Genomic DNA, 72,089 nt, shown 5'->3' on the forward strand with positions numbered 1-72,089 from the left:
CTACTGGAGTTTCCTTTCTGTCTCCTTTCAAACTGTCTAAATATGAAAATGACCGAGTTATATTTGTCGTTAAACTAATTAAAACAATAGCGACAAACTTGTCCATCCGGGCAAGAGCGAGTTTCATTGTCACTAGGCTCACTAAAACATAACGACAGGTTTGCTCGAAGGGAAAATTATAGAACAAGCATATGTTATCCTCCTCAAGCATGACAAAAATAAAGAGGTACTGGTTAGCAATAATTGGGAAAAAAAGGGAAGAAAACTTGAAGAACTTCATTAGTAGCGGGTCGATCTTAAACATGACACTTTCACTCCATCACCATGATTGAGTTGGGTTGGGTTATTACGTTCACATGTCATATCACCATTGGTCCTCTGTACCATCCATTTTTGGGGTTAACGTTACTGATCCATCACAATGTCGTTGATATGTTTAAGATAAGTCGCTGAAAGAATTCACCAACCCAGCTAATGCCTCATCCGCTGCAATACCTTCACGCCCCATTTTTCACGACCGCCACCTTGAACCTTGTATAATCAGATTGTTTTCACCTTCAGAAAATCATTTGCTTCATTTTGTGTCGTAGATGTGGGATTCATTAAGGCCCTCCTACGACAGGTCACTTCTTGTCGACATCAGCTCATTATCCAAGAAGTTGACTTAGGAACAACCCTTTCAGTACTTTGAAGCTTGCATGCCTTAATGGCAAGTTTCTCACTTCCGGTGACAGGTTTACATCAATGGCCTTTGAACAAAAGATTTTGTGTGGTGTTCGACATCGACTCATATATTCGCACCATGTGAATTGTACTACAGCACCTTGAGGGTCATCATCATTATTGGTGATACCTCTCGCACCTATTAATAACTTACATCATTGGCTGGTAATCAGGCGATGTCTTTCCATGTTTGACTTCAGAACATCTTTTCACATGGATCGATTTGTACATCGAGCGAAGATTGAACGAGTTTAAAGACCTAGGATCCAGTTTCATCCATCGGGGCTGTGATATATATAGGAAAATAAATACATCAAATGTACTCCATAGCTGCATAGATGATCATCCAAACTAAAAGATGATGGCTCTACCAGAATAATCAATTTGCCACACAGGTGGTTGTCTGTCCTATGTACATGAAAATAAATTTATAAAGCTGAGCATGGGAATGCCCGCCTCAGCTTGATCATGGAAATACTATGAAGATAATGTATTTTATTGTATCTTATTACAGGTCACCTTCCAGTTCGAAAAACCTCAAATCCTCATGATAAAGCATTTCACCCGACATCAGAAGACTTACGACCTCATGCTTTAGGGGGCAACTGTTATAGACATATTTGGGCACTACAACCCCAATCACATATGTCGATAAACCAAGGGATCTTAAACCCCTAAAAGTGTTGTTCCACACCCTAAAATATCAAGCTCAACTAATTACATCTTTTCCCAGAAGTTCTACCTAAAAAACTACTCAAAACTTGTCAAAACTGTACCATACAGACTGCTCAGTGCTAAGGGTGCGATGCATCTTACCTGTTACACACAAGGGGTGCGATGCATACTAAAAATCCCTTCTGTAGGGTGTAATGAGCGAGAGCAGACACATGGCAGAGGCAGTTGGCTAGGTGGAAACTCAAAGAATCTTCTAGAAACTGCTCATATGTCACTTGCCTCTCTAAATTCACCCAGGGATGAGTGAGAGATCATGAAATATCCAAGTGGAACCAAGAACTATCAGTGAAATGAAACTAATCAAAAACCCAGAAGCTGACTCACCCATCTAAAAACATCTATATATGGATCCCTCAACCCAGAGATCCAGAGGCTGGAATTTTGTAATTTGTAAGGAATTGTTGTTGGTTTCTCTTTGAGACATTGTATTGTTGGGTGATGTTGCTTTTCATGAGGTGAAGAGGGCTTTCATTCTGGTAGGATGATGTTGAATCATACAACTGGGTTGTAATCCTCTCTTCTACTTCTACTATCAATAAAGCTATTTGAGTTTTCCTCCATATACTTGTGTACTTGTGAATCTTGTATTTGTGAATGCAATGTATGGTTAATGTACATCTGATTCTACATTGTTTATGGCATTATAGATCTCTATGCTTTGATGGCATTTTGCTGCTTTGTCTCTACACGTGTTCTTTGAAGTGAGACAAGTGAGAAAGGAGTGGCGAAGTTCTATCAAAGGAGAGGAGAAACAAGCAAGGAGCCAAGCGAAAGACTGGGGTTGGTGTTCTCTGCTTCTCTCTTATCTATCATCCATAAAGGAAAACACAAGTTGCTTTGAATTGTTTGTTTCTAAGATAGCTACCAGTCTTAGTGGGACTAGCAGATCAAATAGCAACACTAGTTTTTCAAGAAACAAAATGGCAACTCCACTGGGGATTTGGGGTTGGAAGGTGCAGTGTGTGGATTTTTGCCAGACGATGCATGGTTTCCCCCTTGCACGGCTGGCTTCTTCTTCTTCTTCTCCTTGCCTTTCTTCTTCTTCTCATCTACTTGGTTTTTAGTATCACTAGTTTCACCAAGCGAAAAGGAATAAGGAGAGGGAGAAACAAACGAAGTAGAAGGGGGGGGAGCAACTCCAATATCATATTGTTGCTGAGGAATTACGGTGTTTTGAATGATAGAGGTCGAGAATAGCCAAACTGGCAGGCAAATTGTGAGCCTTGGAAGGGACAATATAGCCATGTATGAAGCACCAATATCTCCCCAAGAAGAGAAAGGACTAGGATTCCCCCTAAGGGGAAATCCTTGATTGGTGGACTCCATTATCTCAACCTAAGACCAATGAGGGAACAATGATGTTATTCTGAATTATATAAATTTTATGACGCTTTGACACAACTTGCTTTTTCAATTTTTAAGAGTCAAGAAAAAGCTAAAGATGACTCTAGTCGCTTTCGATTTTTAATGAGCCTAAAGTGACAAGTGCTCAGATGGACCTTTTCTTTTAAGGAGTCGAAAGGGAATGAAAGTGACTACTCTGGAAATCTAGACAGAGGGATTACCAAACCAATCGGAAAACTGCAATATACACATCGGTGGTAAATTAAAGAGAAATTACCGAGGACTTTACGTATGGTAGTCAATCTTCCCGAATGCTGTGTTTAGTGCATTGCGATCGATAGGGCAACAGACACAACTTCCTAAGGATAAAGGATATCAGCCTATTGTGGTCTCCCAATATATACTCGACGGTACATGGGAGCACAAGTCTGTATTGGCACTTGTCGTATCAAAGAGGAGGAATCACCCAACCTACGATGAAAATGATAGTTACCAGGCTTTATGACGCCAGAATACATCTCTAGCCTAGATTTCTAGATATTGTGTGTTAAGTTCCAAAGCGATTTTATGTTCATTGAGGTTAATTTTATAGTTGATATTTCTTAAGAAGTTTGCCTTTCAAGATTCACCACGTGATGTACAATTCCTAAATATGCAATCTAAAATGATAAACAGTCGTTTATTTTATTTTAGCAATGAAAATCCTAGCTACTAAGGAAAGAAGAGTAAAATTCTTTCAACATAGAGTAGAGAGCACACACTAAATGCACTTTTCCTAAATCAATTTCCACATGCAGTGTAAATGCAAATGCACATGCATGTATTTTTTTTTTTTTCATTTCCTTAATGTGAGAATGCTAAAAAGAAAACTAAGTACAGATCTAAACTACTTTTCTTCAAAGCGACACTTTAGCAATTTCTTTTCAAAAAACAAAAGGAAGATGACACTTTCACTTTCGAATGGAAAACTGCTTTCGACACTTCAAAGAATTGACAATTCAAACCAAATATAATGGAAAAAGTAGAATTGACTATCTAAAAGAGGAAGAATTTACGACTCTCTTTTTCTTGATTGAAAACGACAGTTGCGACACTTTCAAATCAAAAGACGACAGTTCGATTAAGCTACTTTTTGCAAAGGAGGACTGTTAATGATGAAAAATACATAAAAAAATTTATAATTCCTTATCAATGGAGGCTGAATAATGTGAAGGAAGAAGGCTTCGACAATGATATACTAATCATAAGCAGCAAAACTATTGAATAGAGCTGAAAACAATGAAGAAAAAACCAAAATTTGGAGAGAGAAACAGTCTCATTCAATCATCGCACCTGTCCTTAAGGGAAACAGGGATGCATCTCACCTGCAGTACACGGGAGGTGCGATGCATCCAGACTGCCAATGAGAGATAGTGCGATGGTCCAGGGACGAGACTGGGCTTGGTTTTCACCCACAGTTTGCAACTAAGTTCAGGGATTTAGGCTGAGCTTATGATAGACAATAAACACAAAGTATTGAGGTATGATCTAATAAGGTTATTGAACTACCACTAGGGCACTTAGGATGTTTGCAAGTCAGATGTTCAGTTCATAAACCAACCCAGAGATTGACAGAAGCAACGTTGATCTACTTTGCGGGTGCATAAAAAAACCAGTTCGAAGGCTAGCTGGCTTAACTTCAGGCTCTGTCTGTAGTTTATAAAGAAAACAATAGTCACAAACAAACAAACTATTCACTCCCTAGCAGAGTCACTATTTTGTTTCTGGGAAAACTAGTGTCTCTTTTTGATCTGCTAGTCCCACTAAGACTAGTAGATATCTTAGAAACAAACAATTCAAAGCAACTTATGTTTTCCTTTATGGATGATAGATAAGAGAGAAGCAGAGAGCACCAACCTTAGTATTTCGCTTGGCTCCTTGCTTGTTTCCTCTCTCCTTTGATAGAGCTTTTACCACTCCTTTCTCACTTGTCCCGCTTCAAAGAACACCTATAGAGGCAAAACAATAAAATACCATCAAATCATAGAGATCTATAATGCCATAAACAATGTAGAATCAGATGTACATTAACCAGACAATTGCATTCACAAATACAAGATTCACATGTACACAAGTATATGGAGGAAAAATCAAATAACTTTATTGATAGTAGAAGTAGAAGAGAGGATTACAACCCAACTACCTCATCCGCTGCAATACCTTCATGCCCCATTTTTTCATGACCGCCACCTAAACCTTGTATCATCAGATCGTTTTGCCTCCAGAAAATAATTTGCTTCGTTTCGTGTCATAGATGTGGGATTCATTAAGGCCCTCCTATGATGGGTCACTTCTTGTCGATACCAACCCATTATCCAAGAAGTTGACTTAGGAACAACCCTTTCAGTACTTTGAAGCTTGTATGCCTCAATGGCAAGTTTCTCACTTCCGACAATAGGTTTACATCAATGGCCTTCGACCAAAAGATTTTGCGTGGTGTTCGACATCGACTCATATATTCACATCACGTGAATTGTACTGCAGTATCTTGAGGCTCATCATCATTATCGGTGATTCCTCTTGCACCTATTAATAGCTTACATCATTGGCTGGTAATCAGGCAATGTCTTTCCATGTTCAACTTCAGAATATGTTTTCACATGGATCGACTTGTACATCGAGCGAATATTGAACGATTTTGAAGATCCCGGATCCAGTTTCATCCATCTGGGCTGCGATATATTCAGGAAAATAAAGACATCAAATGTACTCCATAACTGCACAGATGATCATCCAAGCTAAAGGATGATGGCTCTACTAGAATCATCAGTCTACCACATAGACGGTTGTCTATCCTATGTACACGAAAATGAATTTATAAAGCTTAGCATGGGAATTCCCGCCTTAGCTAGCTCATGAAAATACTATGAAGATAATGTATTGTATTGTATCTTATTACAGGTCACCTTCTAGTTCAAAAAACCTCGGATCCTCATGATAAAGCATTTCACCCGACATTAGAAGATTTACGACATCATGCTTTAGGCGGCAACTGTTATAGACATATTTGGGAACTACAACCCCAATCACATGTGTCAATAAACCAAGGGCTCTTAAACCCCTAAAAGTGTTGTTCCACACCCTAAAATATCAAGGTCAACTGATTACATAATTTCCCAGAAGTTCTCCCTGAAAAATTACTCAGAACTGGTCAAAACTGGACCATACAGACTGCTCAGTGCTAAGGGTACGATGCATCTCACATGTTACACACAAGGGGTGTTATGCATACTGAAAAGCCCTTCTGTAGGGTGCGATGAGCGAGAGCAGAAAAATGGCAGAGGCAGTTGGCTAGGTGGAAACTCAAAGAATATTCTAGAAACTACTCATATGACACTTGCCTCTCTGAATTCACCCTGGGATGAGTAAGAGATCATGAAATCTCAAAGTGGAACGAAGAACTATCAGTGAAATGACACTAATAAAAAACCTAGAAGTTGACTCACCCATCTACAAAGATCTATATATGTTATTTGATCTGCTAGCCGCACTAAGACGGGTAGATATCTTAGAAACAAACAATTCAAAGTGCCTTGTGTTTTCCTTTATGGATGATAGATAAGAGAGAAGCAAAGAGCACCAACCTAAGTCTTTCGCTTGGCTCCTTGCTTGTTTCCCCTCTCCTTTGATAGAACTTCGCCACTCCTTTCTCATTTGTCCCTGTTCAAAGAACACCTATAGAGGCAAAGCAACAAAATACCATCAAAGTATAGAGATCTATAATTCCATAAAAGTTAGGTAATCAGATGTACATTAACCATACAATTGCATTCACAAATACAAGATTCACAAGTACACAAGTATATGGAGGAAAACTCAAATAGCTTTATTGATAGTAGAAGTAGAAGAGAGGATTACAACCCAGCTGTCTGATCCAACATCATCCTCCCAACATGAAAGCCCTCTACACCTCATGAAAAGCAAGATCACCCAACAATACAATGTCTCAAAGAGAAACCAATAGCACTTCCTTACAAATTACAAAATTCCAGCCTTTGGATCTCTGGGTTGAGGGATCCATATATAGATGTTTGTAGATGGGTGAGTCAGCTGTTGGGTTTTTGATTAGTGTCATTTCACTGATAGTTCTTAGTTCCACTTGGAGATTTCATGATCTCTTACTCACCCCTGGGCGAATTTAGAGAGGTAAGTGTCATATGTGCAGTTTCTAGAAGATTCTCTGAGTTTCCACCTAGCCAACTCAAAGCATCAGTGTGTCAACATATTTTAGAAAGATTGCATTTCCCTTCCGAGGAGGAATTACAATCGTTGACCAACAAAACTTTCTCCCCAACAGTTCACAAGTTATGGGAAGCATTTCAATGATCCATGGAAGCTCTCAATCGCTTCAAAATGTCGGAGTAGGCCTCCTAAAAGATCCTGCGTTCATGGGTATTTTTACCCTACCGCCTCTAAGTAATCTAGCAGAAGTGGCCATGGTGGAAACCTGCAATATGGTATCTTCTATATCTACAAAGATTCGGAAGATTTCCGAACATTTTGTTAGGATGGATCATCGCCAGGTATTGCCTCCAAGCCCAATAGAAATTTTGTATAATTTACTTTTCTTGGCCTTGGAGGCAAACCCAAATCAACACTCGTTGAGTGTTTGGATAGATAGGTCTCAAGAATATGGCACCTCTTCAGATCCTTTGTTGCATGTACATTCTACAGACGAAGGAATCATTCAGTTAATGATGATAGGAGAGGTACCATGGGAAGATTAACACCATCGTTCCCATCTTTAGGATAACAATGAAGATTATTCCAACGACCTTAATCATCCTTCAGTTTTTGATTTTCTATCAAATACTATAAATACGGTGGATTCCAAGTGAAATTTGTTCAATATTGAAGAATCTATCGCCATAAATATTTCAACCAAACCTAATGTTGTAGAGAATATTCATGTCAAGAAATCTTGCTCTTCTTCAAAACTGGAAATATATTCTGCTCTCTTTGGCAAATTTAGTGATGTCTTTGCATTGTCATATGAAGAAATGTCAGGCATTAACTCGAGCATAGTTGAACACGAAATCAAGATGTATCCTGATGTCAAACTAGTATGACAACAGCTTCGGCTGGTTCACCTGAAGAAAGCTACTGCCATCAAGGCAGAAGTTGACAAACTTCTACATGCTGGTTTCATTTACCTAGTTCCTATAATTGATTGGGTATCGAATATTGTTCATGTGATGAAAAAGCAAGGAATGATTAGAGTGTGCGTTGATTACAGGGATGTAAATCAATCTTGTTCAAAGGACAATTACCCTACACCCTTCATCGACCAGATAATTGATGAATGCGCCAGATGCAGAATCTTTTCATTCATGGATGGATTTTCTGGGTATAATCAAATAAACATCCACCCACAGGACCAGTCAAAGACTACATTTATATGTCCTTGGGGCACGTTCACGTACCGCAAACTACCTTTCGGTTTAAAGAACGCAGGGGCAAGTTTTCAGAGCGCTATGAACTACGCCTTCCACGACATCAAGAACATCGTTCAACCATATCTCAAAGATCTACTGGCTCATTCACGAAAGAAGACTGATCATCCGTAGCATTTGAGAGCTATATTTCTACGTTGCCGACACTACAAGATACGACTCAATCCGCACAAGTGTGTGTTTTGTGTCGATTTTGGTCGTTTACTTGGTTTCGTAGTTTCTAAGGACGGGATTCGACTTGACCCGTGTATGGTTCAGGAAATCATCGATATGCCTCCACCTTCAAATTTGCTTTAGATTCAAAAACTCCAAAGGAAAGCAAAATTTCTGAGGAGGTTCATTCTAAATTACGCCAAACTTGCTAAAGGTTATACGCGTCTTTTGAAAAAAGAAGTTCCCTTCAACTGGGATCAGGTTGCACAACCTACCTTTGATGCTCTAAAGGAATCCCTAATGAAAGCAGCATTAATGTATGCTCCTGACTATTAAAAAGACTTTAAGTTGTATCTAGCTGCAGCAGATACAACCATCACAACGGTTTTAGTACAAGGAGAAAATGGAATTGAACATCCTGTCTATTATCTAAGTCAAAACTTAAATGATACAGAAAGTAAGTACTCCTATGTTGAAAAGCTGGCTCTTGCAGCTGTTCAAGCAGTACAGAGATTTCGACACTATATCCTCTTTCGAAAAACTACCATTTTGTCAGATTGCAACCCTATGACTTACATTTTGTTGCGTCAGTTAATAGGGGAAAATATTTGAAATGGATAGCCATTTTGAAAGAGTTTTTACTGGAATTCATAAAATCCAAATCACAGAAATCTCTAGTTTTTGTGGAGTTACTATGCAACTTCCCATCTTCGTCCAACGATTCAACATCTAAAGCATCGATCGTGGATGAATCTTTGTTTCTGATATCATCAAGTGATCCGTGGTATGGAGACATAATAATCTATCTGTAGACCCAAACATACAAGCCTAATACCTCTCCCTCCAAACAACGACGTACTCGATACCACGCAGAAGACTACATGATCATCAGTGATACACTTTACCGTTGAGGTATCGATACAGTTCTACGGAGATGAGGCATGAGGAGGCTGAAAAAGTCCTGAATTATTTCCATTCAAGTGCGTGTGGGGGGCATCAATCTGGTTACACTATGATGCAAAATTTCTTATGGCAATTTACTTCTCACCTACTATGTTCAAAGATTGCATAATCGTAGTTAGAAGTTGCCATGCTTGTCAAATTTTCGACCACAGAACCAGACTACCACCCGCACCTCTACATCCAGTAGTTGCTGTTGGGCCATTCGCCAAATGGGGCATAGATTTCATGACATGTAACCCCACCTCAGCTGGGGGGCATGGGTATATCATAGTCACAGTTGACTATTTTACAAAATGGGTCGAGGCGATGCCTACATTAAACAACAGTGGTGGAACAACTACTCTTTTATTTTTCAATCATGTAGTCTCTAGATTTGGTGTTCCACAAGCTATAGTCACAGATCATGGATCACATTTCTGCAATCACATGATGGTTGAATTGGCTGCCAAATTAGGACTGTCCCACGATAGTTCTACTCCATATTATCTGCAAGCTAACGGACAAGTTGAGGCCATCAACAAAGTCCTGAAGCACATGCTACAAAGGATGATTGGAGTCCACAAATGGAATTAGCACCTAATCCTGTACTTGGCCTTGTGGGCATATAGGACATCGGTTAGAAATGTAACCAGATTTACACCCTTTCAGCTGGTGTATGGCCTGGAAGCGGTCTTACCGATTCAGTGTGAAATTTCATCTTTCAAGCTCACAGTTGACCTTCTCCCCGGAACTTCAGAGGAAGAGGCTCGTTTCTTGGAACTAATCCAATTGGATTAAACCCGTTGTGACGCCGCTTTTCCTAACGAAGCTCATAAGAAACGAGTCAGGAAGAAATTTGACAAAAAATGTCAAACCCCGTGTCTTCTCGAAAGGTGACCTGGTCTTGCTTTACGATCAGGAATCCAATAAATTGGGAGCAGGTAAGCTCCAACCATTATGGATGGGTCCCTACATTGTTAAGCGAGTATTAGCAAAAGAAGCCTAGGAACTAGTAGATTACGATGGGATTCCACTGTCACAACCCTGAAACGGGTTGTACCTTAAGCGTTACTATGCTTGATTAAGTGTAGTAATCTCTTTATATGCTTTTGTTATGTTTTTTGTTTTCGTCAAGAGTGATCGTTTTGGTTAGGTAATCCACTTTTGCATTTCTTGCAAATGTCAGACCTATTGGAATCATTTGTTGGATATGCTGACGGAGCCATTCGTAGTACGCGGAACCTATCTTCTGTAGCCTGGGCCATTTTTGATCCAAGTGGTGAGTTAGTGAGTTTCATAGGGGTATGTATTGGCCGGTCAACGAACAACACCACTGAGTATAGTGTGTTGATGGAGCTTCTCTCTGATGCCATCACACACGACATATGCTGAATTGTCGTCAGACTAGACTCACAACTCATTATCCTACAACTTACTAGCATCTATTCCGTTCAGAATCCAGCTATCTATCATATGTTCCTAAGGGTCAGGATTTTGGAAAGGCAGTTTGATTCTATTCAACATCAACACATTTCCAGAAACTTAAACACATCAACTAATTGATTAGCAAATTATGTCTTAGATAGGCATTTGTAGCATTTATAAAGGAAAAAGAATTTCAATCAACATTTGCATATGGATCATATAAATTAACAAAAATAAATCTCCGAAAATCAAAATTACATATAATTGTTTATAGTTTTTTATAAAATGTTCTGTGTCCAGGACAAAATCGATCATATGACCTAAAAAATCAAAGATACAGGAAAGCACCCTAGACTAATGGTGCTAGTGATAACAAGTCACCGCCTGTGTGGTCATACATAAGAGCCTATTCATCGACTTGGCTTGCTAGTGGTATGGCGCTATAATCTAAGAGGTAACTCGTCAGACCTCACATCCTGAATACCAAGGGTGAGACCCTCGATCTGATCCTGCAATACTGCAAGGGTTTATGCTATGTCCAAATCACGAAGGACAACCCTCCCTACAACCTCTCCTGCTGGAATGGTAGCTGCTACCCTCGGGCGCGCTACTGGTCGCACTAGTCCAATGTCTGCACAAATATACGGGTTTGATTAGTCTTGATAACATTTAAAACACAAGAACATTATAAAAGCAATAAATAGATATATGGTCAGATCTTTTTACCTATAACACCCCACTGCTCACCAGCCGACAACACCAAATCTAGGTTGCCTCGGAAATCCATCCCAACATATGGATACTTAGCGAAGACCATCTCCTGATGGTTGAACCACTCAAAGAAGGCATCAGAGAATGAAATCTGTGATTGACCAGCATGTCTGGCCATGAGATCGACCCATCTCTACATCCGTGGTTCCCTCGGTGCTGGCAGTCCGAGTGAAATGTACTATGGTTGCATCAGTGGAATCCTCTCCAAGGTGAAAATGGTCAGAATAGAACCATAACCAAAGTTCTTGGATCTTCTATTCTTCACCTTGGAAAGCTATTCTTTTATAACTGGAAGTACTGCATCACACCAGTTGAATACGTTTGGTTCAAGGCATTCCAAGGCAGACTGCATATAGGACCTGTTGGCCAAATGAAGAGCCGCACTACTAGCCAATCTAGCAAAGGTGAATAAAATAGTCCTCAAGGACCGGTCAATGACATCTCGAATAGTGATCTTGACGTCCCTACTCGGCTGAGATCCATCTCTATAGAACTAGCGAATATAATCCCTCACAGATTCATCCCCACAGGCGAATCCTTATAGTGAAAGAGGGTCACCATGCCTCGATAACCCGGTCAAGAAGTAGATATCCTCAACTGTCAAAGGGATGGATTTACCACTATTCTGGAACACTTGGTTGGTAGGATCCCATGCATTGAGAAGATATTGCAACAAATTGATTTATTGCCTCATGCTGGATATGCGGAAGAATTTGAGCAAGCCACAGTTTTGCAATGCAGTAACTATACCCGGATCATGTAAGGCAATCATATCCTCTTCTTCATGCTCGCGTTCATGCCATGTAATGACCATCTTGATCCGTTGAATCTTTGAAAAACAAACAAGAGAGGAATTAGGATCCCGATTTCGGCAAAAATAGGAAAAATTTCCATGAAAAAATAGCGCATAAACTTTCCTCCCTGTGCCCATCACACCCTAGCTGTGTATAGGGTGGGATGCATACTGATTGGCCAATGGCCAACTCATTATGCATCGCACCTTTTGATGTATACTAGGTGCGATGGGGAGAGAACGAATTGTTCAAACCCCCAAGACCCAGAAGAAGAGGAAAATCTGCTCATAATCAGAAAAGGAAAGAATGCAATTGAAGAGCTCGGGGTTAGCTCCTACCTGGTCCAGATGACACCGAAAATAGTCCACCGAATCTCCTAGAATCAGCTGATGAAAATCAAGGGGGAAAACACCTCCAGAGCTCCAACAATCCCAAATTTGAATGAAATGGTAAAAATGAGAGGTAAAACTACTTTTATGTTATTGTTCACATAATTCAAGTAAGATGTTGGTTTTTAACTCATTTTTCAAACATGCATTTATATTTCTAATCAATTTGATGGAGCAATTGAATAGGTAGTACGACCGTCAAAAGAGCATAGTGTTAATGGTGAATTGAACATCTCTGACTATTATCACGAGCAATGTTTCCACAAAGTTCAAGCTCGTTAAAAAATAAACCTAGCACTGAGCACATGTTGGCACAAGGTTCAAGCTCATTAAAAAATAAACCCGCCTTTTGGAAAATAACCTTTGTGATTGCATTACTATCAGCCTTTTGAGGCTTGGTCGTGTTCTTACTGTCACCTCCACTCTTTTAGCCGATCATATGCCTCCACTTGATTGTCTACTCTTTTGAGGAACAGTTGTGATGAGTGATTCTGTTAGCCACCCTGTTTACACTGCCGTGCATGAAAAGTTGCAAACTTACCTGGGACCAGTTGCTACCTGGATACATCACTCATTCCTAAAAAACGAGTCTCTTTTAAGCTCTTTTTAGACTCGTAAAATATGAAAATATTGTCGAGCTACTGGCCTTTCTAGCTCGTTAAAGTAAAGGGAACTGCCATCCCTCCTCTATATTTTAATCTTTTTGGACCTAAGGGATCATTACACAAAAAGATCGAGTGCTTGCCTTGTTCGGCTAGCTAAAACTATCAAAAAATCATCCCTTCCAAATTATTTTATACTTTTTCAGACTTAAGGGATTATACCACCAAAAAGGACTACTGGAGTTTCCTTTCTGTCTCCTTTTAGACTCTCTAAATATGAAAAGGATTGAGTTATCTTTGTCGTTAAACTCGTTAAAACAATAGCAACAAACTTGTCCATCCAGGTAAGAACAAGTTTCACTGTCGCTAGGCTCGCTAAACATAGTAACAGGTTTTCTTGAAGGGAAAATTATAGAACAAGCATATGTTATCCTCCTCAAGCTTGACAAAAATAAAGAGGTAATGGTAAGTAATGACTAGGGAAAAAGGGAAGAAAACTTGAAGAACTTCATTGGTGGTAGGTCGCTCTTGAACATGACACTTTCACTCCATCACCACGATTGAGTCGGGTTGGGTTATTCCGTTCACCGGTCATATCACCATTGGTCCTCCATACCATCCATTTTTTGGGTTAATGCTACCAATCTGTCACAGTGTCACCAATATTTTCAAGAGAAGTCGCTCAGATAATTCACCAACCCAGCTAACGCCTCATCCACTGCAATACCTTCACGCTCCAATTTTCATGACCGCCACCTTGAACCTTGTATCATCAGGTCGTTTTCACCTCCTGAAAATCATTTGCTTCGTTTGTTGTTGTAGATGTGGGATTCATTAAGGCTTTCCTATGATGGGTCACTTCTTGTTGACATTTGTTCATTATCCAAGAAGTTGACATAGGAACAACCCTTTAAGTACTTTGAAGCTTGCATGCCTCAATGGCAAGTTTCTCACTTCCGGCGACAGGTTTACATCAATGGAGTTTGACCGAAAGATTTTGCGTGGTCTTTGACATCGACTCATATATTCACACCACGTGAATTGTACTGCAGCACCTTGAGGGTCATCATCATTATTGGTGATACCTCTCGCACCTGTTAATAACTTACATCATTGGCTGGTAATCAGGCGATGTCTTTCCATGTTCGACTTCAGAACATCTTTTCACATGGATCGATTTGTACATCGAGCGAAGATTGAACGAGTTTAAAGACCCAGGATCCAGTTTCATCCATTGGGGCTGCGATATATATAGGAAAATAAATACATCAAATGTACTCCATAGCTGCACAGATGATCATCCAAGCTAAAGGATGATGGCTCTACCAGAATAATCAATTTGCCACACAGATGGTTGTTTGTCCTATGTACATGAAAATGAATTTATAAAGTTGAGCATGGGAATGCCCGCCTCAGCTAGATCATGGAAATACTATGAATATAATGTATTGTATTGTATCTTATTACAGGTCACCTTCCAGTTCGAAAAACCTCAGATCCTCATGATAAAGCATTTCACCCAACATCAGAAGACTTACGACCTCATGCTTTAGGGGGAAACTGTTATAGACATATTTGGGCACTACAACCCCAATCACATATGTCGATAAACCAAGGGATCTTAAACCCCTAAAAGTGTTGTTCCACACCCTAAAAGATCAAGCTCAACTAATTACATCATTTCCCAGAAGTTCTCCCTGAAAAACTACTCAAAACTTGTCAAAACTGTACCATACAGACTGCTCAGTGCTGAGGGTGCAATGCATCTCACCTGTTACACACAAGGGGTGTGATGCATACTAAAAATCCCTTCTGTAGGGTGTAATGAGCGAGAGTAGACAAATGGCAGAGGTAGTTGGCTAGGTGGAAACTCAAAGAATCTTCTAGAAACTGCTCATATGACACTTGCCTCTCTGAATTCACCCAGGGATGAGTGAGAGATCATGAAATCTCCAAGTCGAACCAAGAACTATCAGTGAAATGAAACTAATCAAAAACCCAGAAGCTGACTCACACATCTAAAAACATCTATATATGGATCCCTCAACCCAGAGATCTAGAAGCTGGAATTTTGTAATTTGTAAAGAATTGTTGTTGGTTTCTCTTTGAGACATTGTATTGTTGGGTGATGTTGCTTTTCATGAGGTGAAGAGGGCTTTCATTCTGGGAGGATGATGTTGAATCATACAACTGGGTTGTAATCCTCTCTTCTCCTTCTACTATCAATAAAGCTATTTGAGTTTTCCTCCATATACTTGTGTACTTGTGAATCTTGTATTTGTGAATGCAATGTATGGTTAATGTACATCTGATTCTACATTGTTTATGGCATTATAGATCTCTATGCTTTGATGGCATTTTTCTGCTTTGTCTCTACACGTGTTCTTTGAAGTGAGACAAGTGAGAAAGGAGTGGCGAAGTTCTATCAAAGGAGAGGAGAAACAAGCAAGGAGCTAAGAGAAAGACTGGGGTTGGTGTTCTCTGCTTCTCTCTTATCTATCATCCATAAAGGAAAACACAAGTTGCTTTGAATTTTTTGTTTCTAAGATAGCTAGCAGTCTTAGTGGGACTAGCGGATCAAATAGTGACACTAGTTTTCCCAGAAACAAAATGGATACTCCACTGGGGAACGAATAGTTTGTTTGTTTGTTTCTATTTGTTTTCTTTATAAACTACAGACGGAGCCTGAAGTTAAGCCAGCTAGCCTTTGAACTGCATTTGCTATGCAAGTGCAAAGTAGATCAATGCTGCTTCAGTCAATCTCCAGGTTTGTTTATGAACTAAACATCTAACTTGCAAACATCCTAAGTGTCCTGATGGTAGCTGAATAACCTCATTAGATCATACCTCTATACTTTGTGTATACTGTCTATCATAAGCTCGGCCTAAATCCCTGAACTTAGCTGAAAATTGTGGGTGAAAACCAAGCTCACTCTCATGCTTTGGACCATCAAAATATCTCTCATTGGCAGTCTGGATGCATCGCACCTCCCATGTGCTACAGGTGAGAGGCATCCCTTTTTCCCTTAAGGACAGGTGTGATGATTGAATGAGACTGTTTCTCTCTCCAGATTTTCATTTTTTCTTCATTGTTTTCAACTCTATTAAGTAGTTTTGCTGCTTATGGTCAGTATATGATTGTCGAAGCCTTCTTCCTTCACATTAGTCAGCCTGCATTGATAAGGAATTGTAAATGTTTTTTATATATTTTTCGTCATTTACAGTCCTCCTTTGCAAAATCTAGCTTAATCGAACTGTCATCTTTTGATTCGAAAGTGTTGCAACTATCGTTTTCAGTCAAGAAAAAGAGTGTCGTAAAGTCTTCCTCTTTTAGATAGTCGATTGTACTTTTGCCATTGTATTTGGTTTGAAGTGTCGAAAGCAGTTTTCCATTCAAAAGTGAAAGTGTTGTCTTAGTCTTCCTTTCATTTTTTGAAAACAAATTGATAAAGTGTCGTTTTGAAGAAAAGTAGTTCGGATTTGTTGGTGAGCTCCAGTATTGCAGCAATAATGATGCAACTCCTAGGACTCCCTTCTTTACTTTTATCAACCCGGTAGTTCGTAACGTGCTGTATGCACAAGTACTAGCTCTTTCCCCAGCTATCACTTGGTTAGCTGACACAAGTCTGCTAGGAGCTTAAGCCAACTTCTATGAGCTCTGAGAAGAATCTTTTTAACTGATGGATGAAAGCTAACTCAAAGAAGGCTGATCTACTTGCAGAAAGAAACTGGAAAGCTGAAAGGAAACGTAAACCCTAGAAAACCCTAATTTTACCAGCTATCCCTACTGATGCAAGAAAGAGGATGCAAGCTACTGAAAGAAACGCCATTGACTTCTTGGAAGGTAAATGCATGTATCTAAGCTACTTCTATAGTAACATCTGAAAAAAACATCTTTTTGTATTTTTGAATAAGTTGCCAGAATTATCATGCATGCGATTTGACTGTTTTGACTGTGCAGAGGTGGATTGGTGAGAGGAAATGCTTGGAGGAGGTTGGGAAGGTTCAGAGATGGCCTAAGGGGTCCCTAACACCCTTCCAGAGAGTTTCACAGAGTTTGGCTATTAAGAAACCTCATTCGTGAGCTTCTACAGGAAGTCTGCAGGGGTTCTACAGGATGTATGTGATTTCTACAGGATGTCTGTAATTTTTCTATAGGATGTTTAGAAATGGGATTTTGGAGGATGGATGGAGGAAGAAAGATGAAGGAGTGGGTATGGAGGTGAGATAAGGATGTGAGGAGGTCTAGGACTTGGTGGATGGAGTTGAGGACAGACGTAGATGGCTGGATTTGTTCAAGGAGGACTGAAGCAAGGATGCACAAAAACTAGGGTTATGGGAGCAAATGGAAAACGTGAGGCAAGAAGCTGAGTCGAGGGATGGAGCAGCTGGATTTGGTGGAGTATGGGCAGATAGAGGAGTGGTACAGGTGCTCTACAAGTTGTATTTCCAACTGAACCAACAAAGACTTGTAAATTCAAAGACCTAGTTATGCTGACCTAATCTATGCTAGCTGTCAGTAAAGAGAATGAACAGAAGTTTGACCTACATTGAAACCATGTATACTAACTTATGCAAGTAAGCAAGCAAAAATTTGAACTTGTAACCAACTTCTACAAATGAAAATCAAACACTAGTGATTGCATGGCAAAGCAAAGTTAGTGTTTTTGTGGCAGCAAGGTCACCTTGATCCCAGCTCCTGATCCCACTGAGGGAGAGGTGAAATCAGAGGTGTTTGTTGGCCCTTTTTTGAAGCTTTTCCCTGTTAACAACCTATCAACTCAATCTGAACATCAAAATTCTTTCTAATCATCAACAATGACCTAGCTAATCAGCAAGATTTAATCTACTTAAGAGAAATGATTTTGCAAATGCATAAAAGACAAATAACAATACATAAAGGAGGCCTTAGCACTCAGGTTGGGCCAAACCCCAAGAGCTGCAGGATCCTATAAAGAACTCAGATCTGATGCCAAGTAAAGCTGCTTCTCATTATTAAAAAATAATCAGCACAAGAAAGTTGTACAACAGTAGCTACAAGAAAACAGGCTGAGCAAAATGACAACACTATAGTGCAAATACCAATAGTTCCAAAAGTAAACTACGAAGAATGAGGCCTTCGTATTTATACAATACGAGGGGGCTAGTAGCCCTCCTAGATTCAAGGCACTCAGTTGTTCCAACTGCTAGTAAACAGTCACTCTTCCCAAAGATGCTTGACTGCCTTTAGAACTCGTTTTGGTGGCCTGTTGAGCTCGGAGTTGAGGGTGGAGATTTCGAGGAAGGGCCATTTAATGCCAAAGACAACCTCCCTACGAATCCTCACCTCAAGCTTGGCTGTCATCTGGGTCATAATTGCTTAGTTTAGCTCCAAAATTTGTCCAAAAAACCTGAAATGACCACGTATTAGCCTCCTAGGTAGAGTGACCACCCTTATTCGTTTAAATAACACAAACATACTAAAAAAATATGCATAATATATGAAAAATGGAGGATTGAACAAGGAAAATTAGGCAAAATGAGCCCAATAAGTTACCCAATTCGGGGCTCATTATCACCCCCCTGCTAAATGGGTTGCTCATCCTCTGAGCAACTAGTCCAGCTCATCATCTTTGATGGCTTTGACCGCCTCCCTCACGTCCCAGGCCTCTGCGGTGATATCCTTTTCCTGGTCGTGGAATCATGCTTTCCTTTCCACTTCCTCCCACTGTCTACCTTCCTCCTCTTCCTTAACTCTTTCTAGCAATCCCAAAAGCAAAGGAGGACTGAATTTCAGTCCAATCCAATTGGCCTGCAGATTCTGCATCAACTGTTTGTATTGAGGTACCCTTGCCAAGGCCTCCCTCATCCTGGTGGGAGAGTGGTATTCCCTTATCTTCAAGTTGTGAGGCAGTGTGTTCCACCGCCTTGTGCAAGCATGCATGCAGTTTTCTCCCAACAGTCTCTCAATGTCCTCAATGTGGGCAATGGCTTGAGCTTGTTGCTCAATGTATTCTGGTAGATCCTGAGGACTGTTGGCCAAGTGTTGGTGGGCGCTTATCACTGCTGAGGGGTCATCCGGCTCTGCTCTGATCATGAGTGGCTCACTGAGCTCTCTGCCTATGATACTGCGGACCTCTGCTACTCTCTTCTCCTCATGGCTCATCCAAGAGGCCACGGCCATATGCTGGACATCTCCTATCACCGTGTTGGGATCCCATGCGTTCATGTTCGGAAGGGCGAAGTTGTGCAAGTAGAACTCTGATAATTTGGCCCTATCCTCAGATGAACTACTGCCACATAGAGCTACAAACTGATGATAATTTTGGAATGGGGTAATCCTCCTTTGGGCCAAGGTATTGATCTGCAACTGTAACCACTAGTCCTTGAGGTATAGGGCATAGGATTTGGCAGGCTGCCTACACTGCAAAGCTTCCATTGCCTAGCTGGCCATGCAGGCTAGTTGGGCCTCCTTTTCTTGTACCTGCTGTTTCAGAGATTGTATTTCCAAGTCTACTTGCAATTCTTTTTCTTGTATCTGTCGATTCAGTGCCTCAATTTCAATCTGCATCCCTTCCTTTCTCTACTGTTCATCAGGGGTACCTTTGGCTATTGTGGGCTCCTCCTATTGCTATTGTTCTCCCAAGATATGAGGCATGTCTTCCTTCCTTTGTCCCTGTAACTGTAGCTGCTGTCTAAGTAGCTCATTTTCTTCCTGTAGCTTGACCCGTTGGCTGCTATCCACATGTCATACCATAGCCAATTCCCTTCTTGCCTCTTTGAGTTGTTCCTCCAGAGGACCTATATCTACCACACCCTTGGACTTAGCGATTTTCATCCAAGTGTGGGTCCTCACTCTCTCTTCTTCTAGTGCAAGGAAAAGTGGCACTGTGAATTTTTGAGGAATGATCTTTCCGGCCTCTAAGAAGTTATAGTAGGAGCCCAAGCTGGGCTGGGGGCTAGGTTCCATAATGTGCTCTACCTTTTCTTCCTTGTGTGGTGATTTGGTTGCCTCACCTTCCATTTCTTCGGTCTCCTTGAGCCTGGCCAATGTTTCTTATAGAATAGTTTCAGCATCCTGTAGAGAGGCTTTTGTGTCCAACATTTTCATTCTTTCTCTCTAGGTGGATGTCTTCGGGATTCCCTGTTCATAAGTGATGGATGCCTTGGAGGGGGACCTCTCCTTTTGTGTGGTAGGGGTGTCTGCAATTCTGATTGGTTCTTTTGACAGTGGCTGGGGTCTGCTAGTATTAATCCTCACGCTCCTTCTTGCCTTAAAATATAGGGAAGGCTCCCTCTTTTGCTTCCCCTTCTACTTGGGAGATGTGCTAAGGGTGGCTAGCACAACTGCTACCTCCCTGGCTAAAATCTCGGGTGATTTCTCCTTATGTTGCCCTTTCCCCAGACTTCCTGTAGAAAGTCCTGTACTGACCGTTTTATGGCTTCCTGTAGAAATGGTTTGCCGGCTTCCTGTGGAACCAGTTTTTATTGTTTTGGCTTGCTTAGCTGGGGGTGCCTTCTCTTTGAAATGTGTTGTGGTTGCCTTGGGTGTGCCCTCACTTGCTTGGACTTTTTCAGTCATCTCTGCCCCGATTTGCAACCGTTTCTCCCTTGGCGTTTGTGCTTTTTTCCACCCACAGCTTTGGCCTCAGTGGCTTGGCCTTTTTCTTGTTTCTCTTCTTGCTCTCCCTGTGCAGGTCTGTCCTAGGTTTCTTTACCCTTAGTTTCCTTACCCTTAGTTTCCTTCTCTGCCTCAATATGCTCCCTTTCCTCACTGCTGGATGAAGTGAGTTATTTGGCCAGAATCCGGATATCATCATCCTTGGACATATTGCGGAAAATCTCCCAGGAGAGAGGGACAGTATAGGTATAGAGTGCATCTTATATGAGAAGCTTGATAAGCCCATGATGAGCTCGCTGGTCCGGTCTCCCTTCCTTCATTTTTATGCCACGGTCCATCAATGATTGTAGGAGGAAATATGGGATGCTTAATTTTTGTTCTGTGGGTAAATCCATCTTATGCCTGAGCTCAGTTAACAACCAGAAGTGATAACCATATACAATACTGAACCGCCCCTCACAGGTAATGTATTTCATAATCTGAAGGCTGACCTCGCTCCAAAATGGATGTAAGCTAGCTCTCTAGACCCCATTTTTATCCTCTGAAAACTGCTCCTCTGGTAGGAAGAAATTCTTTTTGGCTTTTTGGCCGAATGATCTCTCCTCTCTGCTCCATGGTATCCCCAATGGCAGATCAATGACTTGGCTAATGTTTTGTGGGGTCAGCTTTAGGGTCAACCCTCTGAAATTTACAGTGGCCAGTATTTTGGATTTAGGCTGCAGGGACATTAGGAATTCTTCTGTTACCTCATCATCATAACCTTGGATTCTGTCACAGAAGGTCATCCAATTGGCACGGGTAAATAGGTCTACCACCTCAGGAGTTTCCCGCAATTTTCTGGAATCTGAGGGTTCCTTTCTGATAAACCCTCCTGGCATGATGAAAATACTCTGTTTTGGCTTGTGCTCTTGGTTAGAAGGGGAATTTTGTGTATGGTTTCCTCCCCAGAACTTGGAAGACAGTATCCCTCAAGTGTTTGTATTTCCCTTTGCACCAAATCCCCGGTTAGAATGCTGTTGCTGCCCAAACTCGACTGACAAAAGGGAATTAGGCTCTCACAGACAGGGTGCAGAGCTTGATTTTTATTCCCAACCACATAACAGTCACAATTTTGTATGCACAGGTTAGCCTTACAGTGGTTTATCGTTATTATAGGGAGAATTTGTTAACAGGAACCGTGGAGGAGAATGTGACACAGAACCAACTGGAAAAACTCCATGTATTACACAGGCAAACCACCATTCTTGACCCACAGGCAGACTTGTTTTAATTTTCCCTACTCCAAACAGTTTAATTCACCACCTTTCGAAATATCATGCATGGGAATGGCGTGTTCAAGCCTACCTCTCTTCGAAACTTCCAATTCTGATGCAGAAGATCCGGGTTTCTCTGCTCCGGGAGGTTATGTTGTGCTTCCTGTAGAGCTCCTTCCTGTAGAGAGCTTTGCCGGCTTTTGGAGGACATCACGGCGCTTCTGAGCAAGCTTGGGACGCAGGAGGATTTTGAACCGGGCCGAGAAGCTCGGGCTAATGAACTGCAGAGGAGGAGGATGCGTACGTTTCTGAAAACTGGTTGCAAGTGTAAATGATTGTGGTTAATGTGATTGCCTGGCCGAACGATTTTGAATTATGGCATAATTCATGGCACGGGGGTGAGGTGTCCAGGCCAATCCGTTAACCAACGTCACGGCCATCATTCTTCGGCGTGTCTCTGACCGCCATTTTCTATCTCCACCATTACCCACCGTCATCCCTGCCAATCCGCCGATTTCACTGCAAATCTGTCGATTTTCCCCGACTGGACACTTCCCACGTGTCGGATCCATGTCCCTTTGGTGGATTCGAGCGTAACCAAGCTCGTTCAGATCCCACGAGGCCATTCGACTGACTGTGGGTGGCTAGTTGACTGGCCACCGAATTCGTTCAATCCGCACCATTCACAGACATGCAGTTTTCATAGTATAGTCTATGCAATTTGACGAAATAAGGTTAGACACTTACCTGTGTGGCCGTGGATGTGTTCTGCAGGTTTCTGGACGTGGAACGATGGCTTTGCTCACTGTTGCTTCGTGCATAGGCGCTGGAATTCCTTTGTTCATTGGCTGATGCTGTATGCAAGGCTTCGGGACCCGATCCTCTGGTGGTGAACGTTGCATGCACGGCTCTGTCTTTTCTCAGCTGTTGAGGAGGTGTTCACATTCAAGCAGAGCTGGTTACATGTCCCCTGCATTAATCTCGGCTGCTATTGATTCCACAGTATGTGCTCCAGACGGATCAGCTGCTACAGGATTCCTGTAGGACATCCTGTAGCTGCTTCTCCTCCTGGGATGCATGCTGAAACGGGCAAGGCTATATTCACGGATGAAGGGTCCTGTTGGAGCTTTGACAGGTAGAGTGTGCGAGCCTTTGAATGCTTGATTTGTCCCTTGGAAAAAAAATTCACTCTGAGGAAAACAGGACTCTTTGCATGACTGTGCAGGAATACATAACCAGATTGTTGCATGGCGGTGGAAAGCGATGAAACCGGTGATGGATGGAAGAGAGGGGTGGCTGCAGGCCTCATCAACAGACTTCAAGCTTTAAATCCCTTTCCATAATCGATTTTTTCCTGCCCGAAGGCTCTACATGATGTTTCCTGTAGAAATGCAGAACTTCCTATAGAAAGCCCTGAAACTTCCTATAGAAAGCTCAGAACTTCCTGTAGGAGGTTGAATCTTGGCCCGAATGTGTTCAAATCTTGGAAAAAATGAGTGGCCATGGAGGGAGTGTATATGAGGATGTCTGGTAGCTTGGGATGGACCCCTGTCCTCGTTTTGCGTGACCTTCTTTATCTGCACTGTATTCCCTGCAACCTGCAATAATTTCAGAGATCAGACCTGTTTTTTCTTTTTCTCTTTTTTTTTTTTTTTTTTTTGAGAGACAGCAGGGGTGCCTTTATGAGGTTTTCACCCCCACTATCTGCCCTGGGCACCTCAAAGAGGTTTTCACCCAAGCATCTTTTTATTCCATTTCTTTATTTTCTGAGAGACAGCTGGGGCACCTCCATGAGGTTTTCACCCTCACTGTCTGCCCTGGGCACCTCAGAGAGGTTTTCACCCAGGGATCTTTTTGTTCCTCCCTTTTTTTTTTAGTGATCAAGGTGTGGCGGGAATAGAGGCAGAACCCTGCTCTACTACCAGCACTGATTTTTCCACAGTTTCAATGAACTCCTGCCTCGAAAGGGGTTTCTTGTAGATTTTCAGTTGATGCCCATTGACAAGCATGGGGATGGCTTCTTCATCAATGGTATTGATAAATACTGAACCATTGTCATTGCATTTCTTTACTCTATATGGTCCTAACCATCTTGTCCTCAACTTTCCTTTGAAATCCTTGCATCTTGAGTCATACAACAACGCCCAATCTCCTGGCTAGAATTGCTTTCCATTAAGGTGCCGGTCATGCCATATCTTCCTCTGAAGTTGAACTACTTCTGAGTGGAGGAGGGCCTGTATTCTATGTTCATCTAATCCATTCAGTTGCAATAATCTTTCACATTGAGCATGACTGAGATCTAGGTCCAGCTGAGCTGCCAGCCTCAATGTATTGTTCTTGAACTCTATGGACAACAAAACTTTCTTCCCGTAGACCATCTCATAAGATGTGAACCTTGTTATAGTCTTCCAAGTGGTGTTGTAGGCCCATGTGGCCTCGACCAGACGATCTGCCCAATCCTTTCTACTGTTGCTCACAACCTTAATCAAAATCCCTTCCAATGCTCTATTAGTGACTTCCACCTGCCCATTTTCTTAAGGATGCTAGGGGGTGGAAGTCTTGTGCTTGATCTTGTGATGCGCGAGCAAGTCTTCAATCAGGTTGGGGCTGAACTGGCTTCCTTGATCTGTGACTAACTCTCTTGGGTAGCCAAACTTGTAGAAGATATTTTCCCTCAGAAACTCAACCACCTTTTCTTTTGTTGCTGCTTTGATTTCCTTTGTTTCTGCCCACTTGGTCAGATAGTCGGTGCACACAATGATGTAAGACCGTTGCTTTGAAGGAGGGTTGAAAGGACCCACAAAATCCATGCCCCACTTCTCAAATGGCTCGAAGGTCACTTGAGGTTGGAGAGGCATTTTATCCCTTAGAGTCGGTTTCCCCATCCTCTGGCATCGGTCACACTGGCTAATGTATCTTCTGACATCTTGATGAAGAGTAGGCCAATAGTAGTCTGCCTGTAGAATTTTGAAGGCAGTCATTTTTGCTTCAAAGTGGCCTCCACAAGGTCCATCATGACAGGTTAGGACGATGTTAAAGACTTCCTCCTCCCTAACAAAACGTCTCAAGATCTAATCTGGGCCAAGTTTAAACAGTTTTCCCCCGATCCAAGTGAACGGGGTGCTCTTCCTTACAATTATTCTCTTCCCTTTTGAGGATAGATGCGGAGGGAACTGTGCTGAGACCAAGTAATTTGCTATATCAGCAAACCATGGAGAGAGTATTGAGATAGCAAACAGATGTTCGTCTAGCATCTGGTCATCCACTGTTCCTTCTTCACCTGCAGGAAAATCCAATCTAGACAAGAAGTCAGCAACAACATTTTCCTTACCTGGCTTGTCGATAATAGTCAAATAAAATTGCTGCAACAAAAGTAACCATCTAATAATACAAGCATTGAAATCAAGATTATTCATTAAATATCTAATTGCAGCATGATCAGTGTGTACAAATGTTTGATAACCAGTGATGTAGTGTCTGAACTTGTTTAAGGAATGGACTACAGCCAGGAACTCTTTCTCGGTTACAGTATAATTCATTTCTGCCTTGGACAAGTTTTTGCTAACAAAATATATGGCATATGGTAGTTTCTCCTCAACTTGTCCTAAGGCTGCCCCTATGGCTTTGTTCGAGGCATCAGTGTGGATGTGGAAAGGTAGGGCCCAGTTTGGACCTCTCAAGATTGGAGCGGACACCAGCTTATCTTTCAACTCATCCAGTGCCCCTTGACAGTTGTCAGTCCATTTGAACTCGACATCCTTCCCTAAGAGGCCAAACAATGGCGAGGCTAGCTTGTTGAAATCTTTAATGAATCTTCGATAATATCCTGCTAAGCCTAGGAAACTCCAAACATCCCTTACCTTTTGTGGAGGTGGAACCTTTTGGATGATAGCAATCTTGTTAGGATCCACCTGTAACCCTTGGCGAGAAATGGTATGACCTAGCACGGTCCCTTCAGTCATCAGGAATTCACATTTTTCGGGACTGAGGGACAGGTTCATCTCAATGCACTTGGTTAGAACTTTTCCCAGATTAGTCAATGCTTCTTGGAAGTTGGACTCATAAGGAGTAAAGTCATCCATATAGATTTCTACCAAATCATGGACCAACTTCGAAAATATGCTCAATATTGCTCTCTGGAAAGTGGCAGGAGCGTTGCATAGCCCAAAGGGAAGGACTCGGTAGGCAAAGGTACCCCATGGACAAGTGAAGGTGGTTTTATCTTTGTCCTCCGGGCTTATTTGGATCTAATTATACTCGTTGAACCCATCTAGGAAAGATAAGAACTTCTTCCTTGCTAGTCCATCCAACACTTGATCTATGAAAGGCAGAGGGAAATGGTCTTTCTTGGTGGCTTTGTTAAGTTCTCGGTAATCTACACAGATTCTCCACTTCCCGTTCTTCTTGGGCACAAGCACTAGAGGCGAAACCCACTCACTATCGGAGATAGGGTAGATGAATCCTGCATCCAACAATTTTTGCAATTCTTCTATGACAATGTCTTCAAGGGCTGGATTCATTCTCCTCTGAGGCTGCCTGACTGGTTTACAATCTTCTTTAATGTAAATGTGATGGGTACATACCGAAGTATGGACTCCTTTCATCTCCTTATAGCTCCAAGCGAAAGCATCTAAATGATTGTTCAGTAAGATACACAGCTCCTTCTCCTGGAAAGGAGATAGGGGGGAGCTGATCTTTAAAGTTCTTTCGGGACCAAATTCCACATTCTTAACTCTGGGAGAAGTCAAAACAGTCACACAGAGGTCCACTAAGGTGCTGGCTTGGGCATCTTCCACCAATTCCCCTAAGGATAGTGCACTGGGAGGAGGATTTTGAATCAAAGTCTCAATCAGATCATCCTCAGTTTGAGGGCCTCCCCTAGTGGTTTTTACTGTACACAATGGTGCATAGTAGACCTCATCCTCATCTCCTTCTTCCAACAAGAATGGTAAGTCATGTTCTAGCAGAGGTTGGGCAGGAGGGTATAAGACTAGTTGCTTGGACATAGGACTGTTCTTGATGGTCATGTTTCCACCTCAGCAACTGATGTAAGCATCCACAATGGCTAACCAAGGCCTTCCAAAAATGAGGGGGTATCCAGTAAGCTTTGCCTTTGGTTGAAGGACCAAGAAGTCTGCAGGATACTCCCAAGAGTCAACAGAGACCAAGACATCTTCCATAATCCCTTCGGGAGTCATGGTGGAGCGATCTGCCAACTGCAGGATTGTCGAGGTCTTCCTTAAGGAACTCTGAAGGTTGAGTTTAAGCATGGTGTCCCTGGTCATCACATTAATGGTAGCCCCTAGATCAATCAAGGTATGGGGGATAATGGTGCCATTGATGTGGACATCAACTACAGGACTCCCAGGGTCTAAATACTTTGGATAGATTGCTTGCCCCAACATTAGATCGGACAGTTGTCCTATGACATTGATATTCGAGGCATCTCTCTTTCGCCTACCTGGGTGCCTGAAACACTTCTCCTTAATCAATTTGTTGTATATTGGTACATATTTGATGGCCTGGAGAAGTGGTATTTTCACACACAACTGTTTCAGTTCTCCCAGAAGTTCGGTCTCCTCTGGGTTTGATTGCGTGGTTACTGTTAGTCATTCAGGAAAGGGTGGAATGGCTTTGGGTTCACTTTCTTGTTTCTCTTCCTCGTCCTCTGGGGGAGGGGGTTAGCGATCTGGAAGGATCTTCGCGGATCGCAGGTTGATCTCCTGGATCTCCATAGCATAGGTAGGACATGTTGTCTCCCCAGTGTATACCTGTTGGGCCTGTTGGTTGTTGGGGTTCAAGTTCGGTTGAGCAGGCGTCTGGGGTTGTCTTGTAGGGGCAGGAGGTAATGGTTGTGGCTGAGCCGATGGTGGAGGCAAAATGGCGCGAGGAGGGTTGTATTGGGGCCTCCACCCCGGTTGAGGTGCATTCCACTAAGGCTATGGCTGGACATGTGAGTGAAACGAATGCGCAGTGGGTTGAGTATGGTATTGAGGTTGATAAGACCATGTAGGAGGTACAGACCAGGAAGGATGAGCAGGGGGACCCCAAGAAGGCATGTGAGCAGATTGGTTGGGGCTATAATAAACTTGGGATGTCCCTTGCATCCCCTGTTGGTACGGTCTGGGTCCATGCGACCTCCTTTGGTTGAGGAAGTAGAGAGGTTTAGTGGTTGCCTCAGTCCCTTGGTACATGGCTTTGAATCCGGGTAAGGTTGGGCATTGGTTTGTGGGGTGGTTTTCCTCACAAACGAAACATACCTCTACTGAGTGCAATGGACACTCGTTCTTAGGGTGCTTCCTCATACATCTGGGACAGAAAATGGCCAAAGCCCTCTCAGCTTCCTCTTTCTTTTGTTGGATTCGGAAAGTATCAAGTTGCATGGAAATGGTCTGTCCCATCTCACTTTTGAGGTCTTCCATCTGATTAGCAAACTCATGCTTGGAGAAGGTAGTACTAGCTGAAAGTGGATTCCGCCTACCTCTCTTCCGGGCTGCCTTAGAGTGGTTTCTAAGCGCAGTCTTTATGTCCTCATAAGGTAGTTGGTAGATGTCTTCTCCAACTAGCATGTGAAGGGTATCTAGAAGGTCTTCAGGGACTCATTGGAGCAAAACCAACTTTAGAGATTCAAGGTCAAGTGTGCACCTGGCCCGTTTATAGCTGAGTTGGAACCTTTCCCCGTAGTCTTCTAAAGACTCATCATTTCACATGGTCATCCGAAAGATTTCTCCCTTAGTTTCCTTTAACCTATAGTAATCCTGGTATTTATTGTTAAAGGCTTGTTGGACCTGAGCCCAAGTAGTGATACTGTTTCCAGGTAACCCCATGAACCAACGTAATGCTGCATCCTTGAGGGTAGAGGGAAAGAGTTTCAACTTTTTCTCGTCTTCTGTATAGTCATAAGTTCGACAAAGGACAACAAACTCAAACAGGAAGGTATCAGGGTCTTCAGTGGTCAATCCGTGGAAATGGGGTAAGGCTGAGGGACTTATGTTCTTCATTTTCATATCCCCGTTGGTTTCTCAGATGGGGAAGGTATCTTCTATTATGTCGTCATCGTCTCTACCATTTCTGTTTTCAGCCATGGTCTCAAAAGGACTGTTTTCTTGCTCTTCTTCTGTTATAGGATCTTCGTATATCTCAGGAGGTTCACCTATAGGTTCTTCTGGGTCACTGCCACCAAAGAAGAGAGAAGGGTGACTTAGTGAAGTGGTGGGGGTGTTGGGTAGGAATTTTCCGGTATTATCTCTGTTCCTACAAGGCATGAAAGAATTTTTGGTTGCTTTTTTTTTTCTTCTTGTACCTGCAAAACGTAAACAGATGGAATTGAAACTAACTAAAATCTATCTTGCAGAAATGTAAATGTGGAATTGAAATGAAAGCAAGAAAGGACTAATGTATTTTGCTGAAATAAAAAAATTGCAGAATGGAACTGAAATAAACTACTTAGCAGAAGGTTAGAGTAGGAAAATAGAAGAAAAGAAGCAATCACAAATACTCTGACGCTTCCCCGGAAACGGTGCCAAAAAGAGTGGTGAGCTCCAGTATTGCAGCAATAATGCTGCAACTCTTTGGACTCCCTTCTTTACTTTTATCAACCTAGTAGTTTGTAACAAACTTGGAAGCGACAATGTTGTATGCAGAAGTACTAGCTCTTGCCGCAACTGTCACTTGGTCAACTGGCACAAGTCCGCTAGGAGCTTAAGCCAACTTCTATGAGCTCTGAGAAGAAGCTTTTTAATTCATGGACGAAAGTTAACTCGAAGAAGGCTGATCTACTTGCAGAAAGAAACTGGAAAGCTGAAAGGAAACGTAAACCCTAGCAAACACTAATTTTACCAGCTATCCCTACTGATGCAAGAAAGATGATGCAAGCTACTGAAAGAAATGCCATTGACTTCTAGGAAGGTAAATGCATATATCTAAGCTACTTCTTCAGTAACATCTGAAAAAAAAAAAAATCTTTTTGTATTTTTGAATAAGTTGCCAGAATTATCATGCATGCGATTTGACTGTGCAGAGGTGGATTGGTGAGAGGAAATGCTTGGAGGAGGTTGGGAAGGTTCAGAGATGGCCTAAGGGGTCCCTAACACCCTTCCAGAGAGTTCCATAGAGTTTGGCTATTAAGAAACCTCATTCGTGAGATTCTACAGGAAGTCTGCAGGGGTTCTACAGGATGTCTGTGATTTTCTACAGGATGTCTATAATTTTTCTACAGGATGTTCAGAAATGGGATTTTGGAGGATGGATGGAGGAAGAAAGATGAAGGAGTGGGTATGGAGGTGAGATAAGGATGTGAGGAGGTCTAGGACTTGGTGGATGGAGTTGAGGACAGACGTAGATGGCTGGATTTGTTCAAGGAGGACTGAAGCAAGGATGCACAAAAACTAGGGTTATGGGAGCAAATGGCAAACATGAGGCAAGAAGCTGAGTTGAGGGATGGAGCTGCTAGGTTTGGTGGAGTATGGGCAAATAGAGGAGTGGTAAACCAACGAAGACCTGTAAATTCAAAGACCTAGTTACGCTGACCTAATATGTGCTAGCTATCAGTAAAGAGAATGAACAGAAGTTTGACCTACATTGAAACCATGTATACTAACTTATGCAACTAAGCAAGCAAAAATATGAACTTGTAACCAACTTCTACAAATGAAAATCAAACACTAGTGATTGCATGGCAAAGCAAAGTCAGTGTTTTTGTGGGCAGCAAGGTCACCTTGATCCCAGCTCCTGATCCCATTGAGGGAGAGGTGAAATCAGAGGTGTTTGTTAGCCCTTTTTTGAAGCTTTTCCCTGTTAACAACCTATCAACTCAATCTGAACATCAAAAGTCTTTCTAATCATCAATAGTGACCTAGATAATCAACAATATTTAATCTACTTAACAGAAATGATTTTGCAAATGCATAAAAGACAAATAACGATACATAAAGGAGGCCTTAGCACTCGGGTTGGGCCCGACCCCAAGAGCTGCAGGCTCCTATAAAGAACTCAGATCTGATGCCAAGTAAAGCTGCTTCTCATTATTCAAAAATAATCATCACAAGAAAGTTGTACAACAGTAGCTACAAGAAAACAGGTTGAGCAAAATGACAGCACTATAGTGCAAATACCAACAGTTCCAAAAGTAAACTACGAAGGCTGAGGCCTTCCTATTTATACAATACGAGGGGGCTAGCAGCCCTCCTAGATTCAAGGGACTCGGCTGTTCCAATTGCTAGTAAACAGTCACTCTTCCCAAAGCTGCTTGGCTGCATTTAGAACTCGTTTTGGTGGCCTATTGAGCTCGGAGTTGAGGGTGGAGATTTCGAGGAAGGGCCATTTAATGCCAAATACAACCTACCTACGAATCCTCACCTCAAGCTTGGCTATCACCTGGGCCATAATTGCTTGGTTTAGCTCCAAAATTTGTCCAAAAAACCTGAAATGACCACGTATTAGCCTCCTAGGTAGAGTGATCACCCTTATTCGTTCAAATAACACAAACATACTAAAAAAACATGCATAATCTATGAAAAATGGAGGATTGAACAAGGACAATTAGGCAAAATGAGCCCAATAAGTTACCCAATTCGGGGTTCATCATCTGTAATTAGTTTTCTTTTTGGCATTCTCACATTAAGGAAACTGAAAAAAAATACATGCATGTGCATTTGAATTTAGACTGCATGCGGAAATTGATTTAGGAAAAGTGCATTTAGTGTGTGCTCTCTGCTCTATGTTGAAAAAATATTACTCTTCTTTCCTTAGTAGCTAGGATTTTCATTGCTAAAAGAAATAAACGACTCTTTATCATTTTAGATTGCATATTTAGGAATTGTACATCTACATCACGTGGTGAACCTTGAAAGGCAAACTTCTTAAGAAAGATCAACTATAAAATAAACCTAAATGAACATAAAAACGCTTTGGAACCTAATGCACAACATCTAGAAGTCTAGGTTAGAGATGTATTCTGGCATTGTAAAGCTTGGTAACTATCATTTTCATCGTAGGTTGGGTGATTCCTCCTCTTTGATATGACAAGTTCTAGTACAGACTTGTGCTCCCACGTACCGTCGAGTATATATTGGGAGACTACAATAGGCTGATATCCTTTATCCTTAGGAAGCCGTGTCTACCACCCTATCGATTGCAATGCATTGAACACAGCATTCGGGAAGATTGACTATCGTATGTAAAGTCCTAAGTAATTTCTCTTTAATTTACCACCAAGGTGTATATTGCAGTTTTGCGATTGGTTTGGTAATCCCTCTGTCTAGATTTCCAGAGTAGTCATTTTCATTCCTTTTTGACTCCTTGAAAGAAAAGGTCCAGCTGAGCACTTGTCACTTCAGGCTCATTAAAAATTGAAGGGAACTAGAGTCATCTTTAGCTTTTTCTCGACTCTTAAAAATTGAAAAAGCAAGTTGTGTCAAAGCATCATAAAATTTATTTAATTTGGAATAACATCACTATTCCCTCGTTGGTCTTAGGTTGAGATAATGGAGTCCACCATTCTAGGATTCCCCTTGGGGGAAATCCTAGTCCTTTCTCTTCTTGGGGATATATTGGTGCTCCATACATGGCTACATTGTCCCTTCCAGGACTCACAATTGGCTTTCCAGTTTGGCTATTCTCGACCTCTGTCGTTGAAAATACTGGAATTCCTTAGTAGTCAAATCAGCAACCAGATGATACTAGAGTTTCTTCCCCACCTTCTACTTCGTTTGTTTCTCCCTCTCCTCCTTCCTCTTCGCTTGGTGAAACTAGTGATACTAAAAACCACGTAGCTGAGAAGAAGAAGAAGCTAGTCGTGTAAGGGGGCAACCATGCATCGTCTGGCGAAAATCTAGACATTGCACCTTCCAAACCCAAATCTCCATGTGTCATTTGCAAAGGAAACCACTATCATCGAGATTGTCCTTGCATCCCGTAGATCTTGAGAGACCGGTCTCCCCGCTTGCACAATCCGGTGTCTTCAACCTCTGTCAATCATGTTGAGAGTACACCATCAACTAGTGAAAATGAAGTCAATGGACAAAAAAGAAGATCTAAATTTCCTTGTAGGTTGTGTGAAGGTGATCATGCCCTCCACTGTTGTCCTTTTCTGGACGAAGCTAAAAGATTCTTGGATAACTGTCCTGCTTCACTGCAGCGACTTCCACTTGGATACAAGAAACTCTTGCCAAGTCCATCGCTAGTTGAAATTTGACTGGCATACCTCTGTTGTCGATCCAGTATTGTCTTCAGAAGGTCCACCTTTAGATGATACAGTCTCCAAAGAGAATGAGAACGACACTGTTCAAATTCTTTTTGTTAACACAGAATCTGATGAACATGGGGGCAATTCAAACCTTTTTTTACGCAAGTGAAAAGCGACCAGCATAACTTTAACCCCGTAGTATTTTACTAACTTCAACTGCTTAGGTTCAGTGATTGGTCTGATCCACCATTCACCTTTGTCAGCAGCCCAGCAAAGCAAAGGAAATGTTTTGTACGAAACTATCCTACCTAACCTCAGTAGTTCATTAACTCTTAGTTTTGTATTTGGTTGCTTCTAGCCCGCATACAATAGGCACCTGAGCAAGGTTTCGCATGGGGCAATCTCATTAAAAAATGAACCTACTAATGAGAGACATCCTTAAAGACAACTGGAACGAGCAATGGTTCCGCAAAGTTCAAGCTCATTAAAAAATAAACCTAGCACTGAGCACATGTTGACACAAGGTTCAATTTCATTAAAAAATAAACCCGCCATTGAGCATAGCTTCTAAAGATTCAAGCTCATTAAAAAATGAATCCACCCTCGATAAATAACCTTTGTGATCGCATTACTATCAACCTTTTGAGCCTTGGTCGTGTTCTTACCGTCACCTCCAATCTTTTAGCCGATCATATGCCTCTACTTGATTGTTTACCCTTTTGAGGAACAACTGCGAAGAGTGATTCTATTAGCCATCCTCTTTACACTGCCATGCTTGATAAGTTCCAAACATACCTAAGACTAGTTGCTACCCAGATACATCACTCGTTCCTAAAAAACGAGGCTCGTTTAAGCTCTTTTTAGACTCGTAAAATATGAAAAGATTGCCGAGCTACTGGCCTTTCCAGGTCGTTAAAGTAAAGAAGCGCCATCCCTCCTCTATATTTTGATTTTTTGGACCTGAGGGATCATTATACAAAAAGATCGAGCGCTTGTCTTGGTCGGCACGATTAAACTATTGAAAATTCATCCCTTTCATATTATTTTATACTTTTTCGGACTTAAGGGATTATACTGCTAAAAAGGACTACTGGAGTTTCCTTTCCGTCTCCTTTCAGACTCTCTAAATATGAAAAGGACCGAGTTATCTTTGTCATTAAACTTGTTAAAACAATAGCGACAAACTTGTCCATCCAGGCAAGAGGGAGTTTCATTGTTGCTAGGCTTGCTAAAACATAGTGAAAAGTTTGCCCAAAAGGAAAATTATAGAACAAGCATATGTTATCCTCCTCAAGCTTGACAAAAATAAAGAGGTATTGGTCACCAATGGTTGGGGAAAAAAGGGAAGAAAACTTGAAGAACTTCATTGGTAGCAGGTCGATATTGAACATGACACTTTCACTCCATTGCCATGATTGAGTCGGGTTGGGTTATTCCGTTCACCGTTCATATCACCATTGGTCCTCTGTACCATCCATTTTTGGGGTTAACGCTACCGATCCATCACAGTGTCACCAATATGTTCAAGAGAATTGACCAACCCAGCTAACGCCTCCTCCGCTGCAATACCTTCATGCCCCATTTTTTCATGACCGCCACCTTGAACATTGTATCATCAGATCGTTTTCACCTCCAGAAAGTCATTTGCTTCATTTTGTGTAGTAGATGTGGGATTCATTAAGGCCCTCCTACAACGGGTCGCTTCTTTTCGACAACAACTCATTATCCAAGAAGTTGACTTAGGAACAACCCTTTCAGTACTTTGAAGCTTGCATGCCTTAATGGCAAGTTTCTCACTTCCAGCAATAGGTTTACATCAATGGCCTTCGACCGAAAGATTTTGTGTGGTGTTCGACATCGACTCATATATTCACACCACGTGAATTGTACTGCAGTACCTTGAGGGTCATCATCATTATTGGTGATTCCTCTCGCGCCTGTCAATAGCTTACATAATTGGCTGGTAATCAGGCGATGTCTTTCCATATTCGACTTCAGAACATCTTTTCACATGGATTGACTTGTACATTGGGCAAATATTGAACGAGGTTAAAGACCCCAGATCCAGTTTCATCCATTCAGGCTGCGATATATTCAGGAAAATAAAGAGATAAAATGTACTCCATAGCTGCACATATGATCATCCAACCTAAAGGATGATGGTTCTACTAGAATCATTAGTCTGCCACATAGATGGTTATCTGTCCTATGTACATGAAAATTAATTTATAAATCTGAGCATGGGAATGCCCACCTCAGCTAGATCATGAAAATAATATGAAGATAATGTATTGTATTGTATCTTATTACAGGTCACCTTCCAGTTCGAAAAACCTTGGATCCTCATGATAAAGCATTTCACCCGACATCAGAAGATTTACGACCTCATGCTTTAGGGGGCAACTGTTATAGACATATTTGGGCACTACAACCCCAATCACATATGTTGATAAACCAAGGGCTCGTAAACCCCTAAAAGTGTTTTTCCACACCCTAAAAGGTGAAGGTCAATTACATCATTTCCAAGAAGTTCTCCCTGAAAAACTACTTAGAACTGGTCAAAACTGGACCATATAGACTACTCAGTGCTAAGGGTGTGATGCATCTCACTTGTTACACACAAGGGGTGCAATGCATACTAAAAATCCCTTCTGTAGGGTGCGATGAGTGAGAGCAGACAAATGGCAGAGGCAGTTGGCTAGGTGGAAACTCAGATAATCTTCTAGAAATTGCTCATATGACACTTGCCTCTGTGAATTCACCTAGGGATGAGTAAGAGATCATGAAATCTCCAAGTGGAACCAAGAACTATTAGTGAAATGACAGTAATCAAAAACTCAGAAGCTGACTCACCCATCTACAAACATCTATATATGGATCCCTCAACCCAGAGATCTAGAGGCTGGAATTTTGTAATTTGTAAGGAAGTGCTATTGGTTTCTCTTTGAGACATTGTATTGTTGGGTGATCTTGCTTTTCATGAGGTGAAGAGGGCTTTCATGTTGGGAGGACGATGTTGGAATAGACAGCTGAGTGTTAATCTTCTCTTCTACATCTACTATCAATAAAGCTATTTGAGTTTTCCTCCATATACTTGTGTACTTGTGAATCTTGTATTTGTGAATGAAATTGTATGGTTAATGTACATCTGATTCTACATTGTTTATGGCATTATAGATCTCTATGCTTTGACGGTATTTTTCTGCTTTGCCTCTACAGGTGTTCTTTGAAGCGGGACAAGTGAGAAAGGAGTGGTGAAAGCTCTATCAAAGGAGAGAGGAAACAAGCAAGGAGATAAGCGAAAGAGTAAGGTTGGTGGTATCTGCTTCTCTCTTATCTATCATCCATAAAGGAAAACACAAGTTGCTTTGAATTGTTTGTTTCTAAGATAGCTACCAGTCTTAGTGGGACTAGCAGTAGCTATCTTAGAAACAAACAATTCAAAGCAACTTGTGTTTTCCTTTATGGATGAGATATAAGAGGGAAGTAGAGAGCACCAGCCTTAGTCTTTCGCTTGGGTCCTTGCTTGTTTCCTCTCTCATTTGATAGAGCTTTCACCACTCATTTCTCACTTGTCCCACTTCAAAGAACACCTGTAGAGGCAAAGCAACAAAATACTATCAAAGCGTAGAGATGTATAATGCCATAAACAATGTAGAATCAGATGTACATTAACCATATAATTGCATTCACAAGTACAAGATTCACAAGTACACAAGTATATGGAGGAAAACTCAAATAGTAGAAGTAGAAGAGAGGATTACAACCCAGATGTTTGATCCAGCGTCATCCTCCCAGCATGAAAGCCCTCTTCACCTCATGAAATCCAAATCCAAGAAATCTCTAGCTTTCGCAGAGTTACTATGTGACTTCCCATCATCGTCCAACGATTCAACATCCAAAGCATTGATCATGGATGAATCTTTGTTTCTGATATCGTCAAGCAATCCGTGGTATGGAGACATAATAATCTATCTCCAGACCCAAACATACAGGCCTAATACGTCTCGCTCCGAACAATGGCATACTCGATACGAAGCAAAAGACTACATGATTTTCGGTGATACACTTTACCGTTGAGGTGTCGATACAGTGCTGCGAAGGTGCCTCACGCATGAGGAGGCTGAAAAAGTCCTGAATGATTGCCATTTAGGCGCGTGTAGGGGGCATCAATATGGTTACGCTATAGTACAAAAGATCTTACGAGTAGGTTACTTCTGGCCTACTATGTTCAAAGATTGCATAATCGCAGTTAGAAGTTGCCATGTTGTCAAATATTTGATCGCAAAACCAGACTACCACCCTCACCTCTGCATGCAGTAGTTATTGTTGGGCCATTTTCCAAATGGGGCATAGATTCCATGACATGTAACCCCACCTTGGTCGGGGGGCATGGGTATATTATAGTTGTAGCTGACTATTTTACAAAATGGGGCGAGGCGATGCCTACATTAAACAACAGTGGTGAAACGACTGCTCTTTTCTTTTTCAATCATGTAGTCTCTAGATTTGGTGTTCCACAAGCTATAGTCACAGATCATGGATTGCATTTCCGCAATCACATGATGGTTGAATTGGCTGCCAAATTAGGATTGTCCCACAATAATTCTACTCCATATTATCAGCAAGCTAACGGACAAGTTGAGGCCATCAACAAAGTCCTGAAGCGTATGCTGCAAAGGATGATTGGAGTCCACAAACAGAATTGGCAGCTAATCCTGTACTCTGCCTTGTGGGCATATAGGACATCGGTGAGAAATTCAACCGGATTTACACCCTTTCTGTTGGTGTATGGCCTGGAAGCGGTCTTACCGCTTCAGTGTGAAATTTCATCTCTCATGCTCGCAGTCGACCTTCTCCCAGGAACTTTAGAGGAAGAGGCTTGTTTCTTGGAACTAATCCAATTGGATGAAACTTGTTGTGACACTGCTTTGGGTAACAAAGCTCATAAGAAATGAGTGAAGGTGCAATTTGACAAAAATGTCAAACCCCATGTCTTCTTGGAAGGTGACCTGGTCTTGCTTTACGATCAGGAATCCGATAAATTGGGAGCAGGTAAGTTCCAACCAATATGGATGGGTCCCTACATTGTTAAGTGAGTATTAGCAAAAGGAGCCTACGAGCTAGTAGATTACGATGGGATTCCACTGTCGCAACCTCGAAACGGGTTGTACCTTAAGCGTTACTATGCTTGATTAAGTGTAGTAATCTCTTTATATGCTTTTGTTACGTTTTTTGTTTTTGTCAAGAGTGATCATTTTGGTTAGGTAATCCACTTTTTCATTTGTTGTAGATGTTGGACCTGTTGGAATCATTTATTGGATAAAATGACAGAGCCAGTCGTAGTACGTAGAACCTATCTTCTATAGCCTTGGCCATTTTTGATCCAAGCAGCGAGTTAGTGAGTTTCAGAGGGGTATGTATTGGCCGGTCAACGAACAACATCACTGAGTACAATGCATTGATGGAGCTTCTCTCTGATGCCATCACACATGCCATATGCTGACTTGTTGTCAGTCTAGACTCACAACTTGTCATCCTATAGCTTACTGGCATCTATTCCATTCATAATCCAACTATCTATTGTATGTTCCTAAGGGTCAGGTTTTTGGAAAGGCAGTTTGATTCTATTCAATATCAACACATTTCCAGAAACTTAAACACATTAACTGATTCATTATCAAATTATGTGTTAGATAGACATTTGCATCATTTATAAAGGAAAAAGCATTTCAATCAGAATTTTCATTAGGATCACATAACTTAACCAAAATAAAACTCCGAAAATCAAAAAGACATATAACTGTTTATGGTTTTTTACAAAATGTTCTGTGTCTAGGACAAAATCGGTCATATGACCCAAAAACTCAAAGATGCAGGAAAGCACCCTAGACTAATGGTGGTGGTGATAACAAGTCATCGCCTGTGCGGTCATATGTAAGAGCCTAGTCCATCGACTTCGCACGCCAGTGGTATGGTGCTGTAAGCTCAGAGGTAACTCGTTGGTCCTCACATCCTGAATACCAAGGGTGAGACCCTCGATTTGTTCTTGCAATACTGCAATGGGTCTCTGCTATGTCCAGATCATGAAGGATAGCCCTCGCTACAGCCTCTCCTGCTGGAACGACAGCTGCTACCCTCGGGCGCACTGCTCGTAGAACTGGTCCAATGTCTACACAAATATATGGGTTTGATTAGTCTTGATAACATTTAAAACACAAGAACATTATCAAAGAAATAAACAGAGATATGGTCAGATATTTTTACCTATAACACCCCACTACTCACCAGCCGACAGCACCAAATCTGGGTCACCCCATAAATCCATCTCAACATACGGATACTCGGCGAACACCATATCCTAATGGTTGAACCACTCAAACAAGGTATCAGAGAATGGAATCTGCGACTGACCAGCATGTCTGGCCATGAGATCAGCCCATCTCTGCATCCATGGTTCCCTCGATGCTAGCAGTCCGAGTGAAATTTACTATGGCTACATCAGTGGAATCCTCTCCAAGGTGAAAGCTGTCAGAATAGAACCATAACCAAAGTTCTTGGATATTCCATTCTTCACCTTGGAAATCTGTTCTTTTATAACCAGAAGTACTGCATCACACTAGTTGAATACCTTTGGTTCAAAGGCATTCCAAGGCATACTGCATATAGGACCTGTTGGCTAAATGAAGAGCCACACTACCAGCCAATCTAACAAAGGTGAATAAAATAGTCCTGAAGGATTGGTCAGTGACATCTCAAATACTGATCTTGCTGTCTCTGCTTGGCTGAGATCCATCTCTACAGAACTGGCGAATATAATCCCTCACTGATTCACCCCCACAGGGCAAATCTTGATAGTGAGAGAGGGGCACAATGCCTCGATAACCTGGTCAAGAAGTAGATATCCTCAACTGTCAAAGGGATGGATTTACATCTAATCTGGAACACTTGGTTGGTAGGATCCCATGCATCGAGAAGATATTTCAACAAATTGATTTGTTGCCTCATGCTGGATATGCAGAATAATTTGAGCAAGCCACAGTTTCGCAATGCAATAACCGTACCCAGATCATGTAAGGCAATCATATCCTCTTCTTCATGCTCGCGTTCATGCCATGTAACGACCATCTTGATCCGATGAATCTCTGAAAAACAAACAAGAGAGGAATTATGATCTCGATTTGGGTAAAAACAAGCAAAATTTCCATGAAAAAAAGTGCATAAAATTTCCTCCCTGCGCCCATCGCACCATAGCTGTGTATAGGGTGGGATGCATACTGACTGGCCAATGGCCAACTCAGTGTGCATCGCACCTTTCAATGTATACTAGGTGTGATGGGGAGAGACCAAATTGTTTAAGCCCCTGAGGCCCAAAAGAACAGGAAAAGCGAATCAAAAAAGGAAAGAATGCAATTGAAGAGCTCAGAGTTAGCTCCTACTTGGTCTAGATGGCACCAAAAATAGTCCACCGAATCTCCCAGAATCAGCTGATGATAATCGAGGGGGAAAACACCTCCAGAGCTCCAATAATAAAAAATTTGAATGAAATGGTAAAAATGAGAGGTAAAACTACTTTTATGTTATTGTTCATGTAATTCAAGTAAGATGTTGGTTTTTAACTCATTTTTCAAGCATGTATTTACATTTCTAATCAATTTGAAGGAGCAATTGAATAGGTAGTACGACTGTCAAAAGAACATAGTGTTAATGGTGAATTGAACATCTCTGACTATTATCACGAGCAATGTTTCTGCAAAGTTCAAGCTTGTTAAAAGATAAACCTAGCACTGAGCACATGTTGGCACAAGGTTCAAGCTCATTAAAAAATAAACCCGCCTTTCAGTAAATAACCTTTGTGATCGCATTACTATTAGCCTTTTGAGCCTTGGTCATGTTCTTACCATCACCTCCACTCTTTTAGCCGATCATACGCCTCCGCTTGATTGTTTACCCTTTTGAGGAACAGCTGCGACAAGTGATTCTGTTAGCCACCCTCTTTACATTGCCATGCTTGAGAAGTTCCAAACTTACTTGGGACCAGTTGCTACCTGGATACATCACTCGTTCCTAAAAAACGAGTCTTTTTTAAGCTCTTTTTAGACTCGTAAAATATGAAAAGATTGCCGAGCTACCGACCTTTCCATCTAGTTAAAGTAAAGGGAAGCGCCATCCCTCCTCTATATTTTAATATTTTTAGACCTGAACGATCATTACAGAAAAGGATCAAGCACTTGTCTTGTTCGGCTCGCTAAAACTATCGAAAAGTCATCCCTTTCGTATTATTTTATACTTTTTCGGACTTAAGGGATTATACCACGAAAAAGGACTAGTGGAGTTTCCTTTCCGTCTCCTTTCAGAATCTATAAATATGAAAAGGACCGAGATATATTTTTCGTTAAACTCATTAAAACAATAGTGACAAACTTGTCCATCCGGGCAAGAGTGAGTTTCACTGTCACTAAACTCGTTAAAACAATACCGACAGGTTTGCCCGAAGGGAAAATTATAGAACAAGCATATGTTATCCTCTTCAAGCTTGAAGAAAATAAAGAGGTACTAGTCAGCAATGACTGGGGAAAAAAGAGAAGAAAACTTGAAGAACTTCATTGGTAGCAAGTCGCTCTTGAACATGACAATTTCTCTCCATCGCCATGATTGAGTCGGGTTGTATTATTCTGTTCACCGTTCATATCACCATGGGTCCTCCGTACCATCCATTTTTGGGGTTAATGCTACCGATCCATCATAGTGTCACCGATGTGTTCAAGAGAAGTCACTCAGAGAATTCACCAACCCAGTTAACGCCTCATCAACTGCAATACCTTCGCGCTCCATTTTTCATGACCACCACCCTGAACCTTGTATCATCAAATTGTTTTCACCTCTAGAAAATCATTTGCTTCACTTTGTGTCATAGATGTGGGATTCATTAAGGCCCTCCTATGATAGGTCACTTCTTGTCGACATCAGATCATTATCCAAGAAGTTGACTTAGGAACAACCCTTTCAGTACTTTGAAGCTTGCATGCCTCAATGTCTAGTTTCTCAGTTCTGGCAACTGGTTTATATCAATGGCCTTCGACCGAAAGATTTTGTGTGGTGTTCGGCATCAAATCATATATTCACACCACGTGAATTGTACTGCAGTACCTTGAGGGTCATCATCATTATCGGTGATTCCTCTCACGCCTGTTAATAGCTTACATCATCGGCTGGTAATCAGGCGATGTCTTTCCATGTTCGACTTCAGAACATCTTTACACATGGATCAACTTGTACATCGGGCAAATATTGAACAAGTTTGAAGACCCCGGATCTAGTTTCATCCATCCGGGCTGCAATATATTGAGGAAAATAAATACATCAAATGTACTTCGTAGCTACACAGATGATCATCCAAGCTAAGGGATGATGGCTCTACCAGAATCATCAATCTACCACACAGACGATTATCTGTCTTATGTACATAAAAATGAATTTATAAAGCTGAGTGTGGGAATGCCCGCCTCAGTTAGATCATGAAAATAATATGAAGATAATGTATTCTATCATAGTTTATACAGGTCACCTTCCAGTTCGAAAAACCTCGAATGCTCATGATAAAGCATTTCACCCGACATCAGAAGATTTACAACCTCATGCTTTAGGGGGCAACTGTTATAGACATATTTGGGCATTGCAACCCGAATCACATATGTCGATAAACCAAGGCCTCTTAAGCCCCTAAAAGTGTTGTTTCAAACCCTAAAGGATCAAGGTCAGCTGATTACATCATTTCCTAGAAGTTCTCCCTGAAAAACTACTCAGAACTGGTCAAAACTGGACCATACAGGATTCTCAGTGCTAAGGGTGTGATGCATCTCTCCTATTACACACAAGGGGTGCGATGCATACTGAAAAGCCCTTCTGTAGGGTGCGATGAGTGAGAATGGACAAATGACAGAGACATTTTTCCAAGTGGATGCCTAGGGAATCTTCTAAAAACTTCTCCTACGACACTTGCCTCTCTGAATTCGCCCAAGGATGAGTAAGAGTTCATGAAATCTCCAAGTGGAACAAAGAACTATTAGTGAAATGACATTAATCAAAAACCCATAAGCTGACTCACCCATCTACAAACATCTATATATAGATCCCTCAACTGAGAGATATAGAGGCTAGAATTTTGTAATTTGTAAGGAAGTGCTATTGGTTTCTCTTTGAGACATTGTATTGTTGGGTGATCTTGCTTTTCATGAGGTGAAGAGGGCTTTCATGCTGGGAGGATGATGCTGGATCAGACAACTGGGTTGTAATCCTCTCCTCTACTTCTACTATCAATAAAGCTATTTGAGTTTTCCTCCATATACTTGTGTACTTGTGAATCTTGTATTTGTGAATGCAATTGTATGGTTAATGTACATCTGATTCTACATTGTTTATGGCATTATAGATCTCTATGCATTGATGGTATTTTGATGCTTTGCCTCTACAAGTGTTCTTTGAAGCAGGACAAGTGAGAAAGGAGTGGTGAATGCTCTATCAAAGGAGAGAGGAAACAAGCAAGGAGCCAAGCGAAAGACTAAGGTTGGTGGACTCTGCTTCTCTCTTATCTATCATCCATAAAGGAAAACACAAGTTGCTTTGAATTGTTTGTTTCTAAGATAACTACCAGTCTTAGTGGGACTAGCAGATCAAATAGCGACAAAATGGTGACTCCACCCAATGGAAACCACTGTCATCGAGATTGTCCTTGCATGCCTCGAATCTTGAGAGTCTAGTCTCCCTGCTTGCACAATCCGATGTCTTCAACCTATGTCAATCATATTGAGAGTACACCATCCACTAGGGAAAATGAAGTCAAAGGACAAAAAGGAAGATCTAAATTTCCTTTTAGGTTCTGTGAAGGCGATCATGCCCTCCACTGTTGTCCTTTTTTGGACGAAGCTAAAAGAGTCTTGGATAACCGTCCTGCTTCACCGTAGTGACTTCCACCTAGATACAAGAAACTATTACCAAGTCCATCACTAGTTGAAAATCCGACTAACATACCTCTGTTGTCGGTTGCAATGTCTATCATTGAAGATAAACCCTCTGAGTCCACACCGGACCAAAGTCAACAGGTTGAGACAGCAACCGACCCAGTCTTGTCTTTAGAAGGTCCACCTTCAGATGAAACAGTCTCCAAAGAGAATGAGAACGACACCGTTTAAATTCTTTTTGTTAACACAGAATCTGATCTAGGATATATGACCAATCTGACATAGCCGTCTGTTTAGGATATGGGATCAGTCTAGAAAAATATTTCCTCATTGTAGGTTATATGATTGGTCTGACACAACCGTCTGTATAGGATATGGGATCAGTTCGAAACAAGATCTCCTTGAAGGTTATGTGATTGGAAGCTCACACCATTCACCTTTGTCTATTCTGATGGACAAAGCCAAGGAAGTGTTTTGTCTACTACGCGGACGAAACAATCTTGATTTAATGCAAGGACTTCCATATGGTAACCTGGAAACTCTACTTTTCTTTATACCTAGGGGCATGCAAACCCTTTTTGACGCAAGTGAAAAGCGACCAGCGTAACTTTAACCCTATAGTATTTTACTAACTTCAACTGCTTAGGTTAGGTGATTGGTCTGATCAACCATTCACCTTTGTCGGCAGATCGACAAAGCAAAGGAAATGTTTTGTACGAAACTATCCTACCTAACCTCAGTAGTACATTAACTCTTAGTTCTGTAGTTGGTCGTTCCTAGCCTGCATACAAAAGGCACTTGAGCAAGGTTTTTCATGGGGCAAGCTCATTAAAAAATGAACCTACTAATGAGAGACATCCTTAAATAAGACTGGAACGAGCAATGCTTGTTCAAAGTTCAAGCTCGTTAAAAAATAAACCTAGCACTGAGCACATGTTAACACAAGGTTCAAGCTCATGAAAAAATAAACCCGCCACTGAGCATAGTTTCTAAAGATTCAAGCTCATTAAAAAATGAATCCACCCTCGGTAAATAACCTTTGTGATCGCATTACTATCAACCTTTTGAGCCTTGGTCGTGTTCTTAGCGTCACCTCCACTCTTTTAGCCGATCATACGCCTCCACTTGATTGTTTACCCTTTTGAAGAACAGTTGCGACGAGTGATTATGTCAACCACCCTCTTTACACTTGCCATGCTTGAGAAGTTCCAAACTTACCTGGGACCAGTTGCTACCCGAATACATCACTCGTTCCTAAAAAACGAGTCTCTTTTAAGCTCTTTTTAGACTCGTAAAGTATGAAAATATTTCTGAGCTAGCAACCTTTCCAGCTCGTTAAAGTAAAGGGAAGCACCATCCCTCCTCTGTGTTTTAATATTTTTGGACCTGAGGGATCGTCACACAAAAAGATTGAGCACTTGTCTTGTTCGGCTCGCTAAAACTATCGAAAAGTCATCCCTTTCGTATTATTTTATACTTTTTCGGACTTAAGGGATTATACCACGAAAATGGACTACTGGAGTTTCCTTTCTGTCTCCTTTTAGACTCTCTAAATATGAAAAGGACCGAGTTATCTTTGTCGTTAAACTCGTTAAAACAATAGCGACAAACTTGTCCATCCGGGCAAGAGGGAGTTTCCCTGTTGCTAAACTTGTTAAAATAATAGCGACAAACTTGTCCATCTGGGCAAGAGCAAGTTTCACTGTCGCCATGCTCGCTAAAACATAGCGACAGGTTTAACCGAAGGGAAAATTATACAACAAGCATATGTTATCCTACTTAAGCTTGACAAAGATAAAGATGTACTGGTTAGCAATGGCTAGGGAAAAAATGGAAGAAAACTTGAAGAACTTCATTGGTAGCAGGTCGCTCTTGAACATGACACTTTCACTCCATCGCCATGATTGAGTCAGATTGGGTTATCCCATTCACTGGTTATATCACCATTGGTTCTCCATACCATCCATTTTTGGGGTTAACACTACCGATCCATCACAATGTCACCGATATGTTCAAGAGAAGTCGCTCAGAGAATTCACCAACCCAGCTAATGCCTCATCCGCTGCAATACCTTCACACCCCATTTGTCATGACTGCCACCTTGAACCTTATATCATCAGATTGTTTTCACCTCCAGAAAATAATTTGTTTTGTTTCATGTCATAGATGTGGGATTCATTAAGGCCCTCTTACGATGGGTCACTTCTTGTCAACATCAGCTCATTATACAAGAAGTTGACTTAGGAACAACCCTTTCAGTACTTTGAAGTTTGCATGCCTCAATGGCAAGTTTCTCACTTCCGGCGACAGGTTTACATCAATGGCCTTTGACTGAAAGATTTTTCATGGTGTTCGACATCAACTCATATATTTACACCATGTGATTTACACCCTTTCAGCTAGTGTATGGCTTGGAAGCGGTCTTACCGATTCAGTGTGAAATTTCATTTCTCAAGCTTGCAGTCGACCTTCTCCCTAGAACTTCAGAGGAAGAGGCTCGTTTCTTCGAACTAATCCAATTGGATGAAACCCATTGTTATGCCTCTTTGGCTAACAAATCTCATAAGTGTCAGGCGAGGCAGTAACTCCGTAAGGCAAAAATGATTCGTGTGTTGTATTCCATCACGTAGGTCTTCATTATATACATGAGGGAGAGTCTGTTCAGTTCATCTCCCGATGACTATTCATATTTTCTTATTTATCTATTTACATAAATTCACCCAATCACAAGGATTAGGTGTCAACATTCCCCACCTTAATTTGAAGGGATGTTGGTGAGTCCAAGAATCATTCTGAATCGTTCAAGTTTTTCTCTTCTAAGCGCTTTGGTGAAGATGTCTGCAATTTGATCATTTGTGGAACAATGACAGAGATGGATTGTTTTGGCCTCAACATGATGTCAAATCAGATGATATTTAGTATTGATATACTTTGTTCGATCATGGAACTTTGGGTTCTTGGCCAACTTTATTGCAGAGGTATTGTCAATCATGAGTGGAGTTTATTTTGCTTGTTTTACCTGCAAATCTTCAAGAATTTTCCAGAGCCACACAATTTCTTTTGTTGCTTCAGCTGCTACCACATATTTTGCTTCTATTGTGGAATCTGTTGGAATTGATTGTTTGCGTGATCTTCAGGAGACAGCTCCTGATCCAAGACTCATGGCATATCCTAAAGTTGATACCCCAGTTTCTTTGTCTCCATCGAAGTCTGAATCAGAGTATCCAATCAAGCTGAGGTTGTCCACCTATGTATACTTGATTCAAAAGTCTTGAGTTTGCTTCAAGCACCTTAGAAGTCTTTTTGTAGCAGACCAATGTCCCTCACAAGGCTTTTGCACAAACTTGGAGAGGATTCCAACAGCAAACGAAATGTATGGTCTGGTAGTAGTTAGGTAGTAGAGACTTCCTACAAGTTGTCTATACTTTGTTGCATCCTCAAATTCTTTTTCTTCAATAGATGTGAGCTTTAAGTTTTGTTCCATTGGAGTAGTAAGAGGATTGCACTCTGTCATGCCAAACCTGTTCAACAGATCTCCAATGTATTTCTTTTAAGAAAGAAATATGGACTTTGGATGTTGGATTAATTCAATGCCAAGATAGTAATGAACATAGCCCAAATAAGTCATTTCAAAAGTTTTCCCTAATTCCTTCTTTGTAGATGCAATGTAGCTTTCATTGTTCCCTCTCAACAAAAGATCATCTACATATACCACAAGATATACAACCGTTTTTCCAACTTTCTTGACAAATAAAGTTGCATCATCAAGATCATAATGTTTGAAATTGAGTTTTAGAAGATGCTCAGTTAGTTTTTCATACCAGGCTCACGGTGTTTGTTTGAGGCCATACAAGGACTTCACTAGTTTTCATACTTTATGTTCATGCCCTTTCATAGCAAATCCTTCAAGCTGGGACATAAAAACATTCTCTTTTAGATCTCCATTCAAGAAAGTAGTTTTTACATCCATTTGATGGAATTTCCAACAGTTCTGAGCTGCTAGTGCAAAGAGTGTCCAGATAGCAGCCCATCTTGCTATGGGGGAAAACGTCTCCTCATAATCAACCCCTTCCTTCTGTGAAAAACCTTTTTCCACAAGCCTAGCTTTGTGCTTGTCAAGTGAGCCATCAACTTTATACTTGTTCTTGTAGACCCACTTGCAGCCAATTGGTTTGGTTCGTAATGGAGGATTAACCAGCTTCCAAGTGTCGTTCTTTATGAGGGAATCATACTCCTTTTTCATCGCTTCTTTCCATTCATCATGAGAAGTAGATTCTTTGAAGGAAGTTGGTTCAAAAGCTATAGACAAGTTCAATTCACAATCATAAGAAACATCCATATCAACAAGTGAATTAGAGTAATCTACATCACCTCCATTTTGCCAGTTTGAATTTCTAGTTCCTGTCTTTCCAACTTCATCAGGATAAACAATTTCAAGTGTCTTTGTTAGCCACTCTGGGGGACCTTTCTTAGATGGTCCAGGCTGCTCCATTGATTGAGTTGGGACTGAATCAAGATTGAGTCTCCCAATTCTATCAATTACATTACTTAAAGCATCATCCATTGTTGGAGTTTCATGCAGGGGAGAGTGTTCTTCAGAAGAATATTCCACATGTTGATCTAGTATAGGAATCCCCCCTTCAAGATGTGGAATCTGATTATCAAATTCTTGAAATGATTTTGCTTTTGCGAATCTATCCAAGCGATCAAGTTGCTTCTCAACAACATTATCAGTTTTGGATGATTCAAGGAAAATTACATCTCTAGATACAACAAATTTCTTATTTACTTCATCATAGAGGCGGTATGCTTTGGAGGTGTTTGAATACCCCAGAAAGATACACTTATGACTTCTAGAACCAAGTTTTTTTCTATGTACCTTTGGTATCAAGGCATAACAGGTGGAACCAAAGACCCTGTGATGCTTTACCGAAGGAACATGTCCATACCACATTTCATATGGAGTTTTCTTTATTATAGCATTAGATGGAAATCTATTCTTTATATATGCAGCACATAGAACAACATCAGTCCAAAACATTATCTTTAGATTTTTGAAGAAGAGCATGGATCGTACCATATTTAATATTGTCCTATTCATTCTTTCAGCTACACCATTATGTTGGGGATTATAAGGCATAGTTGTTTGATGTTTGATCCCATGTCGGCGAAGATAGTTTTCAAATTCATTTGATGTGTATTCTTTTCCATTATCAGTGAAAATAGGCCCAATATGAGATTGTGCATCATTTTCAATCCATTTATGAAAATTCTTGAATGTTTGAAAAGCATTAGATTTGTTCTTCAATAAATAAACCCAACACATTCTGGTGTAGTCATCAATAAATGTCATGATATATTTATTTCCATTTGCAGAAGGAACAGGCATTGGAACACATAAATCTAAATGAATGAGTTCAAGTTTTCTATGTGCTCTTTAATGTGAATCATGAAAAGACTGTTTGCTATGCTTTCCTAGAATGCAAGCATCACATTGCTTAAGATTCCTAGGAATTCTAGGCAAACCAGCAAAACCATTTTTCTTCAACAAGCGGAGACTGTCATAGTTCAAATGTCCAAATCTAGCATGCCATAATAAACTTGATGGAAGTGTACCTTCTTCATGATGAGAATTGTATGAGAAATTTTGTGCACGAGCAGAGGTTCCTTGCAGCTTGACCAGTGAGTGGTCAGATGCTTTTCTCACCTCGAGCTTGCAATCAAACATATGAATGGAGTGACCTTGCTGGCGGATGTGGACCAAGGACAACAAGTTTCTCTTGAGTTGTGGGAGATATAGAACATGCTGCAGAAGAAATTATGGAAGACCAGGTAATTTAAGCCTGATTGTGCCAAGCCCTGATGGCTTGATTTTTTATTGGTCTACAAAGTACACTGCTCCATCAACATTTTCAGTGAAATCTTCAAAAAAATATTTTCTATGAGTCCTGTGGCAGGTTGCTCCTGAATCAAGCAACCAATCATTTTTCCAAGAAGCAAGTGAAGCATTAAACAAATCTTCATTTACTCCAATGTTACATTGTGCCACAACATAGTGAGCAGATTCTGGATCTTTACCTTTGTCTGTATCATCAGTTTTACCTTTCTGTTGGTTTCTTTTCTACTCAATTTTGTCCCATGGTAGCTTGCAAGTAGAGGCATCATGTGATCCATTTCTTTTGCAGCATATGAACTGCAAATCTACCTTTTCTCCTTGAGAATGTCTGCTCCCCTTGCCTCTGAAATATCTTCCTCTTCCTCTTCGACCACCTCTTCCTCTTGTACAATCTTGAGCATGATGCTTTTCTTTATGAGCAAGGCACACAACCTCTTCAGAAGATTTAGGGGTTGTTTTCTTTTCAAAAGCTTTCTCTCTTTCAACAAACTTTTTCACAAGAGAGTCAAAGGTTATATCTTTGAGATTTCCATTTGCTTGCAATGAATCAAGATAATTGGAGTAAGTAGGATAAAGTGCCTTGAGAAAATCGATAAGAGGAATATCCAATTCAACCTTAGTGGATTTGATATCATGCATTATAGACTTTACTTCAGATGTAAGAGCAAGAGGATCATTATTTTGCAGTTCAAGAGTGAAGAGTTTAATCATGAGTTGAACAAATTCAAGTGCAGAATGTGAGTCATAGAGTTCTTTCAGTTTTTGTAAGGCTTCAAAGGTAGTTGAATATGAAAAAATATGGCGACTCACCTCTTCATTTACAGATGCTGTGATTAATGCATAAGCTTTGTTGTTCTTGTTTTCCCAAATGACGAGCTCTTTGTCTGAGGTAGGTTGTACTGGTTCATTGTCTCCGTTTCCGACACACACTTCTTTCCACAACTCATTGAAAATGAGGGCGTGTTTTATCATCTGGGGCCATTCAGGATAGTTCTCCTTGCCAATGAGAACTATTCCCACCATGGATATGATTGAATGCATTCTGTAAAAAAACTTCTGCTGCAAAATTTTACTCTTAATGGGAAACAATATAAATTTGATATGATGGGACAACAAACTCAACTTGACAGCAAATGCCAATACCCAAGATATATATATATGACCCTTTTTTTTCTTTTTGCATTGATCACCCAATGCAACCCTTCAAAAAGTTTTAACACAGAAAGGCGATTTTAAAACATGCAAAAATTAGGGCTCAACTCACATATACATTATAGGAAAGCGTACCAAAAACAGTTCAAAATACCATGTATATTCAACGCATGGCTTCAATGGTTGCTCTAAACCAGTGAACAGTTTCTTGTATTCCATGCTTGGCCAAAAAAAACTTCAACATATGGCCAAAAAATTTTAGCATTCAATACCAACGTTTTATGTCAAGAAAACTTCAGCATTCAGTACCAACGTTACCAACGTTTTATGCCAAGAAAACTTCAGAGTTAAATACCAACTTTACCAACGTTTTATGTCAAAAAACTTCAACGTTCAATAAGACTATCGTTAATATAATGCCATGAACTTCTACGCATACAACGACAACAACTTTAATATACCACAATGCCAGCGTAAATACTAGCATTATATGCCAATGTTATATATCATACAATTGCGTGAGGCACCAGTTCTCAGAATTGGGAGACCACCAACAGTCGATGTCTCTCCAAGAAACGAGTCAAGGCGCAATTTGACAAAAATGCCAAACCCTGTGTCTTCTCGGAAGGCGACCTGGTCTTGCTTTACGATCAGGAATCCGATAAATTGGGAGCAAGTAAGTTACAACCATTATGGATGGGTCCCTACATTGTTAATTGAGTATTAGCAAAAGTAGCCTACGAGCTAGTAGATTACGATGGGATTCCACTATCGCAACCCCAAAACGGCTTGTACCTTAAGCGTTACTATGCTTGATTAAGTGTAGTAATCTCTTTATATGCTTTTGTTACGTTTTTTGTTTTCGTCAAGAGTGATCGTTTTGGTTAGGTAATCCACTTTTTCATTTGTTGGAGATGTCGGACCCGTTGAAGTCATTTGTTGGATATGCCGACGGAGCCAGTCGTAGTACGTAGAACCTATCTTTTGGAACCTTGGCCATATTTGATCCAAGCGGTGAGTTAGTGAGTTTCAGAGGGGCATGTATTGGCCGGTCAACAAACAACATCACTGAGTATAGCACATTGATGGAGCTTCTCTCTGATGCCATCGCACACAACATACATCGACTTGTTGTTAGGCTAGACTCACAACTCATCATCTTGCAGCTTATTGGCATCTATTCTGTTCGGAATCCAGCTATCTATCGTATGTTCCTAAGGGTTAGGATTTTGGAAAGGCAGTTTGATTCTATTCAATATCAGCACATTTCCAAAATCTTAAACACATTAACTGATTCATTAGCAAATTATGTGTTGGATAGACATTTGCAGCATTTATAAAGGAAAAATCATTTCAATCAAAATTTGCATCAGGATCATATAAATTAACCAAAATAAAAATCTGAAAATAAAAAATACATATAACTGTTTATAGTTTTTTACAAAATGTTCTGTGTCTAGGACAAAATCGGTCATACGACCCAAAAACTCAAAAATGCAGGAAAGCACCCTAGACTAATGGTGCTGGTGATAACAAGTCACTGCCTGTGCGATCATACGTAAGAGCCTAGTCCATCGACTCGGCACGCCAGTGGTATGGCATTGTAATCTCAAAGGTAACTCATTGGTCCTCACATCCTGAATACCAAGGGTGAGACCCTCGATCTGATCCTGCAATACTACAAGGGTCTCTGCTATGTCCAGATCACGAAGGACAACCCTCCCTACAACCTCTCCTGCTGGAACGACAGTTGCTACCCTCGGGCGCGCTGCTAGTTGCACTGGTCCAATGTCTGTGCAAATATATGGGTTTGATTAGTCTTGATAACATTTAAAACACAAGAACATTATAAAAACAATAAATAGATATATGGTCAGATCTTTTTACCTATAACACCCCACTACTCGCCAGCCAGCAGCATCAAATCTAGGTTGCCCCGGAAATCCATCCCAACATACGGATACTCGGCAAAGACCATCTCCTGACGGTTGAACCACTCGAAGAAGGCATCAGAGAATGAAATTTGAAACTGACCAGCATGTTTGGCCATGAGATTGACCCATCTCTGCATCTGTGGTTCCTTCGGTGCTGGCAGTCCGAGTGAAATGTATTGTGGCTGCGTCAGTGGAATCCTCTCCAAGGCGAAAGCGATTAGAATATAACCATAACTAAAGTTCTTAGATCTTATGTTCTTCACCTTGGAAAGTTTTTCTTTTATAACCGGAAGTACTGCATCACACCAGTTGAATACCTTTGGTTCAAGGCATTCCAGGGCATACTGCATATAGGACCTATTGGCCAAGTGAAGAGCCACACTACCAGCCAATCTAGTAAAGGTGAATAAAATAGTCCTCAAGGACCAGTCAATGACATCTCGAATACTGATCTTGCCATCCCTGCTTAGCTGAGATCCATCTCTACAGAACTGGTGAATATAATCCCTCACGGATTCACCCCCATGGGCAGATCTTGATAGTGAGAGAGGGGCACCACGCTTCGATAACCTAATCAAGAAGTAGATATCCTCAACTTTCAAAGGGATTGATTTACCTCTAATCTGGAACACTTGGTTGGTAGGATCCCATGCATCAAGAAGATATTGCAACAAATTTATTTTTTGCCTCATGTTGGATATGCGGAAGAATTTGAGCAAGCCACAGTTTCACAATGCTGTAACAGTACCTGGATCATGTAAGGCAATCATATCCTCTTCTTCATGCTCACATTCACGCCATGTAACAACCATCTTGATGTGATGAATCTCTGAAAAACAAACAAGAGAGGAATTAGGATCCTGATTTGGGCAAAAACAAGCAAAATTTCCTTGAAAAAATAGTGCATAAACTTTCCTCCCTGCACCCATCGCACCCTAGCTGTGTACAGGGTGGAATGCATACTGAGTAGCTAATGACCAGCTCAGTATGCATCGCACTTTTCGATGTAGACTAGGTGCGATGGGGAGAGAACGAATTGTTCAAACCCTTGAGGCCCAAAAGAACATGAAAATTTGCTCAGAATCATAAAAGGAAAGAATGCAATTGAAGAGCTCAAGGTTAGCTCCTACCTGGTCCAGACAGCGCTGAAAATAGCCCACCGAATCTCCCGGAATCAGCTGTTGAAATCGAGGGGGGAAATACCTCCAGAGCTCCAACAATCAAAATTTGAATGAAATGGTAAAAATGAGAGGTAGTACGACCATTAAAAGAGCATAGTGTTAATGGTGAATTGAACATCTCTGTCTATTATCATGAGCAATGTTTCCACAAAGTTCAAGCTCGTTGAAAAATAAACCTAGCACTAAGCACATGTTGGCACAAGGTTCAAGCTCATTAAAAAATAAACATGCCTTTCGGTAAATAACCTTTGTGATCGCATTACTATCAGCCTTTTGAGCCTTGGTCGTGTTCGTACCGTCACCTCCACTCTTTTAGCTGATCATACGCCTCCACTTGGTTGTTTACCCTTTTGAGGAATAGCTGCAACGAGTGATTCTGTTAGCCACCCTCTTTACACTGTCGTGCTTGAGAAGTTCCAAACTTACCTGGGACCAGTTGCTACCTAGATACATCACTCGTTCCTCAAAAACTAGTCTCTTTTAAGCTCTTTTTAGGCTCATAAAATATGAAAAGATTGTCGAGCTACTGGCCTTTCCAACTCGTTAAAGTAAAGAAGTTCCATCCCTCCTCTATATTTTAATCTTTTTGGACCTGAGGGATCATTAGACAAAAAGATCGAGTGCTTGTCTTGTTTGGCTCGCTAAAACTATTGAAAAGTCATCCCTTTCGTATTATTTTATAGTTTTTTGGACTTAAGGGATTATACCACCAAAAAGGACTATTGTAGTTTCCTTTATGTCTCCTTTCGGACTCTCTAAATATGAAAAGGACCAAGTTATCTTTGTCGTTAAACTTGCTAAAACAATAGCGACAAACTTGTCCATCCGGGCAAGAGCGAGTTTCATTGTCACTAGGTTTGCTAAAACATAGCAACAGGTTTGCCCGAAGGGAAAATTATAGAACAAGAATATGTTATCCTCCTCAAGCTTGGCAAAAATAAAGAGGTACTAGTCAACGAGGATTGGGGAAAAAAGGGAAGAAAACTTAAAGAACTTCATTGGTAGCAGGTCACTCTTGAACATGACACTTTCACTCCATCACCATGATTGAGTCGAGTTGGGTTATTCTGTTCACCGGTCATATCACCATTGGTCCTTCATACCATCCATTTTTTGGGTTAATGCTACCGATCCATCACAATGTCACCGATATGTTCAAGAGAAGTCGCTCAGAGAATTCACCAACCCAACTAATGCCTCATTTGCTGCAATACCTTCACGCCCCATTTTTCATGACCGCCACCCTAAACCTTGTATCATCAGATCGTATTCACCTCCAGAAAATCATCTTCTTCACTTCGTGTCATAGATGTGGGATTAATTAAGGCCCTCCTACGACGGGTCACTGCTTGTTAACATCAGCTCATTATCCAAGAAGTTGACTTAGGAACAACCCTTTCAGTGCTTTGAAGCTTGCATGCCTCAGTGGCAAGTTTCTCACTTCCGGTGACAAGTTTACATCAATGGCCTTCGACTAAAAGATTTTGCGTGGTGTTTGACATCGACTCATATATTCACACCTGGTGAATTGTACTGCAGTACCTTGAGGGTCATCATCATTATCAGTGATTCCTCTCATGCCTGTTAAGAGCTTATATCATTGGCTCATAATCAGGCGATGTCTTTCCATGTTCGACTTCGGAACATATTTTCACATGGATCGACTTGTACATTGGTGAAGATTGAATGAGTTTGAAGACCCCGGATCCAGTTTCATCCATCTGGGTTGCAATATATTTAGGAAAATAAAGACATCAAATGTACACGGTAGCTGCACAAATGATCATCCAAGCTAAAGGATGATGGCTCAACCACCAGTCTACAACAATGGACGATTATCTATCCTATATACATGAAGATGAATTTCTACAGCTGATCATGGGAATACCCGCCTCAACTAGATCATGAAAATAATATGAAGATAATGTATTGTATTGTATCTTATTACAGGTCACCTTCCAGTTCGAAAAACCTCGGACCCTCATGATAAAGCATTTCACCCAACATCAGAAGCTTTACGACCTCATGCTTTAGGGGGCAACTGTTATAGACATATTTGGGCACTGCAACCCCAATCACATATGTCGATAAACCAAGGGATCTCAAACCACTAAAAGTGTTGTTTCAAACCCTAAAGGATCAAGGTCAACTGATTACATCATTTCCCAGAAGTTGTCCCTGAAAAACTACGCAGAACTGATCAAAACTAGACCATACAGACTGCTCAGTGCTAAGGGTGTGATGCATCTCATTTGTTACACACAAGGGGTGCGATGCATACTAGAAATACCTTTTGTAGGGTGCGATGAGCGAGAATCAACAAATGGTAGAGACAATTTGCTAAGTGGATGCCCATGGAATCTTCTAAAAACTTCTTCTATGACACTTGCCTCTCTAAATTCACCCAAGGATGAGTAAGATATCATGAAATCTCCAAGTGGAATCAAGAACTATCAGTGAAATGACACTAATAGAAAACCCAGATGCTGACTCACCCATCTACAAACATCTATACATAGATCCCACAGCTGAGAGATCTAGAGGCTATAACTTTGTAATTTGTAAGGAAGTGCTATTGGTTTCTCTTTGAGACATTGTATTGTTGGGTGATCTTGCTTTTCATGAGGTTAAGAGGGCTTTCATGCTGGGAGAATGATGTTGAATCAGACAGCTAGGTTGTAATCCTCTCTTCTACTTCTACTATCAATAAAGCTATTTGAGTTTTCCTCCATATACTTATGTACTTGTGAATCTTGTATTTGTGAATGCAATTGTATGGTTAATGTACATCTAGTTATACACTGTTTATGGCATTATAGATCTCTATGCTTTGATGGTATTTTGCTGCTTTGCCTCTATAGGTGTTCTTTGAAGCGGGACAAGTGAGAAAGGAGTGGTGAAAGCTCTATCAAAGGAGAGAGGAAACAACCAAAGAGCCAAGCAAAAGACTAAGGTTGGTGCTCTCTGCTTCTCTCTTATCTGTCATCCATAAAGGAAAACACAAGTTGCTTTGAATTTTTTGTTTCTAAGATAGCTACCAGTCTTAGTGGGACTAGCAGATCAAATAGCGACACTAGTTTTCCCGAAAACAAGCTGGATAGCTTGTGAGCTAAAGCTTTGCGTAATCCGGAGATATTTCCACTTGTATGATAATACAGAGATCGGGGTTTTTAGCTGAGGCTTTTCCCAGAGTAATCTTCTGTGTTTCATGTGTATGATTTCTTCTTGTTTGTTATATGTGTTCTATTTGATCTTGCTCATAATTGATTAAGCTTCCACAAGTTTGTTGTAGAAGTAGATCTTGTATTTTTTCTTTAGTATATTGCATAATTTGTTATCTACAATGGGAGTTTCTACATGGTAACATAGCTAGCTGATCCTTAGAGAAATTTCTACATGGTATTGGAGCAAAGGTGATTAAAGCAGTCAATAGTATACGAAGAAGAAAATTCGAAGTAAAAGAAAATTGGGCAACGAGTTTTCAGAGAAAATCTAAAAAAATTTGTGCAAAATTTTCATAATCAATAGCAGATCTGGATTCCTTGCAGAAAAAGACCCAAATTCAAAAAAAAAATTGGTTGAATTAGAATTCGGATGAGGGAGATATCGCTGATTTAAAATCAACTCTTTTTCCAAAAAATTTCGTGACGGCAGGAAAGATGAAACAGATTGGTGTGCTAGCCAAGAACCCGTATGCTCTTGAGGTTCAAGATGCATGCAAAGCCTGAAGGAGCAAGGAAACTATTGGAGACTTGGTGGTTGAGAGGGAGAGTACATTACCTCTCAACATGCAGTGCAAGAAGAAGTCTCAGATAATTGTGGAGGAGCCACAATTGGTGAAGCAACTTCAAGAGGTTGTGGAGCAGCCACCACTGGAGAAGCCAAGAGATCGAGTGGAGGCATCCACTCATGTAGTGACCTCTAGTAGGGAGAAATTTTGAGCCATGTGGGCAGAGGTATCACATGCATCCATACCTCTAGGTCTGAGGTGGGGCAATGTGGAGTGACAGTCTTAAGAAGGCTGGAATAGGGGCAGGATCATTGTGGTACTGAACCTCTTTGATTAGAACTTGCTACGAGAGCCTCGATGAGGAGTAGTAGGACTGGTTGAGTGGGTAGAGATAGATGTGAATGGAGCGGCAGAGAGAGCTACAGTGCAAGAGTCCCAAGACAGAGTAGAGCTAGTAGGCTGCAGCAATGCGAGAGACACAAGAGTGTTGCACCAGTGTAGGATGGCACAGAGAGGTGTGCAACGGTGAGAGATGCAAGGAGTTGTTGCAGCAATACGGAGGTCAGATAGGGAGCACTTGTCAGTGGTATAGGGAGCTTCAGCATCAAAGGGTGTTTGTAGCCCAACAGGGAGGTCAGTTGGGAGATTTTTTGTTTCTAGAGTTGTTGGAGCAAAAACACTTGGGAGAAGTGTTGCATGTAGAACATTCCAAAGGATCAGGATCGAGTTCGAGTTGAATGCACGTATTGTTGAGAGGGAGTGTTGGAATTAACAACAAGAAATTCTAAAAATAGCATTGCTATAAATAGCATTTCAGGTACCAGTGTTGGACATAGCAGCAAGGAATGAAAAATGGAAGTGTTAAAAATAGCATTGCTATAAATAGCATTTCGGGATAGATTCCAATTTTAATTAGTCCCTGAATTGAAATTGAGAATTAAAATTCGAATTTAGTCTTAGCAGTTGTTTGAAAAATAATTAATTAATTCATATTGAGTTAATTAGTTGTAGGAAATCAAACATGAAGTCTATGTGAAGACATGCAACAGTTTCTCCATTGATTGAGGAAGTTATCGCTTGATTAAAGGAGATCAGGATGAGTTGTACTTTGAGTTGTAATTAGTTAGCTCAGTTAACTGAGTTAAGTCCAGTTATATTAGTTCAAACATTTTTTTGAACTGATTGTGAATTCAGTTAGTTAATGCATGCATGCATGTAACTGCTGCACTTCAGATAACTAAATATTCTATAATAAATAACTCATGCATGTCAGTTCAGTCAAAGACCTATTTGAGATCAGAGGATGGGACAGTGTACTATTAGTTGGAGGATTTTTCCTATATAGGAAACTCATCCATGTAGAAGGAATTATCTCCTTCAGGATTGCGCAGTTACTTCTGAGTTTAGTGAGTAGTGTGAGAGGTCAATTCACACAAGTGGCAACATTGGACCCCAGGAGAAACTGTGCAAGGAAATAGGAGGCTTGGAGGGCATAGGAGAAGGTTTGTGAGAAGCCTTTGGCTGTCTATGAGCAGCAGAGGGATTTTACTAAGAGTTGGATAGCTTGTGAGCCAAAGCTTTGTGTAATCCTGACATATCTCCACTTGTATGATAATATAGAGATCAGGGTTTTTAGCTAAGGCTTTCCCCAAAGTATTCTTTTGTGTTTCATGTGTATGATTTCTTCTTCTCTATTATATGTGTTCTATTTGATCTTGCTCAAAATCGATTAAGCCTCTACAAGTTTTTTGTAGAAGTAGATCTTGTATTTTTTCTTTAGTATATTGCATAACCTATTGATCTACAGTGGGAATTTCTACATTTGATTTTTTTGTGCAATATAGCTAAGCAGTTTTTGAGTTGAAGGATTGTGACCAAACACTATTATGTATTTTTTGATATGTTAATGAAAATGAGTAGCATTCCCTTGATCCAACACTGAGTTGACTTAGAGGGCTAAATCTCTTGGGTTAGGGCCCAAACCTAGAAGCAAAGGCTCCTCTTACTGTACTTCTATGCTTAGGTTATCTCATAGTTATTTGTTAAATTGATTTTGGTGTTATTACATTGCGAGTATTGGTAGATTTGATTAGTTTGCTTCCATTTGTGCATAGCTCTAACAATATCATTCTAGAGATAAGAAAATATTCAAAAAAGGCTGCTAACAAGTGAATCTTACGTCATTCCTCCTTACATGGGACCATGGCTTGAGGAACAACTCCCATTCAGCCTGAAAAGACAAAATTAATTTCTTATGAAATTTAGGGTTTTTCTGCTAATTAGGTCATCATCTTCCAGTTTTAGAAGATAGGTTGCATTTGAAATTTCTGATATCTTAAGTCTTGCATTAGAGTTCATGTTTCTGTCATAATGATTTCAATCATTCCTATGTATAAACTTGGCAAATAAATGATGAAAATTTTGTTTTCTTCTATTTTAGTAACCCTTCTCGTTTTGGGATGAATTTATGGACAAATGCCAACAATGATGTGTATGTTGCACGAGTTTCTATATTATAGAAAGACCTCATATTATCAGCCTTAGCCTAACCATATCCACCCATGATCGCCAAAAGCCACTAAGTTCTCAATTTGGATTCTCGTTTTACAAGGAAAACTTTCCCTGCTTCTTGAGCAAATCCAACCATCGTAAAGCTTTGGCTTGAGTTCTGAGTGAGTGCCTACCACTCCCTTGGATTATTTCCTCCTTACTCACCTTCTCCAAGCCCCATACCACATTTCCAAACCACTCCCTATGCTTTCGGCCTGTTCCTTTAGGAAAACAGGGGATCTTGTAGGTGAACTAGGACATCTTGTAGGAAAACCTGTAGTGGCCTGTTTTGAGCTCGAATTGTAAAAAAAGCATCACGAAAGCTAGGAGAAGACCCTTGCTTTCCTCCTAAGCAATCTAACCCATTACACTCATTTCCCTCCACACCTATTCCACCTGCCATGCAACCAAGAAGGATCAGCATTCACATTTTTACAAAAAGACAAAAAGGAAAAGTATTTATATTCATTCATGCAGACAGCAATTAAGTGCTTGTTTAGATCAGATTTCATGCTTAGTTTAGTTAAGATTTCACATGTGTTAAATTATAATTTTTTTTAAAGAAGGGTATCTTAACAAATAGCTAGATGTGTTATGTGTTTTGTAGGAATCTATTTTAGTCTTTCATTTCTGCAGTAAGTAGCATTTCAATTCTCTCAATTAGGGTAAAATTATTCTCTCTCAATTGGTAATCAGACTTCTTCTAAATCAATAGAAGTCTAGTTTCAGAATCCCTAGTGGTCTATCGCCCCAGCTTAGCAGTGACAAAGAGTGGACCCATTACATATATATGAGTATACAACACTGTCACCTCCAAGTTTGTACAAACCCTCGGTTGATGAAGTAAAGTTGGTAGTCCCGGGAGTTCCAGCATACTCGCTGCAATACTAGCGCTGATCACTTTTTGGCACTGTTTCTAGGGAAGTGTCTAAGTAGATGTGAATTTTGCTTTCTTTCTTCCATTTCTTCTCTCTTTCATTATGCTATTAGTTCCATTTTACACAGTAGTTGTAAGTTGGTTTGTTTTCCTTTCCATTCGGCAATTGATTCCATTCAACAGTTAGTTTCAATTCAGTGTGTCATTTCAATTTTGCAATCAGTCTTAAAGCTTGAAAAATAAAACAAAAACACTCCTTTCATGCCTCGTAGGAATAGGTATAACTTAGGAAAATTTCTAGAAAATACCCCCACCACTTTGAACAACCAACCATCCCTCTCCTTCAGTGGCTGTGAATTAGAGGAACCCTTAAGCGAATAACCAGAAATTTTTGAAGAGCCTATCGGCGAAGAAGAAGAGGAAACCTTTCCAACTGACATAATGGTTGAAAATAGAAATGAAAGGGAACATATAGAAATAATCGAGGGTTCTTTTCCCATCAAAGAAACCAATGGGGATGCCAAGATGAAAAACATAATCTCCTTTGCTCTTCCTCACTTCCATGGCCTAACCTTAGACATCCGGATACTTTTCTATTCGAATGTGTTGTCATATGCAGAACTTATGATTACACATTTGATGATCAAAATTTGAAATTATTCCCATCCACTGTCAAGGATGCAACCCTACGTTGGTTCATGGGTTTACCTGGGGATAGTATCAGCACCTGGGCTCAGATGCAGCAAGCTTTAAACGACAAGTACAAGGACTACTGCAGGTCCAAAGATACCAAAGAGGAAATTTTTAGAATGACCTTGGAGCATGATGAGTCCTTAGAGGATTATGAGGAAAGATTCCAGCTTAGCTATAAAAGGGCGAGGTGCACACTTGATCCTGAGTCACTTAAGATAGTCCTTCTCAGGGGGATAAGGGAAGATCTCCTAGAAACCCTACACTTGCTATCAGGAGGGGACATCTTCCAGCTACCCTATGAGGATATCAAGACCATTTTTAAGAATCATTCTAGGACAACTAGAAAAAGGGGTAGGGTTAGTCAAATAGTGGCCAGCTCATCCTCTTCAAATACATCTATAAAATGTGAAATTGGGAACATGTTCAAATATTTTAACAGTGAAATGCTGCAAACCCTTTCCCTGTAGATGGACACTATGAAAATCCAGAGGAAACAGGAGGAAGCAATGAGAGCATTAGCCATCTTTTGCCCTAGATGCACAAGGAGGAACCCTAGGAATGAATGTCCATTTAAATTTATAGAAATATGCTTGGTCTATGAAGAAAAACACCCCACAGGGAAATTCCCTTCTCTGTCTGGACTCAAAGTTGTGTATCAGGGAACTGAAGGGGTGTCTGAACAACTTTGCTACATAAATCAAAGGAAGCATCATGAGACTCGACCCTCCAGCAGGGCATGCAACGGTCATCCTATGCATATTACAACCCTAATAAAAACACATCCATTCCCTCTTGGGGCCACCATATTCATCCCTCCTAGTCTACTCCTCCTCCCTAGTCTTTTGCACCTCAATACCATTCCCAATCGACCAACTGGCCATTTAAGAAATTTACTCCTCCACAACCTCAATGGAATGCACCACCCCAAGGGTGGAGGCCTCCATATAACAACACTCCATATTTATTTCCTTCACCTCAATCTCAACCACAACTTTTACACCCTGATCCACATAAACAACCTTAGATGCCTACACAACCAAGCCTGAACCTAAACAACAAACAAGCACAACATGTCTACAATGGAGAGACATCCTACCGCACTTATACTATGGAAATTCATGAAATCAACCTTAGGTATGGGAGAGTGCTCCTTGATAACCAACCTCCATCTCCACCTAGGGAAAGTGAGGAGGAACGAGAGGAAATTATGCCTAGAGTGAATCCACCACCCTTTCTTGAAAGATTAACCCATCTAGTCCAATATACCCTAGAAGAGAATGAACTTCTGGGTGAATTGAAAAATCTATGTGTCAAAATCTCACTTCTCTAGGCTATTAAAGATGTACCCATTTACAACAAGATGATTAAAGATAAGTGTTTCAAACATCGATGGAGTCGACAAAGAGACACCCTTACCATTCATGTCATTGGACAACTACTTGAATTAATGATGGGGCAAGTAATTTTCCCAAAGTATCTAGACCCTGGGAGCCTTGTAGTAGATGTACACATCGATGGCACCATTTCCCCCATATCTTGATTGATCTTGGGGTTGCTATCAATGTAATGACTAAGGACGCTATGCTCAAGCTGAATCTCCAGGAATCATTAAGAAAGACCATGACCGTCTTGTAGCTTGTAGACCAATCCACAGTAGCCCCTGAGGGGATTGTTGAGGATGTGATGGTATCCATTGATTCTTGGGAATACCTTGCAGAATTCTTAGTTCTCTAGCCTAAGGAAAAATTTAATGGTTATCCTCTCATCCTTGGGAGGCCTTGGTTAGCCACTGTCAATCTCGACATAAGATGCATGGTTGGAAATATGACCATAAAAAATGGGCATCTATCCAAGCAAGTGGTCTTGTACCCTCCTGCTTAGCCATCTCTAGAACATGACTTACCTTTATGGCTAGAAGAGGAGGAAGAATATGAAGTCTACTCCTCCCAACTCTATACGCTAGAAACTTCTATAGGAGTAGGACAACCTAATAAAGATGATTTTATTGAACAAATCCTCTGAAATCAAACTCCCAACACCATGTCTATGGAGGAAGTATTGAAGGAAACCAAGGACAACCATCAGATTGACCTATTCTTAGCTGAATCAAACCCTACTCGTGTCAAGACAATAGAATTCGGCCTTGAAATAGCCTTGAAAATCAACCCCTCTCCCTTTACACCAAGAAGAAAAATTATGTAATATACTAAGAGAGAATTTGGATGCCTTTGCTTGGAATTACAAAGAAATGAAGGGAGTGCACCCCTCAGTGTGTACTCACCACATTTACATCAAGGAAGGTTCCAAACTAGTCCGAAAACCCCAAAGGAGAATGAATCTAACTCTCAAGGATATAATCAAAGAAGAGTTACAGAAGATGCTGGATGGAGGATTCATTTACCCTATCTCAGACAGTGAGTGGGTGTCTCCTTTGGTGTTGGTTCCAAAGAAAAATGGAAATTAGAGTATTTGTGTTGATTACAGAGAGCTAAACAAAGCAACAAAGAAGTAAAATTTCATTGACCAAGTGTTAGATGGTCTGGCGAGGAAGAATTTATTCTCTTTCTTAGATGGGTTCAGAGGGTACAATCAAATCTAGATTAGCCCAGAGGACCAGGATAAAACCACCTTCACCTGTCCTTGGGGTACTTTCACTTATAAGGTCCTCCCTTTTGGTATATGCAATTCGCCTGCCACTTTCCAGAGAGAAGTCCATGATGGAGTATAAATTTATATGGATGACTTCATACCCTATGGGTGTGATTTCCAAGAGGCTCTCTCTAACCTAGGTAAGGTGCTGAGCAAATGCATTGAAATTAACTTATCCCTTAGCCCCAAAAAATGTGAGTTCTTGATGATTGTTGGGACTATTTTAGGTCACTCAATATCCCAGGAAGGACTGTAGGTAGACCCAAATAATATAGGAATCATCAAAAGGGTCCCAAATTCACAAAAATAGAGGAATGTCAGATGTTTTTTAGGTTTAGCCGGACACTATAGGAGATTAATAAAAGGTTTCAACAAGTTAGCTTCTCCCTTATTTGGGTTATTGGGCAAAGACGCTGAATTTTTATGGTTAGAAAGTTGCCAAGAAGCCTTTGAAACCCTAAAAGACAAGTTGACTACTACACCTATTCTCTGAGGCCCAAATCGGGCCCTTCCTTTTCATATTGTTGCCAAAGCCTGTCACAAAGCTATAGGAGCATCTCTAGGCTAGATATATGACATGATGCCTTATGCCATATACTTCATCAGTAAGAATCTGTCGAAAGCCGAGCTGAAATGCACAGTGACTGAAAAAGAGCTCCTAGCTATTGTGCATTCATTGAATAAATTTAGACATTACATTACTGGTTACCAGAAATTTATACATACTAACCATGCTGCAATTAAATACTTGATGAATAAACCTGATGTAAATGCTCAGATTATTAGATGGTTACTTTTATTGCAACAATTTGATTTAGTTATTATTGATAATCCTGGCAAGGAGAATGTTGTGATAGATTTTTATCTAGATTGACTTTGCCTATAGGGGATGAAGGAATGGTTGATGATCAGATAACAAATGAACATTTATTCACCATTTCAGTTCTCTCTCCATGGTTTTCTGACATAGAAAACTACTTGGTGTCTGCACAGTTTCCTCCAAATTTTTCCTCTAAGGAAAAGAGCAGAATCATAAGAAAAAGCATGCCATTCACTTGGATTGGGGCAATCTCTTCAAGCTAGGTACGGATCAAATTTTGAGAAGATGTGTCAGGGAGGAGGAAGTCTTCGACATCCTTCGGGCTTGTCATGATGGGCCTTGTGGAGGTCACTTTGCAGCCAAAAGAACAACATTCAAGGTACTACAAGTTGGTTATTACTGGCCCACTCTTCACTAAGATGTAAGGAGGTATACCAGCGAGTGTGATTAGTGCCAACGGATGGGGAAACCTACCCCAAGGGATGATATGCCTCTTCAACCTCAAGTGACTTTCGAGCCATTTGACAAATTAGGCATGGATTTCATCGAGCCCATTGACTCTCCATCCAAACGAAAGTAGTACATCATTGTGTGCACTGACTACATAGTAAAATGGGCTGAAGCCAAAGCCATTAAAGTTGAAACAAAAGAAAAAGTGGTTGAATTCTTAAGGGAGAATGTGTTTTATAAGTTTGGGTACCCTAGATAATTGGTCACTGATCAAGATAGTCAATTTACATCTCACATGATTGAAAGTATGTTAAGCCAGCACAAGATCAAGAAAAAAAAATCCACCCCTTACCACCCACAAGCTAATGGGCAAGTGGAAGTAACCAACCGAGCATTGGAAGGGATTCTGACCAAGGTGATTAGCAACAACAGGAAACATTGGGAAAACATATTAGTTGAGGCCACATGGGCCTACAATACCACCTGGAAGACCACCATTGGTTTCACTCCTTATGAGTTGGCCTATGGGAATAAATCTGTGTTGTCCATTGAAATTGAATATAGCACCTTAAGGATGGAAGCACAAATTGATCTAGATATCACAAAGGCACAAAAAGAAAGGTTTCTCCAACAGAATGGATTAGATTAACTTAGGATGCAGACCCTCCTGGACACAAAAGTGACTTAATTCAAAGGAAAATATGGCATGGCAATAATATAAAAGACAAACAGTTTCAAGAAGGTGATTGGGCTATGTTGTATGATTCTCAATACAAATATTTCAGAGGCAAGTTAAGGACTATATGGTTAGGGCCTTATGTAATAGAAAATTGTCATGATAATAGTGTTGTTCAGATAAGAACCATTGATGATATCCCTTTGCTGGTCAATGGGTACATATTAGAAATCTACAAAAATTCCTTATCAAAGCAAGAATTCATCAATAGCATCAGCAAGGCATTGATGGTGGTAGAGAAAGTCTCAACTTCCACCCCACCAAGTCCCTGAGAAAAGAAAAACAAAAAACACAAAAGAATAAAGAGACTCGGGTAAAAACCTCCATGAGGTACCTGAGTACCACTGTTGGGTTGAAAATCACTTAAGGCGGCTCAACAGTGTTAAAAAAAAAAAAAAATATCTGGGTGAAAACCTCTTTTGAGGCACCCAAGGCAGGCAACTAGGATGAAAACCTCCTTGGGGACAAACTTGTTGCTTTTCAAAAAAAAGAAAAAAAAGATACAAAAGACGACAATTTTGTTTTTCAGATCTGGAAGAGGAAGAGAGGCACAACATGTAGAGGACAACAGGACCTACCAAAGCCATGTTTTACTTCACCCATCTCATATCCTCCATTATACCCCTACTCCATTATCCTCTATACTCTACTCCAGATCATTCAAACTGTTATGTGTTTTCTATAGGATTCCCTGTAATCCTATAGGAATCACAGGAGCTCTTGAAAACCACAAGAAAAGAAGTCCAATGGAAATGTGGTGACACAAGCTTGTGTTTGAATATGAAAAAACCATTTACCTCACCACACCACAACCAATACCTTTCATGACCATGTCACCCCTGTATCCATCAAAGAAATCAAGTTTTTTTTTTGTAAAAGAAGAAAAAAGAGAGAAAAGGAAAAGTGTAGGAATACCAAGAGAAACATCCCTCAATTTCCATTCCATAACCCCATTCTCCACTCATTTCAACACCCGTTCTACTTCAAAGATGAGAAAAAATGTGAAAGTTTATGGGGAAGGCAGCTACAAGACATCCTATAGACATCCTGTAGAAAATACTGCAGTGGCCTATCCCACAAAAAAGACCACAAAGTCTACAACCATCTTCAACATAGGGACTACAAGGATGAGAGAGATCCTCCAAAGCTCAACAAAAGCAGGAAGACTAGCAGCAACAAGGTCCAATACCTATACATCATCAAAAGGAGCAAGGCATCAGAAAAGGGAATACACAGTGAAAATATCCAGCTCGAAAAGAAAATAAAAATAGCACAACGCTCCCGCATGCATCATCAATGAATCAAAGAACCCATAGGTATGTCGTCTTACCAATACTCTCTCATAAGTACGATATGATCAAAAGTATAGGAATAATGCGAGAGTTGATTTTATAAAAGAAGGTGTCTAGCTAACTTAGCCACCCTCGGTCAGATAACGAGAAGAAAAGGGCTAGACCACTATACACGTGGAAAGGTCAAATCAAAAGGAAAAGGGAATGAATCCAAAAATGGTTAAGTTACAGAGGATAAGAGTGGGAGATGATTACGAGGTAAGGTGAAATGATGGACTAGTAGTGGGACCAACGGTCCAAAAGAAGGTCCTTGTACTTGGCCAGCCAGCACACCACTCAAAACGATTATCCATAAATATAAATAAAACACTAACTCCCATACGAGAAAGGCAAAGGAAAATTTTAGGATTCATCTAATGAAGAAATTATTCTTGGCATTCTTGAAATAACACCTACTGGAAACAAACAACATCTACAGCAGGCAAGGAACCTACAGGAAACCTAGCAGATACAGGGAGGTTAGCCTACAGAGCTATCAGTGGACACTAAAGGCAATCAAATCAAGGGTTGTCATCACCAAAACATATCAAAGTGAGGTAGTTTCCATACCTTCTACATTCTCCATTTAAGAATAAGAGATCCTCAATTTGATTAAGAATTCGTAGTGCACATAAGGATAGGAAGATTTCATTGCTTTTCAATCAAAATTAAACTCCAAAACTTCCTTGCCTACTAGAAGTCTTGAACTGTATCAACCCAAACCCCAAGAATTACCAGGGAAATATGATAGGAGGTTTTAATAAAAGAGAACCCACCAACGCAGCAAGAATCCACTAGCATCATCTAGTGGTGAAATTTTTTACAAGGCATCAATGGATGGGGTTATTTGAGAGGATGAGAGGATATGATGATGATGTGGCCAGAGAATTTTCCCTATCACTCATACCCATTAATAGAGCCAGTTCCACTGCTGTAGTGAAAGGTTTATCAGTAGCAATTACCACTGAGGTTATAATCAGGATAACTACACTTCCCCTAGGGTTACCATGGATAAAAGAGGACAAGACTAACAACACCCTTGCAAAGAAAAGTTTCTTTTTGGAAGGAGAAGAGCCAATTGAAGACAAAAATGGTGTTAGAAGGGAGAGCATTCCATACCCCGAGAATGAAGTCAGTTAGCACATCATCAAATATATTTCATGTGAAGGGAGATACAATGTAGTGTATGGATACCAATTCAAACTCCTCCAAGAAATGATATTTGAAGAGAGCACACCTCCTCATAACAAACTGAGTATAACCTATTTTTTCCTACAATCCATGATAGACATGAACATCAAGGTGCATGAGGGAAAACATCAAAAACTAGTCCATCATGGGTTGATCAAACTCATCCTTGAAGATTCTCTACAAAAATCAAGATTCCTTATTGCATGGACAACATTTTCAGACATGTAGGAAGAAGGAGCAATACAAGCCGTTGAGTATGACAGAAGCCCTACTGCTAGTGAGGGAGAAGAAGAAACAGAGGAGGAAAATGAAGAAGAGATAGGGGAGGAAAATGAAGAAGAAACAGTGGAGGAAACATCTGAGAAGGATGAAGAAATAGAGGAGGAAAAAAAATAAGAGACAGATGAGAAGAATGAAGAAAAAGAGGAAGGAGGAGACAAAGAAGAGGATGAAGAAGGAAGTGGAAAGGAGGATGAAGGATAGAAGGATGAATAAAAATTTGCAATGCGGAGAAAAGAAGAAGAATAATCACCAAGAGTGTCTCCAGAGCCTACATAGAGAGAGGCAGCAACTGCTCTAGCTTCCCTAAGCACACGTATAAAATCAAAGGGAAAGAGACAAAGACAATCCCCACTTTACTTCTGGACAAGAAAGAGCACCAGGATTAGACAAGGGATACCTCAAACCCCTACCAAAACTCTAATTGTCATAGAGGAGTCACCAAATCAATAAGAGAAAGCAAACCCTCTAGGGAAAAAGGAAGGAGAAGGAACAACAAAACATGCTTCTCCCAAGTCTCCAATGACCTATGTTAGGAGGCCTGTCACAAGGTCAACCTCATCAAAAGGAAAATGTCTCCTAATGGAGACACAGTTAGACCTACATGAAGTAGAGAAAATCCTTTAGGAAACTCTGTCAAACCTATAGAAAATCCATAAAGAGGTCAGGAAGCAATTACTCAAGAAGAACCAAAGGAAGAGGGTCATGAAGTGAAGCAACCTAGCCCACAATGAAACCTCACCTCCTACTACAGTTTCATTGAAGGAGGTAGGGTGATACCACAATTTTTTTCCATTCCTCTATTCTTTGAAATTGAAAAAGAGAGGGAAAGGACACACAGGTGGATGAAAATTGCTAAATCAAAAGGGGTAAAGGATGTAGGCCACATGTAAGAGAAATAGCAGGAAATGGGTGTTGGGTAAAGAAAAAGGTATATTTTCTCCTCAGTAATTTCTTTATTTCGTATTTATCCTGACACTATTACCTATGTTTATGAATTGAAATAAAGGAAATTACAGTTAAAGTTGGATGAAATCACTTGGTAAAAAATTAGATAAATGTAGCACTAGAAACTTACTTTTTACTATCCTTGTGTGTAGAAGATGCGGATTGGTCAATAGCCGTTCATTTGACAGAGCAACACCAGGCCATAAAAGGGAAAGACAACGTCTGAAGTAGGGAATGAAGTGAGAGACCAGGCAAACCAATACTATTTCATGACATAATCAGATTATGTATTGCGAAATCCTCAAGCTCCCCTGATACTGAGGATTCGCTTTTATCTAGTTTACTCTTTCACAATTATATATAAGGACAAAAGGCAAATGAAGTTCAGTTCAAACTTATGTAATTTATAATTATTATTTTTTTAGACATATCCTATTGTTATCTCAGTGATGTTGTAATCTGGTTACTCATATTAATGAAAGATTGTGTTTGATCTTAACTTAAATTCTGAATATTCCTTAGTGGAGACTTTTGGCAACTCTGGGCCTAGTCAAGAGAAGTTATACTAGTTTCTTGTGTTATAACCCTTCCATTTGAATGTTTATTGAGTGTTAAATTTCAGTTAATATTATTTTTCTTATTGTGAGGATTGACGATTCCAATTCATATTGCTTTTCATTTCAATTCATACTTAGTCGTGTGATGTATCTGAATAATGCTTTGGTTTGATTGGTTATATTAGTTTCAGAGTAGATTGTTGTTCATTTTGAGTTATGATATCATAGATCTTAGAGATAGTGTCAATTAATTTCCATAATCTACGGACAGAGAACAATTTTTTTTTAGAAGTCATTTATCGTATTTTCTTGATTGCCGTTCAATTAAGAATTGTTGTTCAATTGAGATTTCCGTTCAATTGAGAATTGCAGTTCAATCGAGATTGATGTTCAATTAGGATTTGTCATTCAATTCTGATTTGCAATAGATTAACATTGTTGTTCAGTTGTTATAATTATCTTTCTTGGTCCAGTGAGTTAGTTTAATTATATTTGAATATTTCCAAGTGTGATTCTTTGCATTCACATTCAGATTCATTTAATTTTGGAATAAGTAGATGAAATTGCAGAGTGTGTTAAGAGTTCTTTCAGAGTCATTTCTCCCTTAGTTATTTCTTTAAGAGTTGTGTGAATTAAGTTGAAGAGATAGTTATTAGCGATTGCAATGATTTATCTTTAGCTAACCTCTGAATTCATTGCATAGATTCTGCTAACACTATTGAGATAGAAAAACTTACCTTTGGTTG

This window comes from Pinus tabuliformis, chromosome 1_1, assembly GCF_031772625.1.
Source record: "Pinus tabuliformis cultivar Carrire ecotype Pingquan chromosome 1_1, CPIR1, whole genome shotgun sequence".
Classification (NCBI taxonomy): Eukaryota; Viridiplantae; Streptophyta; class Pinopsida; order Pinales; family Pinaceae; genus Pinus; species Pinus tabuliformis.